Below are 72,089 nucleotides of genomic sequence, written 5' to 3'. Positions count from 1 at the left end.
TTTTCCATGGGTCCAGATGATGAAGATGTCATCAATATAGCGCAAGTAGAGTAGGGGCTTTAGGGGACGAGAGCTGAGGAAGCGTTGTTCTAAATCAGCCATAAAAATGTTGGCATACTGTGGGGCCATGCGGGTACCCATAGCAGTGCCGCTGATCTGAAGGTATACATTGTCCCCAAATGTGAAGTAGTTATGGGTAAGGACAAAGTCACAAAGTTCAGCCACCAGGTTAGCCGTGACATTATCGGGGATAGTGTTCTTGACGGCTTGTAGTCCATCTTTGTGTGGAATGTTGGTGTAGAGGGCTTCTACATCCATAGTGGCCAGGATGGTGTTATCAGGAAGATCACCGATGGATTGTAGTTTCCTCAGGAAGTCAGTGGTGTCTCGAAGGTAGCTGGGAGTGCTGGTAGCGTAGGGCCTGAGGAGGGAGTCTACATAGCCAGACAATCCTGCTGTCAGGGTGCCAATGCCTGAGATGATGGGGCGCCCAGGATTTCCAGGTTTATGGATCTTGGGTAGTAGATAGAATATCCCAGGTCGGGGTTCCAGGGGTGTGTCTGTGCGGATTTGATCTTGTGCTTTTTCAGGAAGTTTCTTGAGCAAATGCTGTAGTTGCTTTTGGTAACTCTCAGTGGGATCAGAGGGTAATGGCTTGTAGAAACTCGTGTTGGAGAGCTGCCGAGCAGCCTCTTGTTCATATTCCGACCTATTCATGACGACAACAGCACCTCCTTTGTCAGCCTTTTTGATTATGATGTCAGAGTTGTTTCTGAGGCTGTGGATGGCATTGCGTTCCGCATGGCTGAGGTTATGGGGCAAGTGATGCTGCTTTTCCACAATTTCAGCCCGTGCACGTCGGCGGAAGCACTCTATGTAGAAGTCCAGTCTGCTGTTTCGACCTTCAGGAGGAGTCCACCTAGAATCCCTCTTTCTGTAGTGTTGGTTGGGAGACCTCTGTGGATTAGTATGCTGTTCAGAGGTATTTTGGAAATATTCCTTGAGTCGGAGACGTCGAAAATAGGATTCTAGGTCACCACAGAACTGTATCATGTTCGTGGGGGTGGAGGGGCAGAAGGAGAGGCCCCGAGATAGAACAGCTCCTTCTGCTGGGCTGAGAGTATAGTTGGATAGGTTAACAATATTGCTAGGTGGGTTGAGGGAACCATTGCTGTGGCCCCTTGTAGCATGTAGTAGTTTAGAAAGTTTAGTGTCCTTTTTCTTTTGTAGAGAAGCAAAGTGTGCGTTGTAAATGGCTTGTCTAGTTTTAGTAAAATCCAGCCACGAGGAAGTTTGTGTGGAAGGTTGGTTTTTTATGAGAGTATCCATTTTTGAGAGCTCATTCTTAATCTTTCCCTGTTTGCTGTAGAGGATGTTGATCAGGTGATTCCGCAGTTTCTTTGAGAGCGTGTGGCATAAGCTGTCAGCATAGTCTGTGTGGTATGTAGATTGTAATGGATTTTTTACCTTCAGTCCTTTTGGTACGATGTCCATCTGTTTGCATTTGGAAAGGAAGATGATGTCTGTCTGTATCTGTACAAGTTTTTTCATGCAGTTGATAGATTTCCACTCCATACGGCTAAATGCAGTGCCTTGCATAATGACAGGTTTCAGAGTAACAGCCGTGTTAGTCTGTATTCGCAAAAAGAAAAGGAGGACTTGTGGCACCTTAGAGACTAACCAATTTATTAGAGCATAAGCTTTCGTGAGCTACATGGCCATCATGTGCCAGCAATGCCCCTCTGCCATGTACATTGGTCAAACTGGACAGTCTCTACGTAAAAGAATAAATGGACACAAATCAGATGTCAAGAATTATAACATTCATAAACCAGTCGGAGAACACTTCAATCTCTCTGGTCACGCGATCACAGACATGAAGGTCGCTATCTTAAAACAAAAAAACTTCAAATCCAGACTCCAGCGAGAAACTGCTGAATTGGAATTCATTTGCAAATTGGATACTATTAATTTAGGCTTAAATAGAGACTTGGAGTGGCTAAGTCATTATGCAAGGTAGCCTGTTTCCTCTTGTTTTTTCCTACCCCCCCCCCCAGATGTTCTGGTTTAACTTGGATTTTAACTTGAAGAGTGGTCAGTTTGGATGAGCTATTACCAGCAGGAGAGTGAGTTTGTGTGTGTATGGGGGTGGGGGGGATGTGAGAACCTGGATTTATGCAGGAAATAGCCCAGCTTAATTGTCATGCACATTGTGTAAAGAGTTATCACTTTGGATGGGCTATCACCAGCAGGAGAGTGAATTTGTGTGGGGGGGTGGAGGGTGAGAAAACCTGGATTTGTGCTGGAAATCACTTTAGATAAGCTATTACCAGCAGGACAGTGGGGTGGGAATAGGTATTGTTTCATATTCTCTGTGTATATATAAAGCCTGCTGCAGTTTCCACGATATGCATCTGAAGAAGTGAGCTGTAGCTCACGAAAGCTTATGCTCTAATAAATTGGTTAGTCTCTAAGGTGCCACAAGTCCTCCTTTTCTTTTAGTGTATATGGAGTTACTTTCCTCCTTCAGGGTACCTGAAGTTGTGGAAAGTTCTTTACAGCTGAAGATTTGGCATCCTTTCCAAGTTAGTCAAGAAGCATGGACAGAAGTGCACTCTCCTCTTTCCTGAGAAAGTAGATACCTGTTTCCATATTTTTATTTTTCAGGTAGAATGTTGAACTGCTTCACTGCTTACTACTGACATGCATAGCATTTTCTTGCACAGCGGAGTAAACCCTGAGATTTTCATGAATGTCCACAACTGGGTTTATGAAAGTGATCACCTTGTGTGTGAATAGTGCTGGGTGAACAGTATGCAAGTATATTTGTCAAAAAATTGATTCCACTAATTCCCCCCCCCGCTCCCCAAATATTCACTCAACACCATTTGCAAATATAGTCAGAACAAAATTTGTTTATGAATTCAACTGAAGTCAGTCATGATTTTTTTACTTATTTCACTTTATGTATTTATTTTTGCCTAGCTCAAGGGCACAATGACATATTTTCACTGAACAATTATGGGAATAATACAATTGCTGTGGGGGAGCATAACGAATAGATCAGCATTAGGCAAAATTCACAATTCTGGTCACACTCCTGTGGGCAGACATGCTTAACATAACGCAATTCACAAACTAATTAAAAGATGAGGGTCAAGTTTCTGAGCAGATTTTTCCCCTCCCTCCAAGAAACATTGATAGTTGCAATACACTTGCCATTTTGAATAAGATAAAAAGTAGCTACTCTTTAAGTGCTCGTTTTCAACATAGATACTGTTCAGCCAACAAATGGTAATTAACTGCTAAAAAGGGAATATGGTGAGCAGATCTCAAGATAAATTGCTTGGCTTTTCATTAATTTATAACAACCATTCCAAACTCCAGAAGTAGCTACAAGAGTCATATAACAAGCAAGCTTAAATATTCTGATCAAAACAACTGCAGTAGGTTAAACAGCTCCACTGGGCTAACTTAGCTGAATTGAAATGTCTGGCCTCAATTGCCTATTGCTGTGTTGTGCTTTCACCAGCTGACATGAGGAAACTTCTTTTCCTGACAAAAGACAAAACATTTCTGCCAGCTGAGGTGACATTGTGTTCATTCAATAATGATACAAGGCCCTGAGGTACTTCAGCAAGAAAGATAACAAAGAAAATCCTCATTAACTAACTGCAAAAGAATGAAGGTCAACCCACAGAGAGAATTTCATGCTTACATGTCAGTTAGAACATTTGTTCTTCATTAATTCTTTAAACCCAAGCTGGGATATCTTCTAGCAGCATTTTAATACCCTGCCCTATGTCAGAAATAACTCTTAGGGTGTTGTTTTCTTTGTACTATACTTAAGAGTCCATTTTTATAAGCACTTCATATTATTGGGCACTAATAATGTTTTAGGTTTGTTATATGATTGGATTTAATAATGGTAATAGTTTTGGAATTTCAAGATGAAATAAATGAAGACTGCAGAAATATATTTTGAAGGAGCTCATTATATGGGCACATAAAAGTACTATCATTCATGGTTATGTTTATGTCACTATAAAGCGCTAGTTTAGTTACAATAGAATATTTTTAAAGTGCTTTGGGGTGAATGAAAATAAGTTATTTTTATCCAGATTCACCATAGATTAATACATAATTAGGCCAGCTATTGCACAGTGTCCATATAATTTTATACAATATATTGCATTTTTTAAATTCCAGAATTATGAATATTTATGACAAAAATAAGGAAGGATTCAGCTTTCTTGTTTATTGTAGTTCACACAATGTTATTTTGCTTAACATTTCAGATATGTTTGATTCTACAGTCAACACATTTTTATGTGGTTTATCCTGCACATGTATTGATTATACATAGGGGTAGTTTATGCAGTTATTCCAAATTAGTCTTTATATTAGTGCGTGCTAAACTTCCCAGTGGAAATGAGGATAGAAATTTCTTTAACAAACTTATTCCTATTTCTTATTGCTGTTATTTCCTGTACTCAGTGTAGATTATATATAGATCTTTGAGTACTTAAGCCATAAATACAGAGTATACAAATATGTGTGCTAAAATGGGCCCTAACTTCAGAAACCACTCAATGCATTATTTGCATTGGTATTGTTTTGTAACATATATAGCTGATAGTATCTTCTTAAGGGCAGAAAAATACTACCTACAGGAACAACGAACATAGTAGGAAGACATATGTGAATATTCAGCCAATAAAACTAAATTAAAAAGTCATTAAGGATTCCTCTTCATCCCACAATTAAAAGGAAGAGACAGAAGATAAGGCTGAACTCTCTAGGCAAAATATTGTAAACTTGGATGATTTTAAGGTAACTTCTGCATTCTGAATAAATATTATGGGTTTGATCCTTCACTGGAGATTCTCTCTCTTCTTTGGGTGAATTCAAAACAAATTCCTAGCATTCTGAAAACACAGGGATTCATATTCCAAACAGTAGCTGTTTGCCTGCAATGAATGTCAGCAAGAGTCATGCAGCAAAACCTTACAAACCCCTTCTACAATTCTTATTTCTAGAAACTTCCCCTCTAGTAAAGATCTAACCCTCCATTGCTCCATGCACTAATGAAATCAATGGGACCTTTGCCTTGGAAAGGATTCCAAGTCCAGTCATAATTATAATTTGTAACCAGTCCATCGTACCTTTCAAATTTACTTCTTGCCTTTCCAATGCAAGGCAGTAAAGGAACTCAAGCATTCTCCCCTTCTGTCGAGGTTCCTCCCCCACTCTGAACTCTAGGGTACAGATGTGGGGACCTGCATGAAAAAACCTCCTAAGCTTATCTTTACCAGCTTAGGTCAAAACTTCCCCAAGGTACAAAATATTCCACCCGTTGTCCTTGGACTGGCCGCTACCACCACCAAACTAATACTGGTTACTGGGGAAGAGCTGTTTGGACACATCTTTCCCCCCAAAATACTTCCCAAAACCCTGCACCCCACTTCCTGGACAAGGTTTGGTAAAAAGCCTCATCAATTTGCCTAGGTGACTACAGACCCAGACCCTTGGATCTTAAGAACAATGAACAATCCTCCCAACACTTGCACCCCCCCTTTCCTGGGAAATGTTGGATAAAAAGCCTCACCAATTTGCATAGGTGACCACAGACCCAAACCCTTGGATCTGAGAACAATGAAAAAGCATTCAGTTTTTTACAAGAAGACTTTTAATAAAAAATAGAAGTAAACAGAAATAAAGAAATCCCCCCTGTAAAATCAGGATGGTAGATATCTTACAGGGTAATTAGATTCAAAAACATAGAGAACCCCTCTAGGCAAAACCTTAAGTTACAAAAAAGATACACAGACAGAAATAGTTATTCTATTCAGCACAATTCTTTTCTCAGCCATTTAAAGAAATCATAATCTAACACATACCTAGCTAGATTACTTACTAAAAGTTCTAAGACTCCATTCCTGTTCTGTCCCTGGCAAGAGCAGCATACAGACAGACACAGACCCTTTGTTTCTCTCCCTCCTCCCAGCTTTTGAAAGTATCTTGTCTCCTCATTGGTCATTTTGGTCAGGTGCCAGCGAGGTTACCTTTAGCTTCTTAACCCTTTACAGGTGAGAGGAGCTTTCCCCTGGCCAGGAGGGATTTCAAAGGGGTTTACCCTTCCCTTTATATTTATGACACCTTCCACTAATATACATAAGGAAGCTACTCTGTTGCAGGTCAGTAGGAAGACTTGATGCAGTGTAGTTTCCCATTAGGTCCCACTTGGATATAGTGCTATTTGTAAGAGAGTGGCAAATGCCTATTCATTCTCGTAATAGAGAACATTGTGAGCACTTCATAACTACCACTCTGTTGGCTCTTAATAATAATTCACAGTATTGGGATTGACGTCAGTCTGTGTAAGTGGAATAAAACTTCATGGCTATTACAGTACACATTCATGTGTAGTCAAATGTTAATTTGGTTATTTAATATGAAAATAAATATTAAAGATAGAACACCAAAAGCACTAGTCTAAAGTGAGGTCTAAACAGATGCCTGGAGTACTCCAAAATAATAGTTTAACATTTTATTTTCCTGGCCAAAGGCAAAGAAGCATCAAATAATCATTTAACATATATTTACTGACATCTTAAGTAAAAGTGGCTCAGCTTTATCTGTATGATCATTTGCTTCACAGCTGAATCTTGCATATGCAGCAGATCTCTGCCCACCAAAACAACACCATAATTCCGCCAAGACAGTTAATGTTTATTTGCCACTGCTAACCAGAACTCAACTGTTTGATGAAGAAGTGGGGGAGGGAAAGAAAATTGTACATTTTTGGTGGCCTTTTCTTACCTTTTTCTGACATCTGTTTTAAGGTTTTTTCCTGTTTCCTATCACCAATATCTGTGGGCATTCTGTGTATAATAGAATGAAAATAGTGAACTCCTTAGAGGACTTTATGCAGTATTTGACTTTTCTCTAGTTTTGGGTTATGCCAAGATCTGCTTGAGACAGGGCTTGTCCAGGAAACGGTTTAGGAAGCGTTGAGAGGGAGATGGTTGATCATGTGATTATTGAGAATTCAGATTTCTCAGTTAACGCTCTATTTGTGGATTGAAATATACTGATGTATAGGCCATCATCCAAGGCCCAAATCCTGAATTTGGATTCACATGAGCAGGCCTGTACGCCCGTGCAGAGCCTCATTACACTCTATATGGTTTCAGGGGTTTGCCAATAGGATATGATTGCAGGATGAGGACCTATGTTAGTGAATGTTTAACTAACTATAGAGCTCTCTGCACCAGCACTGACCTGGTCTACCAAATTACTGTGCAGGAACATTCTCTGGTAAATGTATAAGTGTAGAAACTTATAGAATAAGAAGGGAGGGTAAGAAAGAGTGGGAACAGAACCATAAAAGAAAAAAAGGAAAGCAAGGGACAGAAAATGTAAGTGGAGCAAGTGTTAGGGCCTTTCAGATTTAATTCTGTTATTCTAGTCCAGGGGGGAAGAAAAGAAGGATTTCTACTGTTGTCATGAAGTGACCCTGAGCTGGTTTCTCCCATCTGGGCTTTCAGATTACTTCCCCCGCCCCCAGCTCTGCCCAGACTGGCAGCAAAGCCTGTCAAATGCAAAAAACTTAAAATCTTCACAACAAAATATTGCTGTCTTCTCCCCACCCCCGGCCCCAGGCATTCAGTGTGTCTGCATAGTATTAGAAGCACAGGCAAACAGTTCCAGCTCATTCTCCCTGGCCTGGGAAAGGTTAGTAGGCAGACCTCTTCCTACCAGAGTGTATCTGTTTATGACGGAAGAGGCAGATTATATGCAGCCCTCCTGCCCATAATTTGTTCTGAGGAAGAGGGGAGGCCTGCTCCCCCCTATACTATACTTCAAGGATTCTGGTCCCAGGCCTAAAAGGACCAGTAGCCTTTTTTTTACCCCAAAGATCAGCTGGGTATCCCAGGACCACTTCCTTTCTCTCAGGCTTCGCCTCTGTCATTCCCTAGATCCAGTGCTTAATTTGTAATGAAAGAGATGCCAGGGCTCAAGCAGGTTTCTTTTTTACTTTCATAACTGACATGACAAGCCCAGAGGTGCCAGGGTTATGAACTGCCAAGAATACAGGTGCCGGAGCTCAGCCCTGGCAAGTGCTGGCTTGAATTGAGCGCTGCCTACGTCTTTGTCTACCCCAGAACTCCTGAAACAGGGCAGCCTGGTCCATGAGACTTCCCCCTCTGGCCTTAAAAGTACAAGACCAGGGAGATTCTAGTGTTTTCTAGCACATCAGCTCCCTTTGAGTGACAACCACACTAAGAATCACAGAAATATAAATGAAGCATAAATGAAAAAGAGATGGAACAGCGTCAACTGGCTGTTTTCTAGAATATGAACCATACTGCAATCCCATAGCTCAGTAAATTGGCTTGTTCCCCAATCTTAGCTTGGCATATATTTACTCTTTTATATTTCTACTGTAAGCCCAATATAGCTGAAAACCTCTCTCGTGAACACACTTTAAAAATCCACTTATTTTTATACCAACTAAATGATTGTTGTAAATGGAGGAAGAAAGTTTCATACCTCGCAGGCAGATAGGTATGTGAGAGAGAAGTTACCTACAGTACATGTATGAAGCTTAATTTCTTTCCTCTTGCAAGGTTAGGATCAGAGGACTAGTTTCACCATCATGCTGAGACAATGGTGCTGAACAGTTTGGAGGCAACAGTTGATCCATTTCTTAGCAAACAGTGTAATTTTCTTCATTCACTTTTCTTCGTTTATTTATTTTATAATGAGGAGAGTGCTCTCAGGGAGGATGAGCAATTACCCAGCACTGTCCTCTGGGATCTTCCTGAAAGGAACAGAAACACTCAAGCATGATTCTCATCCACCTCTGCTAGGATCCAATAGTAGAGTCAATGATTTTACAAGCTACTGACATATCTAAAGGGCTCATAAGTACTCGGATGGGTTAAGTATTTTAATACAGTCCTAATTGAAGTTACAGATGCAAAGTTCCTATTGATTATACTCAGAAATTGCCAACAAATTGGGCATGACTAGAATTGACTGAAAGGCTCACAATGAATCCCCAAAACCACATGAAATTCACCTGTGTTTTTTATTTCATTAGAAGCCTGAAATTCAAGGGGAAAAGATTAATCAAAAGGTACACGATCCTTACAAGTGAATTGGGCCAAATTTGAAGCAACTCTGGCCCTGTTTATTGTTTTGGATTGAAATCAGATGAAACTCATGGTTTGAGATGTCTTTGACATGAAACAGTTTTGACTGCATTTCACACTGCATAGTTGAAGATACTCCAACTTGAATTTCCAGGTGAAAGTTAAAATGGGCGTGAATTCACATGGACTGAAATCTTGGGATGCATACAGACAACCTCCTGCCAAACAATATCACTGATTTTCAGAACTCTACTCTTGTGTTGAAATACAAGCCTTTTACAAGTGGAAAATCTTTCTTTTGCTTTGATTTTGTTCAAAGCTTTAGCTGAACTAAGATTATTTTGTTCCTTTCTAATATGGCAGTTGATATCAACAATGCAAATCATTTGATTTATGTCAGAGTGAAAAAGCCCTCTGAAAATGCAGTGGAGTTTTATGTTATAGGGTGGGAATATGTATATCATTAAGGCTATTTTTGGATGAGTCCTTATTTTCCCATAAATATCTAGTTGATGTTAATGATTTATTTTAATTAATAAAAAGAATGCTTCTCAAAAATGCTGCCATGGAACACACTGGGCCAAATTCTCCATTGCCCTGGGCCTCCTGCAGTCATTTACAGCTATGCAAAGTGGGTCTGAACTGCGGTCAGCACATCCCTCGGCCTGCGCCGTTTCCCGCAGCCCCCATTGTCCTGGAGTGGCGAACCGCAGCCAGTCGGAGCCGCAATCAGTCGAACCTGCGGACGCGGTAGGTAAACAAACCAGCCTGGCCCGCCAGGGGCTTTCCCTGAACAACCGGTGGCCCTAGTTTGAGAACCACTGATCTAGTAGATTTTACAACCAGGTGAAAACAGGCAGTAGGGAATCATGACCACTTTACAGACACTTAAATAAAAGTTCAGAGTAATAAGTGTGAGACTTTAGAAAATCCTAATCTATACGAGGCATTTTTAAACAAATATTACTACCCTGTGTTATTGGGAAAACAGATTTTTTTCCACTTCCATCAATCTAAGCCTATTTATTTAGATATTACTGAGTTATTAGTGCTGCTGTCTAGTCTCTTGTGTTTAATTTCCAATCTCCATTACATTCAAATATCCTAGCTGCTGACAAAGAGGTGGATGGTTCCATTTCTGTAGCTTCCACTCCTATAAAATGAATCTCAGTGTGAAAAATGAAGATTAATGGGCTTCATAATCATTCTGTTCTGCTAAAACCAATTTGAATAAAATGGAAAATGGGCTCAGATATGAAAACATCTTTAATATATTTGGATAAAAATAAGCATTGTGCATAACTCTGAGCTCATGCATATATTGTCATTTTATTCTGTACCCATTTGAAGCATCATTGCAGTATGTACACTGAATTTTTGTAGCATTCTCTTTTAAACTGTTAACTATATTATTTGCTAGGCCTGATCGATGTCAGTGTGAAGAGCAGGTTAGTAGAGTGTCTTTCTGAGCATGTGTTGTTTAATTAGAGTTGGTCAGGAATTTTTCAACTAACACATTTTCATTGGAAAATTCCAATTTGTTGAACTGAGGTTTTCTGTGGACATGTATCAGTTTTGAAGAAACTTTCTCAGATCTAGGATGAATTTCTGATCAGAGACCCACCCTAGAATAGTGAATAGGTTAGTGGACTCCCCTGGAATGTGGGAGACCCAGCTGCCCTAATCTGTGGGTTATCAAGTCACTCTTTCTCTCAATCTCTCCTGTTGAAGCTGTTCCACATTATATAAATAAATAAATATTCATTGGACCAGAAAGAGACTGGTCCAAATGAGAGAGCAAAGATTTCCAAATCCAAAAAGTGCCCAAACCACTATGCTCTTGGCCATTGTCGGGTGGGGGGGATCTGCTGGGGTGGGGGTTTCACAAATCTTTTTCAAAAATCTAATTTTAATTCCAGTGTAGAATGAAAAATCCTGAAGCCTCAAAAAAAAAAAAATGTGAAACAAAATTCTTGTTTTCTGGCCAGCCCTATTTTTAAGGACTCCATGTATGCTTTGAGATTTTTTGGGTACACCAGATATTTTACTTCCTTTCTTTAGGACTACTCACAGCATAGGCAAAAACCATGCGCTTCATACACTGTGGATAATTTTGACACCCCTCCCCCTCAAAAAAAAAGAAAAAAGAAACAGAAGTTTTTGCATGGAACTCACTTATGGACTCCAATGACTCAAATTTGACCCAAATTTACATTGTAAAAATGTACTAACTAAAATTACTAACAAAAAATAAACCCAGGAAATATTTCTACTGTAATTTCCATTGACGTTAGCCGAGACAACCCAGAATTACTCTCATGAACAGAATTTGGCCCCTTATTTACTGAAAGATACTGTACTTTCTGTGGTATTTTTGGTTTCAGTCTAAAGTTGTGGAGTTCCTTTGTGTCCAGTTGCATTTTTCATGAGCCAAGGATATATTAATTTTTCCATAACGAATTGCATATCAGTCACAAAAAGGAGTGGGACATTTGGAATACAGTATTTGATACATATTCAGCTTCTAGTCGCTTTTCCACACAATTGTGCTTAAATTAACAGAATGATGGCCCAGGAAAAGCTCTACATTATACTGCCTGTATTTAGCATTGATCCAGTGGCATCCGCCTTCTCAGTGATGCAAAGTCAATGCATTGCCCTTATCCACTACTTTTTCTGCTTTATCTTGAACCTTGCCAGTGTAGCTTCTGTCATGTTATTCTGGGATGTTGAGTCCCACCCCAATAATCTGCTGGGGAATCCCATTACATTACAAGCACACATCGTATTTCAATAAATAAGACTGAAAAGATTACTCTGCACTATTTCCTCTGACATTGTTACTTGCATAGGTTCACTTCACTTTTCCAGCTAACAAACTGGCATAGGAGAATTCTACTATAATGAATATTGCTTTGATTACAAGCTATGCACCAGCCTATGAGAACCATAAATACTTTACTATTTACAGGATATGGCACTTGCAACACATTTCTAGTTAATTTGGTCAGATGATTTGATGTCACCTCAAATGATGCATTGTGATGTGATGTACGGGTCCCCAGTCTACGAGCAGTTTTTAACATTAACAAGTGTCATGAAGTCAATAGAGGAGGTCCCTCTAACAAAGTTATCTCTGGAAATCTGCAACTATTTGGCATCAAAATCTCCCACCTCAAAAGAGTGACAGTGTACAGCAGATGTTTGCATAGGTGTATAAACTCCGGTTGGTATGAGGGGAAGAAGACTGATCTTGTGATTAAAGATACTACTCTGGAGATCTGGGTTCAATTCTATATTCACCTACAGATTTCCTGTGCAGCTTTGAGCAAGTCTTTTATTCTCTATGCAACTCACTTCTCCTCTTGTAAAGTGGCAATAGTAATAATTTATGTTCCCAACCTCTGTCTGTATTGTCCATTTAGATTTAAGCTATTTGTCTCTTATTGTGTTTAGACATAGAGCCAAGCACAAGAGGGCCTCAATCTGAGTGCTCTAGAAGCTACTGTAATACAAATATTAATCAATGTATTCTGGACTGAAACTCGCGGAAATGCTTGTGCAATTCACTTCTTCAAGTTTATGCTACAAATTCCAGCTCATTCCCTTGAGGTAAAAGAATGGCAACTTCACATGTATCTTCTCCTTTTCTCTAGCTACTAAAATGGGTTGGAACATAGGGGTTTTTCCTCCACTGAAAATAATGATGTTTCAGCAAAAATCAAAATAGAAAAAAAAACCAGAGAAATTTTGAGTTGGAAATGTCATCTCTCTGCTGCATAAGAGCTGTAGTTTGGGTGCTTCATGCTTCCATTCCCTTCAATACGCCAAGCTCCCTGGTCAGACAACATTTCCAGTGATGCACCTCTCTTGTTAAGGAAAAAATATGCATCACAGGAATCCCTGGCTGTGTTGAATTCATGGTAATTCAACCATTTTTTAATAGAAAATCAAAATTTTTCAGGAAAGCAGACATTTTTGTTTCTATTTAATTTACTCAAAACCACAATTTTCAGTTGAAAATCAGTTACAAAAGAATTTTTTCAACCAGACATAGTAACTACAGAACAATTGAAACATCTATTTCTATGAAGTATCACAAAGCATAATGGGAACAAGTCCAAGTACAAACTATTGGTTGGAAACTTATCAATAGTTACAGTAGCTCTGATATATTCTTGTAAAATAGCATCAAGTTACTCCACTTTACAAATGGAGGCCTCTAATTCAATGTGTGCTAAATAGGAGTTTGTATATCTTTTTATGTCTGCAATTACAAACTTGTAAAATTTCATAAACAACATTCAAGGCTTGTTGCAACTTTGGTCCTAAAGTTTGAGAGGGGGGAAAAAAAGGATTTTTTAAAAAAAGTTAAATTTAGTATATAAAAAAATAAAGTACCCCACTTTGTGTTTTTACACATAATTTAGGCAGGAATACCTTTTCTCATACGATGCTATTTAGTATCCTAGTATATTATAAAGATATAACAGTAGATTAAAAAACAGCATAAGAAAAAAAACCTCTATTCATTTTCAGTGTCTATGTAATTAGTCATTAGCTATCTTGATGAAAGGCTAAGAAAAAAATCAAGTAGAAAACCAGAACCAATTTCTCCATTGTTAAATACGTTGTACATGTAAAAGACAATTTTCCCAGCAGTACTATCATGGAGTGGCATTTAACTATAAGCTGAAGTTGTTGAAGTTAAAAGTTGCATCAGCTGTTATTACTGTGGTCAAAACTCAGATAGTAATGGTGCCTTTTTTTCCCCTCAACATGAGAAAAGTTTAACAGAAACATGCATTAACTGTAGGCATGTGTTTCCTCTGTTTTAGTATTACAGCGTAGTACTTGCTGTACCTCATTATTAAGGATAAGATTTTATCACGATAGTCACGGTGCTTGGGCTCTCATCCCCCCATGCTGCGGCTCAGGCTTCAGTCATTCTCCCATAAACCCCTGCCCCATTATTTTTAGAAAAATTCAAAGACAGGCTCTGGGATTACATAAATGTTTATTGCCCACAATCTGTTCATTAGTTTCACTAAAAATAACCATGACAAAATCTTAACCTTACTCAGGTTTCAGAGTAGCAGCCGTCTTAGTCTGCATTCAAAAAAGAAAAGGAGTACTTGTGGCACCTTAGAGACTAACCAATTTATTTGAGCATAAGCTTTCGTGAGCTACAGCTCACTTCATCGGATGCATTCAGTGGAAAATACAGTGAGGAGATTTATATACACACAGAACATGAATCAATGGGTGTTATCATTATTCATGCATATTTATCTTTAAAATAAATGCAGACCTGGCATGTATATTAATGAGACATTTTTAAAACATAGGCAATTTAACAAGACAAATTTTTAACTGAATGTTCAAATTAGACCTTATGGGAATGTCTACACAGCAAAAAACAAAAACAAAACAAAACAAAACCCTGGCTGGCCAGTGCCAGCCAGCTCAGTCTGTGGGGTTATTTCATTGCTGTCTTGAATTCTGGGCTCAATCTGGAGCCCGAGCTTTGGGGCCCTCCCACCCCGCAGGGTTCTAGAGCCTGGGCTCCAGCCCTAGCACAGAAGTCTACACAGCAATGAAACAGCTCTGCAGCCCGAGTCCCACAAGCCTGAGTCAGCTAGCATGGGCCAGCCACCGGTGTCTAGCCACAAGTGTCACATGACATGTGGCTTTTATTACAAATGCAGAACAAAAAGGATGATACAGACTGCTGCCATTTTGTGAAAAACAAAATCAGTCCTCCGACCTCACAAATATATCCACCACTGCCAATTGTGATGTCTTTCACAAACTAAGGGCTATGACATCAGATGGACAACAAAGAGTAAGAGCCGATTAACTTGGGGGGAAAAAATACCCAAGAAAGATCCAGTTTTCACCAAAAGGCTGATAGTAATGAAAAATACTGAAAGAAAACTTACAGCGAACCATATAACACAGATATAGAATTATCTCTTAATAGAGAAGGGCTTTGTTGAAGTTTTCTAGAAGGCATCAGTGGATCAATAAAAACTTGAATTAATCCTCAAAACACTGTGAAATGTGGATTTCAGGCTTCCATTCATCTTGAACTCCTTGTGTTGTACCATGTAATACAGGAATATGACAGTACTGTGTGATACTAATACAGCACTATCTGTGCTGAAAATTCAACACCTAAGCTCAAGAGGGATGGTCTGAAATAAAGTGCGATTGTTAGCTTTCTTTTTTCTTTGGTGGGAGAGGGGCTCACATCTACTGACCCCACTATCATAACAGTGCTAAATACTGCACAGTAACAGTTAAAATAACCCCCTTGTGGAAACATTAGTACACTCCGAAGTGCTTGAGAAATTAGTTACCTTCTTGAAAGACTCTACTTTAATCAAAAACATTAAGTTAATTTTTTACTGTAAAAAGGATATTAGGTAATAGAGAGCATAATATAATTAAGGAACTATTCTACTGAAATCAGGCACCTGTAGCAAACTGAATATAACTTGAAGAGAGGACTACAGGTTGCAGAAGAGAAGAATTTGGAGGAGACAGCAGGAAGTCAGTCTGTTTCCACATGGTAGAATGATAGCTAATGTGTCAGCACCTTCACAATTAGTTCTCTTAATAAAAAGAGTTTCATTTTAGAAACATGGGGTTCTCTCATGTTATTGCCTAGCACATGGGTCATGAAATAGCACCGATCATGGGGTGGTCCAAAATAAGAGATAACATGTTGGTCTCTGGATCCTTCAATGAGTATATAACACTGCTTCTCCTTGAGATATATATATATATATATATATATATATATATATATATATATATATATATATATATATAGTTGTGATTCATAATATATATATTATACATACTATATATATATAGTTGTGATTCATAACTTAGCATGATGGATGGAAGAAAGAATGGCTGATAGTGGCCCTAAAGAACAAATTGAACTTTCTAGTCCTAATGCCTATGAGAATGGCTACTTTCACGTGTACAACCCTGAGGAATGAAGCATGAATTAGTTTAACTGACAACCAGTTTGCCTAACTGTTCTGTTTCCCTTTCTGCTAGGTTGATGGTTTTTTTAGTTTATCTTTTCCCCAGAACAAATTGTGGTAAGGGTGACAAATGGTTTAAATACAGGAGGATTATCTTAATGATACTGCTAAAATACTACCAAATCATAGTTTCAGCCTCCCTTACCAAATAAAAGGAATAAGCTATGTTTAGCCTACATTAAAATCCATGACATGAAAATATGGTCAGGAAAGCATCAACAGTAAGCAGTGTGTCCCCAAACAAGCCCCAATCAAAATGCAGCCACTGCCCCAAAAGATGGTAATACTATATGACTATTGTCATGTGTGATACCGAAATATGCTGTGTTTCCCATCAGCACATCTTATGGTGCTATTTCCTATTCCTCTCTCCGAAAGCATACCTTCAAACACTTTCCAGAGCCCTGAGGATTCTGAACCTGTTTTTCCATTTACTACTCAAAGCTTAGGTCAAGTCAATCCACTTCTGAGCTAAGAAAACCTTATTACAGCTCTTGCAGGAACCCATAAACACTGCTCCTAAGTCAGCCAGCAGGGCCATTAAATATCAAAGTATTTTCTTCTATGTAAGTTTGAGAGGGCTGCCTCTCCACAATATGCTCAGCACTTGCTCCTCCAGGGAAAAAAATTAAAATGCTACCTTTTTTGTAAAATGATTTATTAAATGTGGAGGTTAGAACCTTTGCCACTGGTGTATACGCTGTGGGCCAGATCCTCCCCGGTGTAGACTGGCATAGCTCCACTGGCTTCACTGATTTACATGAGCTGAGGATACATACAGTTTCAGAAGACATGGGCCAAAATTTTCATAAGTGACTAGAGATTTTAGGTGCCCAGCTTGAACTACCTTAAAAAGTCCAGATTTTCATAGGGTGCTGCTCAGTCCCTTCTGAAAATTAGGCACCATTAAGGTAGTTCAAGTTGGGCACCCCCAAAATTGAGACCCCCAAAATCACTAGCCACTTTTGAAAAATCTTTAAACTTAGACCCTACATGAAATCAACCTATTTATGTTGATAAACACTGTGATTATGCATATCACTTAACTCTGTGTGATCCACCATGCAGTCTGAATCTATTTCCTGGGTGGAGAATGGGAGTAAAAAACATCAGAATAGTTCACAGATGCACTTTTTTTGCCCTGGAAAGGATATCCCCTGCAAATCATTGTCATTACTGAAGAAATTGTGGCTTTATCCTCCAAGTAAATACTCCTTTAGTCTAAAGTTTCATGCTGGATCTGAGCTGATTCTTGAACTTGGTAGAAAAGAAAATCCATGCCACAGACTAGTTTGTGAGGTATTGATCTCTAAGTGAGAGGAGAGGGGTTCAGCATCTAAAGTTCTGCGAGACCAGGGCTGTCCTTAGGCATACGCAGCTGCATAGGGCACCAGAAACTTTGGGGCACCACCAGGACCAGGGACGGCCTTTTTGGGGTGGGTGGCCGGGGCGGGTACACAGGGCAGCCCGCCAAAGAGGGTGCCGTGTGCTGGCCCGGCCCGATGCTCCATGCACGCTGCAGCCAAACGGCCCCAGCGCTGGTTCCTCTCTGGCCAATCCCCTCCCCCCGGCTGCTCTTGACCAGCGGGTCCAGGGCTGCCTTCTCCCTCCCTCCCTCCTTTCCCCTGCCCACTTGCTCCTCTCGGCCAGCCGGCCGCCAGCTGAGGGCTCCTGCCAGTGATGGGGGCGGAGAGGAGCTCTCAGCCTCTGAGGCTTTGCTCCGCCCCCACCTCGTCTCGCCAGAGGCTGGTACCACTTGCTGGTGTGAGCGGGGGGAGGCTCGGCGGCAGGCCCGGGGGTTTCTGGTTACTGCGCTGCCATGCACTGCGGGCAGCTGGGCTCCCCTGTGGCATGGCCCCTGCCTCCTCCCTGCACTCTCGGGCCACTGCCAGACCTGGGGCAGCACTGGTGGGAGGGAGATGTGCGTGCAGCTCCCGCACCCCATCCCGTGCGCCTGCTCCAGCCCCACCACTATTCGAATGTGGAAGCCGGGGAGCATGGGGTTCCCGGACCATGCAGGAGGCAGCACCAGCATCCAGTGGAAGGACACCTCAACCAGGGGGTGCTCCTTGTTCCAGGTAAGCCCCCTTGGCCCAGGCCCCATGGAGCAACTGGAGACCCAGTTCCCCCTTCCCCATCCCTCCACCAGCACCCCTGGGGGAGACTCAGTTCCCCCTACCCCATCCCCCCACCAGCAGGGCGGCTCAGTATCCATTGCTGCCTCATCCATCCCTCCACCCCCCGCCCTCAAGGCTGTGAGCCCGGGTTGCGGCAGCATCTGCTCCATACGAAGCTCAGTGTGGGTCAGCAATGGTGGGGGGAGGGGCATAGTCCATCAGCATTATAGTGGGCTTAATTTGTTTAGACTGGTTTTAATAAAGTGCATATGGTAAGTTTTCCAATGCTGTAAGCCTACGTTTGGGTTGCTAAGAGCAAGTCGGGCATAGGGGCACCAGTTGAATAATACTGAGTAGGGCCCCATAAATCCTAAGGATGTGTGAGACTACCAATACATGTAAATATAAAAAAGTATTCCGTTTCTTATGTGTGCTTCAGCAGATTCCTTCAAGGTTAGTGTATTGCCTGGCAGTCCACTTGATTATTTTTCTATGTATACATCATCAGTTTGGCATCTAGTGCCTTCAGGTCTAAAGAAGAGATGGAGTGTGAATAAACTAACTTTTGCTTACATGTGAAGCATAAATAAGTGAGTGTGTGAGAAAACAATGCTTCTGTTTCACTGAAAATATACCATAATATATTCCCTCTTCTTCAAGATTGTTTGGACCATAATGGAATGCTGGAAAATATATACAAATATTTTACACCTCCGCACACCCCTATTGGAAAACTGCTAAGCAAGCTTTGAGATTTTCCTGTAGTAATTATTGCCACCTATGTCTGGCCAAATAAATTTGTCATAAAAAGAGGTAAAACAAACAGTTTTGTAAATAAACCTAGCTCATTGATGGGAGCTATAGTGAAAAATGCACATTACTAAAATGGAGCTAACAATTCAAAACCCATCCATTCAGGATACACAGCCTCTCTAGGATGGAGACATTTCTTTCTTTCTTTCTTTCTTTCTTTCTTTCTTTCTTTCTTTCTTTCTTTCTTTCTTTCTTTCTTTCTTCATCCATAAATGTCAATGGTACTGAGTTTTTATCTAGAGCCATTCATTAGCAAAATATCCGAGATCTAAAACATTAACAAATATTAAGCCTCTGCAACACTGCTTTATAAAGTGAAGTATTACACCCATTTTAGTAAATGAGTAAACTGAGACATATGTTAAGAGACCCGTCTAAGCTCAGACAAATTCGAGTGGCAAAACTGGGAAAAGAACATACAAAGTCCTGATTTCCAGGCTCCAAGTTGAGTAGCATGGTTGTAATTAAGGCTATAAGGAGACTCACTCAGTTTTTCACTAAAATGTATTTTAAAATCCCCTTTTCACATTGTTTGGACTCATGAGGAAGTCCATGTAATGTAGTAAGTAGAGAATAAATCAAATAACCCATTTTGAATAAGGTGTACCATATGTTGTGATAGACATATATAGGATCCAGTGCACTAAATGACCTAACAACCACTATGTAGGGAAAGCCAGAAAATTACTATGCTCTCAAATGAACTCAAACCAGAAAATGATAACACAAAAACACCATATCACACATGGGCGAAAGCTTTTCACAAAACAATCACTCCATATCTGACCTCTCAGTCCTCAGTCAAAAGAAACCTGCTCAACACCTTCAGAAGATAAGCATGCGAGCTTAAATGCGAAGACAAGCATGCGAGCTTAAAGCAGGAGTTGGAAGTCGGGCCAAGTCAGGTACCAGAAGGTCAGAGTCCAAGACACGCCAGTGGGCAGACTGAGAATCAGGTGTCAGGAGACAGGAAGTGTCAGGTTACCAAGAGATTGGGATCAAGTGCCAGGTTACAGACAGCAATTGAATAGCAATGTTGAGGAAAAAGCAGGGTTAGAAGCTGGAGTCTAGGGTCTATCGCAAGCAGGATCTGGAGCAGAGATGGACAGGCAGTCTGTGCTGTTGCTCAGACTGCTCCCCTTTGTGGCTTCCTTGTTTAAGTATTGGTACTAGCCAATCAGTGGGCTGTAAGGACCTGCCACTCAGGTCCTGCTGACCAGTACTTCCTGCCAAGCCCAGTCTCAAAGGATCATCCCGTGGGAGCCCAGCCTAAATCTCCCATGATGATGCACTGATATCAGAAGCTCAGAATCCCTATGGTTCCAGCCCTGCAGGTTTTTACAGTGGCTTATTACATCATCTATAATCCCCTAGCAACCCCACTTCCAAGCTGCCTTTTTTTTTCTTCTCCCTTCCTTCCAGCCCCATGACTAGAGGGGTGTTAACAGGCCACTTAACCTGGAATGATCCCCTGAAATGTGTGTTAACTACTTATGTTAAAAAATCTGTTCCAACTTGTACTACTCCACATGTCACAGATAACTACATCTCCCAGACTTGAAGAAGAGCTCTGTGTAAACTCGAAAACTTGTCTCTCTCACCAACAGAAGTGAGAGACAAGACAATCCTACATGCAGTTGACATATTAAATTGTTCCCCTTGTGCTTCACAAATCTTGATTCAGCACCCCTTATTAATCTAAAACTAGTGTACATAGCCGGAGACACAAAAGGTATAGCCATGAAGTATCTTTTCTGCAGTTACAGTTTCATGCAACTTAGACTTTTTCTGAGTCACTCCATAAATCAAGTGGATGTGGACAGTTACTGAAGACCTATCTACCTAATATGTTCAACTCTAAAGATTAGAAGATAAATACTTGTGCTCTCAGCTTCTGCAAACAGTCAAGAAATACATTAATGGTCTTATGAAATTCCCATTGCAATCAATAGGATTCTTTCTATTGACTTTAGAAAGAATCATAGAATCATAGAAGATTAGGGTTGAAAGAGACCTCAAGAGGTCATCTAGTCCAACCCCACTGCTCAAAGCAGGACCAACCCCAACTAAATCATCCCAGCCAGGGCTTTGTCAAGCCTGACCTTAAAAACTTCTAAGGAAGGAGATTCGACCACCTCCCTAGGTAAAGCATTCCAGTGCTTCACCACCCTCCTAATGAAATAGTTTTTCCTAATATCCAAACTAAACCTCCCCAACTGCAACTTGAGACCATTGCTCCTTGTTCTGTCATCTGCCACCACTGAGAACAACCTAGCTCCATCCTCTTTGGAACCCCCCTTCAGATAGTTGAAGGCTGCTATCAAATCCCCCCTCACTCTTCTCTTCTTCAGACTAAATAGGCCCAGTTCCCGTAGCCTCTCCTCATAAATCATGTGCCCCAGCCCCCTAATCATTTTCATTGCCCTCCGCTGGACTCTACAATTTGTCCACATCCTCTGTAGTGGGGGGCCCAAAACTGGATGCAATACTCCAGATGTGACCTCACGAGTGCCGAATAGAGGGAAATAATCACTTCCCTCGATCCGCTGGCAATACTCCTACTAATGCAGCCCAATATGCCGTTAGCCTTCTTGGCAACAAGGGCACACTGTCGACTCATATCTAGCTTCTCATCCACTGTAACCCCCAGATCCTTTTCTGGGGAACTGCCACTTAGCCAGTTGGTCCCTAGCCTGTAGCAGTGCATGGGATTCTTCCATCCTATGTGCAGGCGTCTGCTCTTGTCCTTGTTGAACCTCATCAGATTTCTTTTCCCAATCCTCCAATTTGTCTAGGTCACTCTGGACCCTATCTCTACCCTCCAGCATATCTACCTCTCCCCACAACTTAGTGTCATCCACGAACTTGCTGAGGGTGCAACCCATCCCATCATCCAGATCATTAATGAAGATGTTGAACAAAACTGGCCCCAGGACCAATGCCTGGGGCACTCCGCTTGATACTGGCTGCCAACTAGATATCAAGCTGTTGATCACTACCTGTTGAGCCCAACGATCTAGCCAGCTTTCTATCCACTTTATAGTTCATTCATCCAATCCATACTTTTTTAACTTGCTGGCAAGAATACTGTGGGAGACCATATCAAAAGCTTTGCTAAAATCAAGATATATCATGACCACTGCTTTCCCCAGATTCACAGAGTCAGTTATCTCATCATTGAAGGCAATCAGGTTAGTCAGACATGACTTGCCCTTGGTGAATCCATGTTGACTGTTCCTGATCACCTTCCTCTCCTCCAAGTGCTTCAAAATGGATTTCTTGAGGACTTGCTCCATGATTTTTCCAGGGACTGAGGTGAGGCTGACCAGAGTGTAGTTCCCCAGATTCTCCTTCTTCCCTTTTTTAAAGATGGGCAATGTATTTGCCTTTTTCCAATCACCTGGGACCTTCTAACTACTAACTGTAGTCTGTAACCTATCATTTAAATCAGATTCTGCACCAGATGACTGGAGGATAGCTAATGTGACGCCAATTTTTAAAAAGTGCTCCAGAGGTGATCCTGACAATTACAGGCCTGTAAGCCTGACTTCAGTACCGGGCAAAGTGGTTGAAACTATAATAAAGAACAATATTGTCAGACATAGAGATGAACATAATTTGTTGAGGAAGAGTCAACATGGTTTTAGTAAAGGGAAATCATGGCTCACCAATCTACTAGAATTCTTTGAGGGGATCAACAAGCATGTGGACCAAGGGGATCCAGTGGATAGAGTGTACTTAGATTTTCAGAAAGCCTTTGACAAGGTCCCTCAACAAAGGGTCTTAAGCAAAGTAAGCAGCCACAGGATAAGAGGGAAGGTGCTTTCATGGATTGGTAACTGGTTAAAAGATAGGAAACAAAGGGTAGGTATAAATGGTCAGTTTTCGGAATGGAGAGGAGTAAATAGTGGTGTCCTCCAGGGGTCGATTCTGGGCCCAGTCCTATTCAACATATTCATAAATTATCTGAAAAAATGGGTAAGATGGCAAAATTAGCAGATGATACAAAATTACTAAAGATAGTTAAGACCCAGCCAGACTGCGAAGAGCTACAAAAGAGTCTCTCAAAACTGGGTGACTGGGCAACAAAATGGCAGATGAAATGTAATGTTGATAAATGCAAAGTAATGCACATTGGAAAGCATGATCCCAACTATACATATAAAATGATGGGGTCTAAATTAGCTGTTACCACTCAAGAAAGGGATCTTGGAGTCATTTTGGATAGTTCTCTGAAAATATCCACTAAATGTGCAGTGGCAGTCAAAAAGTGAACAGAATAATGCTGGGAATAAGTAAGAAAGGGATAGATAGTAGGACAGAAAATATCATGTTGCCTCTATATAAACCCATGGTACCCCCACATCTTAAATACTGGGTGCAGATATGATTGCATCATCTCAAAAAAAATATATTGGAATTAGAAAAGGCTCAGAAAAGGGCAACAAAAATGATTGGGGTATGGAACGGCTTCCATATGAGGAGAAATTAATAAGACTGGGACTTTTCAGCTTGGAAAAGAGACAGCTAAGGGAGATATGTTTGAGGTCTATAAAATCATAACTGGTGTAGAGAAGGTAGATAAGGAAGTGTTGTTTACTACTTTTCATAACACAAAAACTAGGTGTCACCAAATGAAATTAATAGGCAGCAGGCTTAAAATAAATAAAAGGAAGTATTTCTTCAAACAACGCACCGTCAACCTGTGGAACTCCTTGCCAGAGGATTTTGTGAAGGCCAAGACCATAACAGGGTTCAAAAAAGAACTAGATAAATTTATGGAGGCTAGATCTGCCGACGGGTATTAGCCAGGATGGGCGGAAATGGTGTCCCTAGCTTCTGTTTGCCAGAAGCTAGGAATGAACGACAGGGGATGGATCGCTTGATGATTACCTGTTTTGTTCATTCCCTATGGGGCACCTGGCATTGGCCACTGTCGGAAGACAGGATACTGGGCTAGATAGACCTTTGGTCTGACCCAGTAGGGCAATTCTTAAATTCTTATGTTCTTCCCCTGATCTCCACGAGTTTTCAAAGAAAATGGCCAATCACATCAGCCAACTTCCTCAGCACCCTCGGATGCATTACACCCAGCCCCATGGACTTGTGCATGTCCAGATTTTCTAAATAGTCCTTAACCTGTTCTTTCACCACTGAGGGCTGCTTACCTCCTCCCCATACTGTGCTGCCTAGTGCAGTAGTCTGGGAGCTGACTTTGTCAAAAAAAGCATTGAGTACTTCATCTTTTTCCACATAATCTGTCACTAGGTTGCCTCCCCCATTCAGTAAGGGTCCCACACATTCCCTGGCCTTCTTGTTAGTAACATACCAGTAGAAACTCTTCTTGTTACCCTTCACATCCCTTGCTAGCTGCAACTTCAGTTGTGCTTTGGCCTTCCTGATTACATGCCTGCATGCTCGAGCAATATTTTTATACTCCTCCCTAGTCATCTGTCCAAGTTTCCACTTCTTGTAAGCTTCCTTTCTGTGTTTAAGCTCACCAAAGATTTCTCTGTGAAGCCAAGCTGGTTGTCTGCCATATTTGCTATTCTTTCTGCACATCGGGATGGTTTGTTCGAGTGCCCGCAATGAGGCTTCTTTAAAATATAGCCAGCTCTCCTGGCCTATTTTCCACCTCATATTAGCCTCCCATGGGATCCTGCCCATTAGTTCTGTGAAGGAGTCAAAGTCTGCTTTTCTGAAGTGAAGGGTCCGTATTCTGATGGTCTCCTTTCTTCCTTTTGTCAGGATCCTGAACTCGACCATCTCATGGTCACTGCTGCACAGGTTGCCACCCACTTCTACTTCCCCTACCAATTCCTCCCTGTTTGTGAGCAGTAGGTCAAGAGGAGCACGGACCCCAGTTGGTTCAGCCCTAAAACTTTTCCCACATTGATCTTGACTTGCTATATTGCTTGTTTATAGCTGTTTCCATAGAATAGCTTTAGCTATCATAGCTAGAGATGAACACATAACTGATCTTTTGGTTGGGTGGCCAAATCAAAAAATATCTGGAAAAAAGAAAATTTGGTTGAACCAAAACTGATTTTTTTTCATTTTTTCTTGCCAAAGTGAAAAACAACCCCACAAAATTGCTTCACTACATTTTCTGTGACTTTTATCACCCTTTTAAAAAAATAAATAAATAAACAAATGGAGCTAAGTTTCTAAACAAAACATTGATTCAAAATGAAAAGTCAAAACATTTTATTTTAACATAAATATTGAAAATATTGAAAACACATTTTGACTTTTTTCCCCCTGTGTTTTTTTATTCAGCAGAAACTATTTACTGATTTTGACCCAAATTTGTTCAATAGTTTTGGTCAAACTGCATTTTTGACAGAAGTTACTTAACTGAATTTTTTTGCCCAGATCTAATCATAACATACCTCTTCCATCTAGTTTCTATTTTGTCAAGAGATAAATTTAGAAAATTAGATCCATCAATAATCAATCAAGCATGAAACTAACAACACTGCAAAGAGCTGTGCATTCTAGCCACTGCAAAGAATGGTGGCTAGAGCTAAGAAACTCTGCAAGTCCTTATAAGGAAGAGTGCTACAAAAGGACACACTGCACAAATTCATAAATCCGTTTTGGGTTGTTGCCCATTTCATGAATGGACTATTCTTCTGTTTTTATTAATACTGTTGACTAGCTACAACAGGTGACATTTTTATCCCCTTAGGCTGTCCATTATCCAAATGAAGGGCCATCTGGAAAGAGATTCTGTTCACTGAAAAATGTGACAGAGTTGATGGCTTTTTAACTGCTAGTCATCTATGATTGCTAGTAAACACTGAAAATTAGCATTGATCCTCCCAAATGAAAAAAAAGCAGTAAAGTACTTAAGACCAGGCTTATGGAAACACCTTCTTGGCAGGTATGCAGGCTAATTAATAATTATAAATGACAACCTTTCCTTACTTTTGGAAATTAATATCAGTTGTATTCTCTAAAACAAATAAACATGACTACAGATGGGACAGCTACTTGTATAAGCCCACCTCAGTAAATGCAAACTAGAAAATAAGGTGGGATTGAAATCTCTGCCCTGCTACACACAGGTACTAGAGCAGTATCATTACCATAAACCTACACATTCAGAAAATCAAGTAGCTTGACCTTTATGCCAACCAAATAGAGCCTGGGAGGAATCAAAAATAGGAAATGGATGTGGTGACATTGCCTCTTGTTTGGAAGGCTCTGTGGGGAGCCACTGCAGCTGCGATGGAGTCAGAAATACGTTCAGAGGGGAAAATAAGAGAACTACTGCTATACTGGCACCTGTTCTCAGTATGAATCTGGGTGTTTTGCACCAATTCTAGGAGAACAACTGGCAAGGACAGTTTATTAAACATTTTAATCCAGTCATATATCTCCTACTAGAACAGCTTTTACTGTAGCCTTGGAGCAATGCAGGGCAGTAAAGAAACGCACAGTGAATCTACTCATCAAAGTCAATGAGAAAACATCCATTGACATCAATGGTGCTAGATCAGGCTCTAAAAAGTCATGCCAGAGCAAAAATTGCAAGCTCTGGTGTGCCCTGACAAAGGTGGTGACCCACTCTGAACAAGATCAAATGACATCATGAGAGATATACCAATTGGGGACGTTTTCCAAGTTAACCTTTGTCATCTTGTGATATCAGAAATCATGATAAACTCATTTGCTGTTAAATGCAGATGTCACATATTTCATACAAAACAGTCCTTCTTGAAGACATGAACAGTGAAAGAAAATCTGAGATGGGTTTTATCCATAATTTAGTTTAGGGCATTTACTACCAATTTAAGGGTGGTCTGTAATAATATCAGCCTTTCACATATGTTGTCTAACATTACTGTATGCATTGCAGAGATACTGTAAAAATGGAAATAACACAACTAGTAAAATACCCAACCTATGTAACAGTTATACAATAAATAGGTATGGGCAAATTGCTGTGAAGGGCAATTGGGAAGGACAAAATAAGGTAAGAAACCTACCCGTAACTCAAACCTTTGTCTGAGTCTGGTTCTAAAAATGGACAAAAGTTTTTCTGAGTTTCTGAAATAATTGCATGTGTGATTTTTCATTTCTGGCTTACAAGACCAGAACCAGAGATGCCAAGATACTGAATAGCTGTATTTATAGTATTTCCAGCTGGAACTAGAAGCATCAGAAATTCCCTTGAGAAAATTTGTTCTCAACCTTCCAGCCAAATTTTGCAAACTCAAAAAGTTTTGATAGTTGGGATAAGCCTTTTATAAACCACTAAATTTCAGTGCTTATCAAAACCAAAACCAACCATTGAACCACTGGAGATTCATCCATCCCTATCTTTGATTTTACTACCCATGAAGCTTCTGTTCTACTGTAAAAAACTAGGCTTTATATTTATTGACCCAATTCTGCAACTCTTCCTTGTGATGTGCACTGCCACCATACTTTGAATTGGCGCTACCCAAGGTAAGAGCCCAGGATCTTGTTCTATGCGTGTGCAAATATAAGAACTAGACAACACCATTATGCCAAGTTGGTTACCAAAAAAATTAACAGCAAATGAACAAGCAAAAAACAAACAAACAAACAAACAAACAAACAAACAAAAACCCATGCTGAGGCTTTCAAAAGTAGCCAACAAATAAAATAATGGACTTTGTCACACCACAAGACATAAACCAGTTTTAGTTTTGAAGCACAGCTCTGAATAATATGGCAAACAGAATAATCAACTTATTTGTCTGCTTGTCTAATATGAAGGCAACATTATCAATGGACATACTGCAGCTATGATATAAGATGCTGAAGAAAGGCACTGCAAAATTGTTTTTCATGCAACTGATAACACTTTGTTAATTTGGACATTTCATATTTAATAAAAAACTATTTAAATCGGAAACTATCAGACTGCCACTGATGGGGCTTCACACACATTTTGTCTCCAAATAGTGATTTAATCCTTTCAGTTTTTAGTATCCCTACCCCTGACTTTTAAAATGAAGGGAGCATTTTAAACACTTGAAAATACTTTTATGTTAAGCCACTCAGCTGGCATGAATAAAAGGAGACCTCCTAAAGTGCTCTCTAATGATGGGGATAGCAACTGGCTAGCAGAACACTGAGCTTGTTTTTCCACAGTAGATTTGAACAGCAGTCTAATGAAAATATTGAAAATGATTTCTTGCCCTCCCTTTTATCAGAAATCATAACTTGCCTAAAGCCATATGAGTAATCAAAGATCCATTTGAGCTGTGATTCCTATGTGCATATGCTCAGAGCAGGTATTTCACAGCACTCTCTAATCAGCACTGCAAACATTTTTCATTAGTTTCACATTTTGTTAAAACTGTGAAAAGAAAGAAGAGATGGGATCAAATGTAAAAGAATGAGGTTAGGAAGTAAAGCAAGCTTGCTCTTTACGTCAAAATTTTACTATACATACACACGCACACACATACAGCATAGAGTAATTCGTAATCATTTGAAAGGGTTATTTTCCCCCATGCCCTCAGGAATGGACTTTCTCAATCTTCAAATCAAAATGTGCAAAGCACAAAGTTCAGCCCCATACTGAATACATCATAATAATTAGGATCTTTTTCTCCAAGACGTCACATTATGCAGGTGAATAGCACCTACCAAAAAGCATTTTCTCCCTTCTAATAAGGCAGAATGGTTATGAATTTCACTCCTGATACATAAATCTAATAATGTAATATCTATATATTATTTTTACATAAAAGGCAAAATTAAGCCACATAGGATAGAGATAGAGATATGATCAGTACTGACAGTCCTATTTCAAAGATGGGGCGTAAGGCATATTCCAATTTTTACCATGATTTTAATAAGCAGAAATGAATCTCCCATCATCTCCAGGTCTCTTCTGAAATGAAAAAGAAATCACTCAGAATCAAGGTTTGAAGATAAACACAGCAGAAAACCGGGGATCTGAATTAGTAGCTCAGAAGGAAAGACTCAGATAATAAAGTTCTCTTCCCATCTTTCATTAACACCTTAAAAAGGCATTGGTTGAAATATTCCAATTTTCTGACTAATTTTTTTGGTTGAAATTTAAAATTTTGACAAAGAGGACAGGACAGGATATGTTTGTTACAACAGTTTTCATGAAAATTAATCCTGTTTTTTAATTTATGGAGCTGGCTGAAAAAAATTCAAATTTTGATGAAAACAATGAAATTGTGTGTGTGCATGTGTGCGTGCGTGTATTTCAGACGTAATATGTTCAGGACAACTGCTTTTCTCAAAAAATCTCTAACATGCTAAATAAAGAAAACAAGTGCTTGGGATACAGGCTAGAAAATGAGGCAGACTAGCTAATAGACTATAATATACAATTACTATGACCACTACTACTGGAAAGACGACTCTCTGGGGCAGATTTTCCAAAATGCATAGTACACACAAGTGAGGACAAGATTTTCAGCAGAGCTCATCTCCCATTTCAGCACCAAAATAATTGGTAGTAGAATGTTGGGTGCAGATTTCTTTCAAATATCCAGCCATCAGAGTCATGATGCAAAGTGCTAGGTGCTGAGCACTTTGGAAAATTTGGCCCTAACTATGAGTGTTGAGTACTTGAAAATCTGACTCCAAATGATCTGTCGAAAATGGTTCACTGAAGCTCTGAAATTATATGAGGTGAACCATCCCATCTATACTGAAACCATTTCTCAGTTTCCTCTTAGGAATCAGAATACTGCCACATAGAAAGTGAGTGCGTCGATTTTAACTCTTTTGTGTGAAAAAGGGAAAGACAGGAAAGAGTAGTTAATACCTCGAAATAGAACTAAGTCCAAGACCTCTTATTACCCACGTATACACACTGAAATCCAGACAAAAAAACCTAATCCTGCACAAGAAATCCTCTATAGGGTTCAGGAGCTTACACTTCTGCCAAGCTTTGCATTGTTTTCGCTTGATCTGGGACCTCGCTTGTCCTGGGACCTGTGGATGCCAATAAACTTCTAAAAAAGAGGATGACTGCTGATGAGACACTGGACGAAATGACTTCTGAAAGGCATGACACTTTTACATATATGAGACTTGTAAGAACACAAAACTAAGGAACTGATCGAGACAAGAACATCTGAGTCAGACACAAATCTGTGTAAGATAGCATCTACCTGTATCTGAGTGACATGAGGAACTTAAACAGAGTTATGAACATATTAAAACTAGTCAATAGCCCAAAGTAAACTGCCAAGATGGTAGTTACTCCATAAGCAGGAGAATATAATGAAACATCAACCTAGTTATTTGAATTAATGGGGTAGAATTTTAACCACAAAGCAATCAAGGATGTATATAGTGTTCTGTTCCATTAGTTATTGAGACTACTTAGTGTACTGATACAGACTATATCTGCCAGCCAACCAGGACTGTATAAACAACTCATATTCCTACTTTTCCATGCAATCCCATGTTTGACAGAATGAAAAACTCAAAATAATGTGTATTATAATGCTTTATTGTGGCATTAAGAATTTAAATTGCTCTAATTAGCACATGTGCTCATATGAGTAGAATATGTAAATGATTTCTTTATTCATTTGCTCTTGCATGTGTGTATATAAAAACATAATTGTTTTTTAAAGTTAAGTTTTATTTTAAAATCATTTTGGCCACAGGTCTTGATATTTACACTGGCATTTCTATACTTTATCCTGCCAACTTTGTCATCTTAGATAGTTTGGACCCAGTTCAGCAAAGTACTTAAAGTCAATAGGACTTGTTAAAACATCCTGAAGTGCTTTTCTGAATCAAAGCTGTATAAGGTTTCTATCACCATACTATTCAACTTGTTTCTCTACTTTTCCCTTATAAGTTGTGTTATACTTTTTGTTGTGAAATTTATAGAAGGATAATGAAAATCTGATAAGAAACATAGTGATAAAGTCAATTGTTTCCTGTGTTAACTGAAATCTGGAGTTCATAATCAAAGTAAGTTAAGGTCCACATTTTCAGACCGGATACCTTAAAGATAACCCCGTAAAATAATTTGAATTATCTTGTTAATAAATATGGTCTCATCTTCAGAAATGCTAAGCATCCACAAATCCCCCTGAAGCTAATGTAAGCTGCACTATACTGAAGTCAGTGAGACCTTTGAAAATCAGATTATTTCTTTAGAAGTCTATATTTAGGGACCCAGGTTTGAGAATTTTGGCCAAAATGTCCAAAAGGAATAATCTATTATGCCTGTACCGGCCTCTAAGGGAATTCCATTGTTGTCATCGTTCTACGACAATGGAGTCACTCAACAGGTCAGCCAAGTAACTCTTCTACACTGCAGCCTAAGTGGCCATGATTAGCGTAAATCTACATTACTGCAACCACAGGATGAAATAAATTGAAGGGTGTTTATAACAAGTCAATATCAACAATAAAAAAGAAAGAACACCATTCAATTATTTCCTGTTGCTGTATCAGACCAAAGGATTGCAATGCCACTTACTTTACATTGATTTGCAGTTATGTTATTGCAAACTAACAGGAAACTGTCAAATGGTTTCCTCTGTAATGAGTACATTTTCTTAATGATGTATGCAAACTACATGCTTTCATCCTATCATTAGCAGCATTCATTATCCTTTCTTCTATGCGAAGTGTATCACTATTTAAAATCAGCTTGTATTTTAGGGAAATAGTTTGTGTATGAAAATCACTATTACAGCATACCATGAAATTTGAGAAAAATGTGGTTATTAGCCAGTCTAATCTGTGGAAAGCATAGATATTATCCCAGTTTCAGTTTTCCAGGTTTGCTCAAAAAACCAAAACAAAAACCAAAACATTGACTAGAGGACAGTGTATGAAAATTGGGATTCAAACAAGATCTAAGGTTTGCTAATGGTAGAACTACAAATGAGCCTCTGTTGTTGTTTTTCAGTTGTAAGATTTATTTCCTAAATTATTTCTGTCAAATGTGCACATGCCACTATTGTGCATGTCAGCTATAGCTGAACAATGCACATTTTCAGTATGAAAAGTTCATGGTTATCAGTTTTTGTATTTCCCATCCCCCACTTTTCAAGTGCCAAAATGGAATGGTGAAAAAAAGTGAGAAAAATTATGAAGGGGAGCAGGGAAAGAATGGGGGAAAAATACATAAATATAAATTTGTGCTTTGGTTTCTATTTAATCAACAAATTGGAACATTTTGAAAAAAATGAAAAAAAAAGTGAAAAAATTATTTTTTTAAAAAAGGGCCATTTTTCATTTGAAAATAAATGAGATATTGAGTAGCTATACCAGTAAACCTGCACATAAGTAACTATTTAATCCTATAATTATTCATTTACAACAGTCAGAGACTAAAATATTACGGGACCCCTACCAGTGTCCCAAGAGCACAGCTGGGCAATTTTTTTCAGACTAGTAGTGTATTCAGCAAAAAATGCATTTTGGATCAACCAAAACTATTCAGAAATTTGAATCGAGTTCACCAAATAGTTTCAACCAAACTGAAAGTGTCAAAAACGCTGGTAATGTCAAAATGAAATGAAACTTAATTTTGATCCTCAGGCATTTTGACAACAGCAAGCAAAGGAGACCTAGAGTCAAAAAATGAGGGGTGGGGGGAGAAGAGGGGTGGAGCCTCCCTTATAATCTTTTAGCCTAGTGATTCTATTCCCCCCTCTACCTCAAGAGAAGGGATTCCAGCTTGTCTCTCCCACACTGCAGGATAATGCTGTAGCCATGGGGCTGTGGTATATTGTCATAGGGGTCTTTTTCAGTGTCTCCTCTTGAAGCTGTTCCACTTTCTAGAAAGAATTACAGACCCATTGAAGCAGAGACTGGAGCTTGAGTTTTCCACCTTCCAGGTGAGTGTCCCTAACCACCATGCTGTCGAGTCATTCTCATTCTCTTTTCCTGGCCAAATGACTATTCTTTGTCATGAATGACTATGAATTTCCACGATGAATGACAATGGTGAGTGCCCTAACCATTGGTCCAAAAGTTATAAGGGGGGCACCAACACCTCTTCCTCCCCCTTCCCATTTTGTGAATCTCATCCTTCTTTCCTTTGCTTTTGCCTAAATTCCTGAAAGTCCAAATGAAATTTTTCAGGTCAAAACAAAATATCACATTTCAACTCACAATTTTTTTCAACCTGCCAGAAAATTTCAAAAATGTCATTTTCAGTTTGACCCAAGAATTAATTTTCCTTCAAATTTGTGTAATTGCCAGAGAGCCAGAAAATACATTATTCACTCAGCTTTGCCTAAGAGCACAAGTCCCACTGATAGCAAATTTAATATGAAAGAAATATTTGAAAATGTTGCCCTAACATTTGTGCAAGTGTATCAGGTACTGGGTGCTCTCATTGTTATTCTTTCAGTCTCAGAGATATTTCTGAACCCTACAACATCTGAAAAAAATCCATTAATATTAAGAAAATATGTGAGTGACACATACTATACTTTTTAAATTAGTTGCAGCATTCCAGAGAAGTGCTGCATTGAAACACTGAAAACTAAAGTAGTCAAAATAGGTACAGCATGGGCCATGGCAGCTTATTAGTGTGATTCTGCAATGACCAAATCTAAAGGTGACTGGATATTTCAGTGTTTGTCTTGTCATCTGAATTGTTGCCAATTGTAAAAGATGTGGGTGGTGTAGAAACTCCTGCACACAGATGGAATCTTAACTAACAAAGGCTCCATATGCCCTAATCATCCCTCAGTGTACCTAGTCTTGGAGCAAGCGTTGGAAAAAAGTGGCAGAGAATAGTTCTAGACAGTCTGTGAAAGAAAACAAAATTGTTAGCTGCACATCAACTCTTCGGTTTATTTTTAATTAAAAACAAGGTGAGGAAAAGGTTGTTTCCACGTATTTAGAAGTATAATAGCATCTAATAAAATTCAAGTTTAGAAAATGGAACAGAAGCTTGCTATTGCTTACACATAGTTCAGCCAGTCCCTAGTAGTTAACTATGAAATCTACAATGTATGTCTTGTCATTCCTCCTTTAGCCTTGAACTTTGCTATTACTAATTTTCCACAAGCACTATGGTGATCTCTGGGCTGATTAATTAGATGCTGGTCTGTCTATTTAATGACACCAGTTGTGAAAGCCCATATTTGCACTGCATGGTGAGATTTATCTTGGTAGTGTCTGGAATCCTAGAACTAAGATCTGAAAAGGGCTTATTAGATCTTCTTTCACATAACTTTGTTAGTGGATATAATCTTCAAGTGCTTTGTCCAGCCCAATTTTAAATGTCCAAGCAATAGGGCAGTCATCTCTCTGTGTGGGAGAATATCCCCACAGCTGTTAGACATTATTATTAGGACATAATTTATGATTCAGCTCAACATTCCCTTTACTCAGCTTCATAGTACTAAATCTACTGTAATTTTACATGCTGAACAAACCTGAAACAACAGTTCTTACTCAATGGTGTTTACACGTCTCACATACTTAGTGACACAGGCAAGCTGACTTGTAAAATAAGTAACTTCATACTCAAATTCCAACTAAATCTTTCTAAAGTTTGAAAAAGTTCAAATATCTTTTACAAACCAGTTATCTTTCTTTGGAAATATAGTTTCTTTGAGGGAAAAAAAAAGACTTAGTTCAGTTCTGACTGGGCTACATCTTCCATGATGCATCATGGTCTTCCTTCTGATTTAACTGCAGCAGTGCATCATGGGAAATGCAATCTGTCTAAGGACCCAGCCCATAGGCTATGTGGTAGTTCACCATTTAACTGAGCTAAAATGAAACATTTTGACATTTCCAAATTGAATTTTTTTGGAAATTTCCATACTGCAATTTTTTTAAAAAATATTTTTACTTTTCATCCTACTTTGAAAACATGTCAAAGTATCAAATGTCAAAGTATCAAAAATTCCCAACAGATGGAAATTACTATTTTCAACCAGCTCTAATTTCAGCTCTCTTCCCAGCTCCCACCCTTTTTTCCACCCTAGCAGAAAAAGAAAATAGTGGAACGAGTAAAAGAGTAAGGGGAAAGTGCAGGTTTTCCCACCATAATGAAATAACGTATTTCAGGTTTTTCTATATCAAAATGTAATTTAAACACAAAAATAAAAATAAAAAAAATTGAATTTTTTGAAAGGAAATTCCAACCTCTTCAAAAAGAATTATTTATTGAAAAACCTTTTTTACAAAAGTACCTTGCTCCATTTCTGAGGGTTCGTACCATAGGGAAAAAAATTAACTATTACTTATCTATTTTGATGTTAACTATTTAATGTTTGTCATGTGGAAATAATGAGCAGCACTTGGTGAAACTAAAGAAGTTCAGAAGTTCAGCTCAAACTTCAAGAATGCAGATATTTATCTGGATTACATGGGAGCCCATCACTTCTGCACAACATTCATCTATACCACCCCGTCCAGGCTTTGCGGCCTATGAGACTCTCTTGTGGAGGTCTTTCAATGGGTCTCCATCCTGAGGGATGGACGTCAGGGAAGACTAAATCTGGGCTGGAAGGAATGTAATCTGAGCCTCCTATTCACATAGGAGCTTCTCCTGCCATTGGCTGCTTAGCTGCTGCTATTGGACCAGGAAGAGAAGATAAGCAGCTGCCAACTACTTACTTCCAGCAGGAGTCATGTATTTGAGACTGGGGTGCATTTGATGTCATGCAGCCCATATTATCCCCACAGCTCCATTTGCTCTTCTCCCCCTTGGTTAACTGCTCTGGCAACAGCCCTTCCCTTCAACTTATTTAAAACAATTGACTATCCTGTGCATTAAATACACAGCTGTATTGTACAGTATGTTTGTTTTAGAATACAAGCTTCTTGGGCTAGGGCAGGGTGTTTGTAGAGTTCTGAGCACTGTCATTGGTGCTCAGTAAACGACTGCACCTAAATTTAACCCAAGGCATTCATTTAAACCTAGGAATGCAATAAAATTTAGATCTGGGGTTATAATTCTTCCTTTACCTCCAACCATGTTCTGATACAATCAGTATATTCCTATATCACAAAGGCTCTGAATAATAGGTGATCTTACAGCATACACACTACAATGAACTGTAACAGTTAGAGGTAGTCACAGTATGGATTGAGTAAGAATAATGTGTGATGATATTTCTGCCAAAACTGTTCATCCAGCAATGCTTTTAACACATCAGATACACCAGAATTATTGTTTTAGTACTCCAAAGTATCTTTTTATGCATAATTACAGGATATCAATTATTCCTACTATGTAGAGTCTCAGTAAAATTAATGGTATGAACATTCTGTTCATATCAATGGGATGTTGTTACTTATTCAGTAATATTAGGCTCAGCAGTGTTCATTTTTTAAACATATCAAATCATTTAGAATATATGAACATGATTTAGGCAATTTCAAAAAGGATAAAGGTCATATAATATTGTTGATATGAACAAAATCCCACAATCTTTTTGAGGATTAGACAGAAATGGACCCTAAACTAAGTCAGAAAGTTGTATTTTTCCAGTGAACAATTCACCCAAGAAGTTGAGGGGGAAAGTCTGTAGCAATAAAGCTTTTATCTGAGTTTGTTTCACTAAATGGCTGCAAACTTAAATAAAATAAGACTGCTTGCACTTTGGCTGACAACCTGCCCAATAAGATGAGAGGGGGAAATAACTGATCCCAGTTCACAGAGAAACAGATTTCTACCCCCACTTCCATCTACAACATACAAGCTTTGAGTAAGTTTTGAGGAAATTCTTTGATTTTTCAAAAATATTTCAAATCAGCTTTGGTGTGGCATCTTTCTGTATCTGTGAAACTTCTGTGGAGTCTGAAGTATCACATAAGAGTTTTTTACTCTGTCTGGCTATTGAGTCCATGACCTATTCACTTCCACAGTGTACTTCATTAGCTAATTGTTTTTAATCTATAACATACTATATTTCTACACCAAACACCAGAAATGCACACTGGCCACACAGCTGAATCCCTTGATGTCCAGACAAAGGCCCAAGGCCTCTTAACTCCATCTTCTGTAATGTCTCCCATTGACTCTCTCCTAGATTTAGCTATTATCTCAGCTTGCTATTGCTGCTTGCAAAGATGGATGAATAGCTTCCAGTGTAGCTGCCAGACACATCCCACTCCATAGATCACCCAGTAGGTTGAGCTGGAGAATCATGAAGTCTGGAGATGTATTATTTCAGATGTCATTCAGTATAGCCCAGGGCCTGAGAAATCAGGCTCACTCCAGCAGCAGAATGCTTTGTCAGAATAATAATCAGGTCAGATTATTAGCCTTTATTGAGGGGGTCAAAAGTATAATAGTTTATAAACAAAGTAACACATTCTATGTTGTTTTATAGAGGAAGGAAGATCAATGGCATCAAACATTCTACTAACGTACTGTAGGTGTAAGTGCTGACTGTTATGCAGAGATATAAGGAATGATTCTCTGTGTAGCTTTTACAAGTGAATTACATCAAACCTGTATTATCATCTCTAACGTGTAAACTGTAAGTGAAATGACAGATGGGTGGAATATCTGAAATGGCACCTGCACTGTGTCCTGTCAGTCTTCTTAGCATCTATGTTGACATGACAACATAGTCACGTGAAAGATGTAGAGTTCAATTCCTTAGAGTTTATAATGAAGACAACCCTGCATATTTACTTGGAAATTCAAATCTGATGAAATCCAGCCTCCAAGGGCAATTGCCACCTTTCCTTCACACACTCACAACAGATCCCCCTTCTACCCCACTTGCCCCCTCTCATTAGCACCTTAAGTATTACACTGTATGTTTCCAGAAGGACCCAATCACCTGCCCTTTCTTCTAGTGCCAGGTGGCCCCAATTCCATATTTTTTGGGTTGCAGTGGGGAGTTTCCAATTTTGTAGCTGTGTAAACATGCCTTGAAACCAGGCTGTACCGTAATGGTTCAATGAAAAATCTCTCAATGTGTGTTCAGTTCTCAGGGGATTGAGGTCAAGGTTCAGGGTAAATGTTTCACAGAGCTCTTCATGATCACTAACACCACATTTAACAGTTGGGCTAATAAGAATGCAGTAGAGTTCTTCAGTATGGGATTAAGACTAGAAGCCTACACAGTCTTTCTGAAAAAGTAACTATGATTGACTACTTATTGGTCTGTAATGAATATCCAGGAGTTGGCATGACATGGCAAGTGTCACATTATATAGCAACAAGAGTTACAGTTGAGTGCCCAATGCAGGCGGATTGCTTCTGTTGAATGACAACTGTAACAACTCTCAAGAGATCCACAGAATAGTAGAAATGGCACAGTCAACCATATTATCAGTGGTTACAACAATTTTCAAAACCAGAGCAATGACAGAACAATGTAAAGTAAATTTTATAAAGTCTTATTAGATTTTTATGTTAAAAACTAGGACTTAGAGAGAGTGTGATACAGAAGCAAATCTCTGGAGAAAATAAAATTGTCACTTGCTTGTATTTCATGGAAATTAGAAAAAGGAAAACTACAGTGAGTATGTGAACAGGGGAGATTAGAAGATAGAAATACAGGGGATGTTTAGAGAAAGGTCACCAAGGGAAGGAGGAGAGCATTTTTAACTATGTTTCAGGAAGAAAAAATGACAGTGTGAATGAAGCTTTCCCTTACAGCCAAGAAATGATCAGAAAGTGAGTGAAGAAAGCAATGAAAAATATCAAATTGACAGGCCTGTTATTTAGTCAAGTGAAAAGCTGATGTGAACATATAAGGTCTGAATAACCCTAACCTCCTGGGACTAAATACTCGTGCTCAATAATGAAAACTTAAGCACCATTTGAATCCCATATGTAAGTCTAATGTGGCTTTAGTCACTTAATGCTTAACAGAGCATGACTGCAGGTTTGTCTACACATGGAGTTATTCCGGAATACCTATTCCCAAGTAATTATTCCTAACTGCAAGTGTGGACACTTATTCCAGAATTAACCCTGAATTATTCCTTCATCTGAATTAACTTTCAAGTGTAGACAAGCCCTTAGACAACCTGTTAGCTTCTTACTTTTTCTAAAAAATACCAGTATGCTTCCTTGATATAACTACAGAAATCCCTTGTGTTACTTCTCATGCTAAACAAGTTAAGGCTGAAGATAAAACTTTTCCTTGCTTCAAATAGCCCTTTTGAATCCTGAATATGATTTTTTTTCCTAATATCATTTATACCCCATTTCACACACACTGATCTCCCCTTCTAACTCCTAACTCAACACTCCCCCTCCCACCCTAGTAATGGGTCTCAAATTAATATGGTGGTGCTGATTTGCTTCCCTGTATATGCACTGTAATCATCAAAACCATATCACATCTTGCAAAGGGTTTGTTAATTGATATTATGGAGAACCATAATAACAAGTCTTATCCAGAGCTTTTCATCTATAGACTTTAGAAGTCATTATCCCTATTTTACAGATGAGGAAATTTAAACAACTTGCAAAAGGTCACGCTGTGATGGGTTCCCCCGGGGTGCCACGTGGAACTGTGGTACCACTGAGCCCCCTGACCCACCAGCCTGGACAAGCACTGTACGGCTATGATACTGTAGGGCTGTGACAAGCTGCAAAGCCCTCCAGCCTACACTTTCACCAGAACTCATACAGGTAGGGATACACCCAGCTGCAGTTACATGCAGGCTCTCTAACCACCAGGTCCAGCCTGGGACCCCAGAGCAGTACCGTCTTACCCTGGTCAAATCTGGCCAGTACATGGGTTTAATATCTGGTCCATCTCTCCCTCAATGTGAACAGAACAATGAACACTTGTGGTAACCAAGCAGAGATTTTTCCCAAACACTCCAGTCAAATCTCAGTCAAATCTGGTTTAGATTAAAACACAAACAAGTTTATTAACTACAAAAGGTAGTTTTTGAGTGATTATAAGTGATAGCAAACAGCTCAAAACAGATTACCTAGCAAATAAAGAAAAACGCAAACTAGCTTAATTTACTAAATAGATTGGATATAAATTAGCAGATTCTCACCCTGAGAAATGATACCAGCAGGATACAGATCCTTTTGGGGCATGCTGCGCTTGCTTTACAGCTTGAAATCCCCAGGTGTTTCATACACAGACTAGAAATCCCTTTAGCCTGGGTCCAGCTCTTCTCCCAGTCCTGTCTTTGTTCCTCAGGTGTTTCCAGGAATCTTCTTGTGTGGGGAGTGAAGAAGCAGAGATGATGTCACTCCCTGCCTTATATAGCTTTTGCATATGGCAGGAAGGAACCCTTTGTTTCAAAGCCTGGTTCCCAGACCAGTCTGTGGAAAATCCCAAGATGGAGTCCAGCATCATGTGGCCTGGTCGCATGTCCTTGTAGAGTCATAGCAGCCGTCACTTACAGGCTATCTGTAGCATTTTCAGGAAGGCTCACCAGATGGGAGAGAAGCTTCTCCTAGAGCCTATTGTTCTTTCTAATGCGCCATTATCCTGAATAGGCCCTTCCCCACTCACCGTCTAGACCACGGGTCGGCAACCTTTGGCACGCGGCCCATCAGGAAAAGCCGCTGGTGGGCCGGGACGGTTTGTTTACCTGCAGCGTCCACAGGTTCGGCCCATCGCAGCTCCTACTGGCCGCGGTTAGGCCAGTGGGAGATGTGATCAGCCGAACCTGCGGACGCTGCAGGTAAACAAACCGTCCTGGCCTGCCAGCAGCTTTCCCTGATGGGCTGCATGCCAAAGGTTGCCGATCCCTGATCTAGACTGAAAGCATCTTGTCTAGTGGGAGTTACCCAGGTGTAAGTACAACTGTAAATACAGATACATAGTCAGTATTTATATCTTAAGATACATAAATGATACATGGATACAAATAATCATATACAAGATACAAGATAGTACAAGATACATACAAGATAATCATATTCAGCAAATCATAACTTTTCTAATGACACCTTGCATGACTTATCTTGCACAAAATGGATCATAATTATGCCATAATCGTATCATAATATCATTGTGAAGAATATGGGATGCACTGTCACGCACACACACAACAGCTCAGTGTGAGGAGATCCCAGCATCCAGACTCACTTCAGCAGCCTATTACCAGCACTGTCCTGTGGGGGTCTCAGAAGTAGGGGCTCTTCACTCTCCTCCCCCCCCCCTCCAACCTCCCTCACACACAAAAGCATGACTATGTTCCAAAACAGAACCTTCATTAACAACGTTAACAGCCCCGTTTGCAGTAGTAACAGTATTGCAAGCTGCTGTGCTTTCTCTGTATAGGTTATTATAACAATTTTGCACTATTACTGTAGAATGCTGCAAGGGCTGTACCAGAATACTGACACATTTCAACATCAGGCCACATTTTGGGCTTAAACTAATTAATTAGCATCAGTTAGAGTTAAAAACTATACAAATATCTTTGTGCATGCCATTTTAAGTTTATTTTGAAAGTGTGGGCTTTTTAATTTTTTTTGTATTTTTGGGGGGGGGGGGGTTGGTCTGGGCAATGGGTGTTTGCAGGCCCTTCAATTACAACATAGTTGTACTTTAATTAAGTCTTTACCCTCCACCCTGTTTTGAATCTATCTGTAGACCCCAGCAAGACTTTGAGTTTATGCTCATTTACACTGATGCATAACAGTTCAACTGTCCATCAGAATCATAAGTAGGATTAGGCCACAGTCAGCTGGATGGTTCTAGAAACCATCTTGAAGAATAACTACAGTCAAATTAGGTGTAAAGAGGATCTGGGTTCCTGTAGGAAGCATGATGAAAGGAGTTCTACTCTAGTTTAAGTATACCAAACTATTTAGGCAACAAGCCTGCACATGCAACACTGACGTCGGTCATGTACTAATGAATTACACTTCGTAAAAGCAAAGGTAGATCTGAAAACTGAAATGAATGATATTGCATGCAGAATAAAACACAGAGGCAGATCTGGGATCTTCGGAACTTTCTGAATAAAAAATGATTGCTAAATTCATGATAAATCATTTGGGCTATAATTAGACAATTTAATGAAAGAGAATTAAGCAGAGTGACTTGTTTATTTACACCTCTATCCATATCAGGAAAAGTCCAACACTTGTACTCTGAATAGTTTTACCTATGTGGACAAATGGGACTTCTACATTACTTTATGTCCTTGAAAGCCTGAAGTCTGACTTCTGCCCTATTTCTCTAACATACAGAATTCTTGGATGAGAGTGAGAGCACACACAAACTGCTTTCTCCTGGAATTATTTCAATTCACATAGTATGTCAAATAGAGGAAGAGTTTTCTGTCGGCAAGTGCCATTTTAGAAGTGTTTTGCAGGAGGGGTGCTTATCTGAGCTGATTACATCAACAGTGGATGTTTTATGTTCAGCTCTGAGAATTGCACAGGAGAATATTCTCTCTGAATTTTGTTGCACACTTGATGTTTCTTTAGTGTTGATGATCATTGCTGACTGGCAGTCAAGCAAGTGTTTTCTCCAAAGCAGCAGAGCAGGACAGAGTTTAGAGCTTCTGATGCCCCACGTGAGATTAGATTACAGTAGTCAAGAAGGAGCCAGAGTTGAGAGAAATTTTACCAATGGTTTCACAAACAAAACAAAAGCTATCAAGTTTTAACTCATTTTGAACACAAGACATACATCCACTCCTTCTGACATTGGACAGCAGAAATATCACTAAATTACCAGCCTAGGAAATCAGAGTCCCAGAACAGGGGTGGTGAGTTATATGTGCCTGTGCTCCTACAATACTCAGGGGACAGGGACCCAGCTCCACCAACTTTCGGGGCCAGGTCCTCCTCCCTGTGGTGTGCTGCCCCAGCGCACCTCCAGCAAGCGTCCCTGCCTGCGCCCTCTGTGGTCTGCCTGCTCCCAGCATCAACTGCTGTTGCAGGGTCCTAGCACCCCCCCCTTCCTTCTAGTGCCAGCACAGGCTGACCCAGGTTGACCCTGCCCTTCCGCCTCGGACAGACGGACCCTTCCCTTTTCTGGCGGGACTCTCCATCAGCACAGGGGGCACCCCTTCCCACAGTCACCATTTCTTCCCCATGCTGGGCAAGGGGCAGTCCCATCCTCCACTCCCAGTGAGGCTACAGTGAGGGGCAGCAGCAGCAGGGGAGCAGGCGCACATGTGATGGCAGCCCCCTCCCTCCGCACCCACCACAGGGGAAGCGAGGGGCCTTCCCGGACCTGAGAGGGGCTCTAGGAGCATGTGCGGTGACAGCGGTGCAAGGTGGGTGTGCTGCCAGGGGGGTGGGGGAGAGGACTTCAGGGAGTCCTCTCTGGCCCCAGGCGGGGACAGCCTGACTGCAGCCCAAACTCCTCCTCCCTGGCCGCGCCCCACCCCAGAGCCCGCAACCCCAGCCAGAGCCCTCACCCCCCACACCCCACCCTCTGCCTGAGCCCCTCCCATACCCCAAACCTCTCATCTCCAGCCCCACCCTAAAGCCCTCACATTTTTACATTATTTTAAAATATATACATAGGCTTACAAGTCAGGTATGTGGGAAGGCAGGATTTGGACCCCATTCTGGGCACCACCAAAAATTATACAAACCTGCCGCCCCTGTCCCAGAGCACTGCTTATATAGGGATAAAAGCAGAGCACAAATATTGCTATGTCACATCAGACCACTGGCTCATGACATCCCACCTCAGTCAGTAGCCTACTCCTTGTTGCTTCATCCAAAGACAATACGCTTCCACCAATGCATTAAGCCAATTACACCATTGTGTAGATAATGGAAAAAATGCTTTCCTGGCTCCTATTATGATCAGTTTATGCCCTGAAGCATACAATTTGATCATCATTATTTTAGTATAAATAACTACAAGTGTTGTTATTGGTCCTGAAATTATTCAGGCTTTTTAAAATACCAGCTGCATTATGTCCCCCGGGACTGTGAATCCAACAAGCCCTGTGTGAAGAAGTTTTTCCCCATGGGATTTATTACAATCATCTAGCTATTAATTCTGTCTAAGGATTCCTTGCCTCTATATTCTGAGAGTATATATAAAGGAGGCCTATTCCTTTTCAATACACTCGTCATAAACTTTGATATCTCAGTGAAATCCCCTCATAGCTAATTTCCTTGCCTTGATAAATAAGCATGGGTTTTTTAATCTTCTAATTTTTTAAATTTTCTGTTGTCCTTCTATGGACCTTTTACAATGTCTGCTATATCGTTTACAACATGAAACAATCTAACATCTAAAAAAGGAAGCATGTTGCTTGGTAATATCATAACATGCCTGGTATTACCTTCTCTGTCTTTTTAATGCATCCAAGAATCCCATTAACTTAAAAAGGTACTGAACAGACATCTTCATTGAGTTCTGCATAAAGTTCCTCTGACAGCATCAGTGGGCAGCAGCTATTTTAGATTAAAGGGGACAGAAGTGAATAGTAGTACTTGGCCACCAGGCCAGCTGTAATGCACTGTTCTGGCACTTTGGGTCTGCAGTAGGTCCAAATATTGGAGCTATGGGAACCATATAAAATGTGTGAGTGGGAGGGAGAGTGAGAGAGAAGAGAGCACTACATATCACTACCATTGCTGTCCCTCCTGGATAATTTTGACAGAAAGAAAATCTCCAAGAGGATTGTGTCCTGACCTGGGCTTGAGCATACTGCTAAGATATGGGTCTCACCTTCCAAGCTTCAGGAAGTCCTCCTGCATAAGTACAATACACGGAATTGGAGAAGAGGACTGTGGCAAGAGAGACAGCTTCTCCCCTACAAAAAGAGTATACTGACTCTTTGGTGGAAGGCAAATCAGCTGTGTGTACCCTGTGCCCAATTCTCATATTATTTTGCAAGTCCCTATGGCCTGCCCTGCCACAAATGTAGCTGGCCTCTCCCCACCCCTGGCCCTCGCTCAACATATTCTCAGCTACTGGAGAGCAACACATTCACTCCTACAAGTGACTGAAAAAGCAGAGAGGCAGAAAGAGCACAAAGTCTCTCACCAGGAAGCATCAGGGTACAGTCCCTCTGTCATAAATATAAAGGGAAGGGTAAACCCCTTTGAAATCCCTCCTGGCCAGGGGAAAGCTCCTCTCACCTGTAAAGGGTTAAGAAGCTAAAGGTAACCTTGCTGGCACCTGACCAAAATGACCAATGAGGAGACAAGATACTTTCAAAAGCTGGGAGGAGGGAGAGAAACAAAGGGTCTGTCTCTGTCTGTATGCTGGTTTCTGCCAGGGATAGACCAGAAATGGTGCCTTAGAACTTTTAGTAAGTAATCTAGCTAGGTATGTGTTAGATTATGATTTCTTTAAATGGCTGAGAAAAGAATTGTGCTGAATAGAATAACTATTTCTGTCTGTGTATCTTTTTTGTAACTTAAGGTTTTGCCTAGAGGGGTTCTCTATGTTTTTGAATCTAATTACCCTGTAAGATATCTACCATCCTGATTTTACAGGGGGGATTTCTTTATTTCTATTTACTTCTATTTTTTATTAAAAGTCTTCTTGTAAAACACTGAATGCTTTTTCATTGTTCTCAGATCCAAGGGTTTGGGTCTGTGGTCACCTATGCAAATTGGTGAGGCTTTTTATCCAACATTTCCCAGGAAAGGGGGGGTGCAAGTGTTGGGAGGATTGTTCATTGTTCTTAAGATCCAAGGGTCTGGGTCTGTAGTCACCTAGGCAAATTGGTGAGGCTTTTTACCAAACCTTGTCCAGGAAGTGGGGTACAAAGTTTTGGGAAGTATTTTGGGGGGAAGGACGCGTCCAAACCGCTCTTCCCCAGTAACCAGTATTAGTTTGGTGGTGGTAGTGGCCAGTCCAAGGATAACGGGTGTAATATTTTGTACCTTGGGGAAGTTTTGACCTAAGCTGGTAAAGATAAGCTTAGGAGGTTTTCATGCAGGTCCCCACATCTGTACCCTAGAGTTCAGAGTGAGGGAGGAACCTTGACACCCATTGAGACAGCAAGTTATTTTTTGTTACCAGGAGGTTCTAAATGTCTGGAGATTCATTTAAGCTGGTGTGAGAAGTAACCAGCAAAAGCTTATACTTAAATTTCTGCACCTCAGAAACTGAGATCTAAGCAGCATTTACATTGCATCAAGTCTCTCATGATGAACAACATTGATACTATTCGCATTTTTCCTTCTCACTGATTTAGGGGCTCTGTTTCTCTATACCTCAAGCCCCATTATGCAGGATTCGGAATTAAACTAAACAGGGGTAGCATCATCATTTTCCTTTTCTTTGCTTTTGAAAAAAAAATAGTGAAAAGCCACACAAGGGGAAGTGATGTGATTTGTCCTTTTACAGAAATATTTTCCCTAGCATCATTTCTATGTGTAACTTTTCACACAATGAATGGCAGTAGGGAAGCCAGATTTTCATAATTTCCTCTAGGTGGGAGGATGTGTTCTTACCAACATTTGACTCAACTCATTTGCAGAGCAGAGTCAATAATGGCTGAACGGAGAGGAGGAATCAAGAGCATTATCTGTGCCATGGCAGGGCTAATGGTGTATATGTGGGAAGGTCACTCAAGCAAAAAATGTAAACTTCAAATATTAAAAAGGGTTTTCAATTTCCCATTCTAAATAGATTAAAATACCTAAAGGACTCACCTCCCATGTAAAATTGATCTGCTGATAATTTATATAGAGGACTCATGCATCATGATTACTATGGTACTTACATGAATGTATTATTCATCGACACAAAGTGCACATACCATCTACCTCTCAAATGACCCTCATTACATGGGACATTCCTCATTTTAGATCCACATTTATCTCCATCCTGTAATAGGGCTACCATCTGGTCTTTTTTTTTTTCTTTACTGGCTGAGGCTGTTATTTTTATACAAAATCTATTTGAAGCTAAGCACTAACCACTTCTTTTAAATGTCTTCCATGAATAAAAATAAAGATACTCTCTGTGATTAAAAGGGAAAGGAGCTTGGTAGGTGTTTTTTAAAGATTTCATAGTAGTGCTATATCAGCGCCAAGGTTAATGTAGTCAGTGTTTTTCTTCCCCAGTAACATTTTTCATGATTTTTTATGCACATAACCAACAATGCACAAATGTAATCCAACAATAAGACTTACACAAATTAAACGTATACATTCAGATTTTAACCTACATACAGGACATGCGTGATACACTACTTGGCTATGAAAGTTATAAAGAACAAATAAAATATACCACAGTATCTGAGACATAATGGCTTGAGACAAATAATCTAGTATTTACAACTAAAATAGATCACATTGTTGAGGAGATTGGAAGGGGTCATGCATAGGAAAGATAAATATTTGAGACATTTTTAGTACTATTAAGAAATTCCATCAATGCAGCAATTTATTTTGGAATATCTATATTAATCTTTCAAAAGGTGTATCTTTAGCTAAGTTAATGCATTCATAGTAGTAGAGCCAGGCCAACAATGTCTCAACATTTTGATTTCACAGAGTTGTTTAGAGGTCTTTGATCTAATAACGGACTTCATCCTACATTCTTCTTTAGAAACAGAAAGAAGCTAGAGTGAAAACCTCTCCCTCTGTGCTGAACTGGAACTGATTCTATGGCTCCTATTCACAGAAGGGAGTGAACTTATTCCTTTAACAGGTACTCATGAGAGGGTTCCCTGAAGGGGAACGGGAAAGGGCAGGGGAGATAAAATGGACAGCATACCCTGTGCTTATAATTTTCAGCACCCCCTTCTCTGTTGAGATTCTCTCCTATATGTCTAGAAAGTGGAAGAGATGGTCTCAAAAAGGCAGGAGGTAGGTAGAATGGTGTAGATGCAATTTAGCTTTGTCGGTTTGTTCCAGGCCCTCAACCAGCCCATCAAAATTTATGTTTAAATGATGATGAGAACAGACAGAGAGGGAGCAAGATGGTCTCTTTCTCTAGAGCCTTGATTTTTTCCTGAGCACTTCATAAGGTCTCTGGAATCTTGAGAATGGGGTGGGATCTCTGTGCCATTTGGGATCTACTAAACTTTTGTTTGTTTGTAGGCAAGTAAACGCCCAAGGGATCTCAGTGTAGCTCTGAGAGCTTTAAGGTATGCAGGGATTCATCAGTGGATTCAACGAACAGTGTGATGCCATCAAAGGGAAGGTCCTTTCTTATCAGCCCATTTACACACTGATGGCATCATCAAAGGGGGCTGCCAGATGGATTTGGCAAGATGCAACAGGGCCTCATTAATGAACAAAACAACTCAAGTAAAGGAAGTCCATTGAAGGATATCCAGAAGCATATGCTGTGACTCGCTGATCACTTCTAAAGGGATCTGAAAGGAATCTGTGATTCACTTCATTAACTCCTGGAAGTGTCTGAAGTCATCAGCCATAGACGTTGTGAGCAGCATAACCACCTCATCTGGGGAAGTTGAAGAGATATTCGAGGAATAGTCTCTTTATCTGCCCTGGCATCCTGCTCCTCAAAGGGCTCTAGTGCCTGAGGGTGTGGAGGAGAGATAGTTGGAGTAGGGGAGCATCTCCCTCCATAGTTCCCTACAAGAAAGACTAGGCTCATTGGAAAATTGCTGTCAATATGCAGCCTAGTATGGCTATTAAGAAGGCGGTATCTACTGTTCTTGAACCAAGTCAGGAGGACATGGGCCCGTCTTTGATGCAACTCCTTTCTCCTCTCAAAAGTATCAGGAAGAAATTTCCTTGTCTGAAGAGTAGGGGAATGTTGGGCTGAGACATTCAAATTCCACCTCAGAGACTGTGCCTATCTCAGTATTGACAATCTTTCAGTACCCACTAACAAGGGAGACTTCAGTTCCTCCAACACAAGTCCCTGCAGAATCTTAACTTCTATGGGCCCTGTTCCATCATTGGCAAGTCCCATCTGGCCAAAATAATTGGTACCAATGAGGATGCCTTGGGAGGTGCTGAGACCATATGAGAAGCAAGGTGTCTTCCCAGAACTGAGGCCGTCTTAGTGATCGACTTTCATATGTACAGTACGTAATGAGCTGTAGGTACCATTCTCTTAGATAGACTGCTTTGGTTCTCATGTTTCAATGTCCTGCTTCAGTAGTACCGAAGGTTTCAGTACTGATGCATGCTTGTCGCCCTTGTTTTCAGCGAAGCCTGGAATCCCAGACACAGGGTCAGTACTGAGAGTGTTCTAGAGCCTCAGCTGTACCCAGAGGGGACGAGAGGTCTCCACAGATGTCTTACTTCATGGGGAGAGAGGTTTTTTTGAGGAAGACTCCTGTGAAGAATGGCTTCTCTTTCTATGGATCTTCTCCGTGGTGAATGTGCCAAAGCTGACAGGACATTGCATCTACTCAGAGACTGATGTCCCAGGGTAAATGGGGGAATGTCCTGGCCTGGATCTGAGGCCAATGGAGGAAACGCTCCATCATTTTGAGCCTCAGTTTTATCTCCTGATTCTTCCTACCCCTGCCTTTAAAAGCGGGAGCATTTTTGTGGAATCTGACACTCTCCCAAGCAGCAGATACAATGGGAATACCGGTCACTGACCAGGATAGTCTCCCGGCAAGAGATGTACTGCTTGAACCCCAGAAAACCTGGCATACTCTGGGGCAATGGTTATTTTGAAGAGGAAAGTCCACCACTTAAAGGGGAGAGGGATCAGTATGAATGCCTCCTAACCCACTTAAAATAAATAAAAGAAAAAAGAAACAAATAATATAATAAAGATAAGTAGCCTAAGCTTTCAGCTTCGAATAGTAAGGTACATTAACAGTCAGTCTCAGGCCGAGATGGTTGAGAAGGAACTGAGAGCAGTTCATCCACACAGCCCTGTGTAGCCTTGGAGCAGGCACACGCAAAGGCCAAATGGGCACTACTACCAAAAATCTCTGATTAAAGGTACAAGGGGTATCAGAAGTGGAGCACTCATAGGGACAGTACTCAAAGAACTCTTTGTTCTTGTCTTTGCCCTTCCTCAAATCACAGTTGCCTTCTCTTCCCTGCTAGAATCTTTAGTCTTATTCAGCAGTTAAAGTTCAAGCTCATGTCATTGTTATAAGGAATATTATTAAGAGATCTGACTGGGACTCCTACTCCTGAGTTCTTTGTTTGATTAATAGAAAATAATCATTCTCTTGCTCCCTCTCTCTTGTGATTTTGTTAATTAACTGATAGAGGCAGCACAAATAATTTCTACAGTAGTGTACTTATTGTTTTAAGAATTATATTAAAATTAGCCCCTTACTAGATGATTAGGTTTTTAGTTCTGCTAATGAACAACAATAGTCTTCCACTGCCATCTTTTAATGTACTTTTAATTACCAACTAAATAACAAAGAAGTGTCTTAAAATAATTAAGACTACATATCAGGTCTCCATAGGATGTCAACAATAAAGGGGTTAATGATGCATCCAGTCATCATGGAAACAATCAAAAAATGTCTTGCTTTAAACAACCCAAAGCAACGTTCACAATCTAAATTAATCTCTGCAGGAATAATTTCCATAACATCATGTCATTTTTTATCCTGTAGGAATTACCCTCCTCAAAAAAAAATTACCTACAATTTGGGACAGTATTGAGTAGTTTCAGCAGTTCAGCAATGGCCAGTTGCTTCCCTGCTGGGGGAGTGAGATGTCAGGAAAAAACATCTCTCAGGATGGCTTCAGAGAACTACTCCCAAATATACTCTATTAATCTAAACCTTTTTATAACTAACTTTTACAAAACACATAGATCATAGTGAGCCCTACTGGGTCATCACTTTTCTCCTAACTTCAATGAACTACTTATCAATAAACATTCCTAACAATCTTAGTCATAATAAACTTCTATACCAAAGGCACTCAAAACTCAAGGTTCCCACCCACTTATTTTCTTTCAGTCTCAAATAGTCGATTCTTTTTCTCCCCTCCTCCCATTCTGATTAGCAGAGACTGCAAGCCTGCAAATATATTTGACCTTGCCTTCAGAAGCTCTGCTTATTCCAGTCAACCCTTAAATAGGTAGTGTTCTGTTTTACTAATTCATGGTGGCTAAATGCACATAATATGGTTGAAATGAGCTTTATCAACATTTGGGGTATGCACACCCCTCAAATCCAGAGTAACTCATACATGATTTAGGAACACAAGTTCTATATTTTTGAAAACTGTAGTTAATAGCATTACTTTTGTAATGAGAATTCTATGGATGTCTTCGTGGAGTTATAATGGTGTGCCCCTTTAAGGCCACCATAAAGCTGTGACCTCACAACCCTAGCACTTCTTTTAACATCAGTCAGAGCTGCTGCAGTGTGTGAAGCTGGCTGCTGGAGCTTTATTAGTAAATTGGGGTGGGCCCTTCTGTGCCTGGATTTGCTAGTCACAAAACTGTACAGAACCTGGAAGGAACACATACAGATAGGGTTGTGCCTTTATGCAGTCAAATGTCAGGTAGAAACATAGATACAAAATGCCACACAAGAAAACATCAAAGTCTTTACAGTTTGGTAAATTAGTGGGTATGCAGAGATTCTGGAAGGTAGAGGTAGGTATTGAGCATGAAATTACCAGATCATCTGTGGAGTTTACAGCAACAATTGCTGCAGAAAGCCCTCTAATTATTGACAATGAAAATAAATTGTCATATAAATTCTCCATTATGAAGTGCCCAGCACATTTCCTGGCACTGCAGAGAGCTACTGCATGCTAATTCATGTTCAGTCTTTTTGAAAATTGTCTTTTCAAGCAGCACACACTTTGGTCCATTGGAGTACAGTATATAGATTACTACTAGGAAACTGGTAAAGGGCCATTTGACCTCTGGTGGAAGAAATTTTCTCCTCCCAACCTTTTCCTGTTTTGTCTTTTTAGATAAGCGCTTCATGACAGGGATGGTCACTTACGATGTTTTTGTACAGTCGTAACCCAAGAACTTCTTGATGCCAACTGGCAGAGGGGTACATAGGAGTATAGGGATCCTCTGGGTTCACCAAAAAGGGCCATGTAAGATCTCTAATGAAAGCCTGTGTCACACTAGTCATCATAACCATAATGAGATGGATGTACAAAAAAATGTGTGAAGAGTTGTGTATATATACTAAAAATCATGTTCTCTGGATCTGTGTGTTAAGGCAAGTCACCGAAAGTGGTGAGCCAGGGCGAAGAGACTTATCTCACTCTCACTGGTCACATGCAAGTTGAGTATTGTCTGGTTCACAATTACAACTGATTTATGCCTGAGCAAAATGCTAAATCAATAGATTATGGGAGCTAGAGATAAAATCAAGAACAGTAGGGCACATAGTGAACTTTTAAAACTATAAAACTGTATCTGGGGTACAGATGAACTCCCAATTATTTCTTCAATTTGTGAGGACAAGCTGCCAGAGAGCTTAGTTTTATGAGAAGAGATCTCAATCAACCTGAAAAGCTGCAAATGTAGGCAAAAGGACTCGGGGTAAGCTATGCTGTGGGAGACAGGGAAATGCCTTGTTAGTAAAGTTTAGGCTCTGGAAAGCATGTTATGATTTTGTTTTATATGTAACCATTTGTTTCCAATAATCTTACTTTCTATCACTTAAATCTCCGTTCTTTGATCATAAATTTATTCTTGTTTCACAATAAATATATCTAAGTTCTTTGTATTAAATGGAGTAGTAATCTTAAATTTCAATTAGCAAGCTAGTGTGTGCTATTGCTTTCAGATTAGTAAATCTGTCAGTTCTCAAAGTGTTCAGTGGACCAGGGGCTGGGCACTCCAGAGGGTCATGCAGAGAGCTCGGGGTTCAGGTGTGTCTATCACTAACCTGTACAGAGAGAGCAAGGCCTGTCTAGGCCTGGAAGGCAGTGGTTGCATCACCAGAGGTTGGTGAAGTCAGGAGCTGATCAAGGGCAGGCACAGACAAGATTCCCTCATGCTAAGGGTAGGTGTAGCGAGGTGCCTCAGAACCCTAGGTACCCCAGAAAGCTTCACAACAGTGCCTAGCACAATGGACACAATCTCACTTGAGGTCACTGTGTACTACAATAATGATCAATTAGGTCTTTGTCTAATCTAATTTTAAAAATCCCAAATGATGTTTCCTTTGGCAGATTATTGCACAGTGTAATACCGTTAGGAAGTTTTAGCTAATAGTGCACATTTATTTTTCTCGCTTTTTGTCCAATTACCTCTAATTAACACCCTTTGTAACACAGTAAAACATCCTCCAACCTTCATGTTTTCTTCCATTATTTAAGGGCTGTTAGATCAGTCAATCCCGATCTAATCAATACTTTTGCTGCTCTTCATCTCCCTCTAATTTATCTTCATCTTTCCAGTCAGAGGTACTAGGGTGACCAGAAAGCAAATGTAAAAAATCAGGACAGGGAGTGGGGCTAGAGGTGGGGCTGGACGTAATAGGCACCTCTATAAGATAAAGCCCCAAATACTGGGACTGTCCGTATAAAATCAAGACATCTGGACACCCTAAGAGGTACTCATAACTAAATGGAGTATCCCAGGTCCAACTTCTCCAGAGCTGAATAGAAAGGAACATTCACCTCCCTGTGATATGATGCCTCTGAGTATGCAACCCAAAACCAGTCGTTTTTCAACCATTGCTCATTACAAACTCACATTTAATTACTGCCCATAGCTGTCAACATATCTTCTTTCAGCTTCCCCTTGAAAATGTTTGACAGTTTTTCTCCAGTTATTACTATTATTACTTATATTGTGATAGGAACCAAGTACCCTACACTGGAGCTGAGCAAAGGTTTTTGTTTGAACCCTTTTTTCCATGAAAAATGCAGATTTGGCTCAGCCAAAACATTTTGAGAATTTGTGTCAAATTTGCTGGGTTGTTTCGGTAAAAAAAAATCTTATAACATTTTGAAAAAATGGAAATGTTTCACTGTGACATTTTACAAATCAAACACTTATTTTTTTAATTTGAAATTACTTTTTGTTTTGAAATTTACTTCATTTTTTTAAATAACATTTTTAAAAGCTTAGCAATGGAACAAAACATTTTGTTTGAATCAAACAAAACATTTCAATCAACCCAAAATATTTATGCATGCATATCATACATATACACAAACTTTTCAGCTTGTTTACAAAAGTTTACACACACACACACACACACACAAAAGTTCCAGGTCAACTGAAAATGAATTCTTTTTCCTGATTATTTCATATGGCCATTGAATCAGATAATGAAGTCTTTGCACAATTCTACCCTATGGAGTGAGTAAAGCCTAACTGTACTGTGCACTTTTCAAATAACCACCAAAAAGCAAGTCTCTAACCACAGAAATTTACAATCTATGATTTAGAAAACACTTCACAGGTGAATAAACAGACCAACAGAAGTGTGGGGAGGAACGGTTAGAAGAGGACAAGGTAACAGTAGAGACAGGTGTGTAGTCAGAATGGTCTCAATAGCCATAACTGGACACCAGTCTTAACCAATGCCAGAACATTTTGCTTTGCTAAAGCAAAGCTAGATTAGCTTGCACACCCCTGGAGAGGTGTGCAAGATAATCTAGATTGTCCTTGTCTTTAAGGAGGCATATAGTTTAATTTAAATATTTGTGATTTCTTTTTAAGACTCATGATATTGATTGCCTTTATTTTGATCAAAAAGTTACGCTATTATTTTTAGTGACAGACATTTTCCAAAGATCAGTCAGCTCCACAATGATTCTCCCCCTGTAGGATAAGAAATATCTAAAATAAAGTCTTCAATGCATAAAAGTTTTACAAATGCAGTTGCAAGTTATTCTACTTGATATTCTATAGCATGGCATTACCATTAGCACCACCTGGTATGTTTACCTGTACAGTAGAAGCTATAAAGTCAAGATGCAACAACAAAGTGCCAAGATGTTTTTGAAAGAAAGAAAGAAAGAAAGAAAGAAAGAAAGAAAGAAAGAAAGAAAGAAAGAAAGAAAGAAAGAAAGAAAGAAAGAAGTTTGCAGAGCAAAAACAGTTCTCTAAGTGAAAAGTGAATTGTTATTGAATAAAGCTGTGTCTCATTAAAAACATCAATGTGCTCAGTTTTTGTGTGTGTATATTTTCAAAACCGCAAATAATGTTAAATTTGAAAGCCACAAAAGTTACATGAAACAGCAAGAAGTCTGACCCCAAACCCTAAAACAAAGGTTGTGACTTTCACTTCGCTCTCTGTAAAGTGTCCATTCTCCCCACCGCCCTCAACAAGTAGAACATCAACTTTGCATCTAAACATTTTTTGTTAAACTGCAAGAGACAACATAGAATTACCTTACTCTTTATCTTATTCTGGGATATCTGAGGGATTTGTTTTTTTTAAAAAAAATATTAACAAGCATTATTATAGGTATGACCAAAACCAGTGTCCATTGGGACAGTCCAAAAGCAGCTCATGTAATTGATGAAAGACAATGTAAATTCAGAAGCACATTGTCCGCCATAGGTACCCTGGTCCTCCACTTTTCATTCTCCTGTAACAATATGGCTTATGTGTATTCAGGAGACTTCAAAAGTGTAGCCAAAAAGACTGAGGCTCAGAGTGGTCCTTTTATGCCTTTGATGTACAGAGCAAATCATCCTGAACTCATCAGAGACTAGCGATGACAGGGGTTGGGCAAATCTTAGAATGATCAAAGCATTCAAAGTCTGTGACATTTGCAAGGAAATTAATGATTCCTCTATAAAAGTTTTAACCATCCTATAAACAGGATAAGTGTAGGAATCCGTAGATGGATGATACCATTAAGTACAGCAAATGTTTCCCAAAATAATCACAATGATGGCTCATTTATTAAGGAAATGTTCATCACATTCATTTACACCCCATGGAACAGATTGTGCAAAAGCTTTTTTTTTTTTTCCCTCTGGATAATATATTGTGTAAAATGAGAAATTACTAACTGAAAATATTACTTTGTGTTTTTGTCTTGTCATAGAAATACAAGGGATTATCATTATCCAATCTTAGGGACACAAAATTATTGCAAAATTATTAATTTTTTCTACTGATGCAAAATGTCTGATACTAGATTAATGTGCCTGACTAACAAGAGGTGCTATAATGAAACTAAATTCCTTAACTTGTTTTAATGATTCTACTGACAATTATTACTTATCTAAGACAAAAGTGTAAGTGCTAAAATATGTCATGTCTGATGATCGAAGGTTAAAGGAACAGACTATAAATTCAAGGTTGGCATTTCCTTTGCAAAGCAGATTTCTGTATGTTGTTTAAATATGTCAAAATCATATTCATGCTCGAGTGAGAGATAAGCCAACCAAACAAGTGTTGCCAGTACATTATTTCATTGCCTTTCTATTTTATTTCTTTATTTAGTAATAGCTACAGGGTATGTGGGTTTACTAGTTGCACTTAAGTGGTTTGGGTTTGTTTTGTGAATATTCTGCCTTTGCTATTCCCTTTATATCTCCAAGAAAATCTGATGTCAACGAAAAATAAAGGAAATCTATTGTTCTCATTCAAATTAAGCATGATTTTACCAACACATGGTGAAAGGAGGAGGAGAAGTAAGTGATAAATTCTTTTGCCACCTCAAATAAATACTGACCCTCCTTAGAATAGTAGAATGTTTTCCTTTTTGATCTGCACAATATTACTGTGATTGATCCATAATAAGATATTATTTATTTTATGGTAGTCCTTCAGACCCCAAGAAGGAGTGTGAATTCCATTGCACTCAGCAGTTTGGTGTAAGAAAGATATGATCCCAAGATGGAAAAAGCCAAATGAAGAAGAGGGGGAAAAAGCCAGAAAAGGCCGAACCTCTTTAAGGTAAAACATTATTAATTGTGATTTCATTATTTTACTGCCTTCCAGACTGTGTTGATTTATAGATGCCCCTCAATGATACGATTTATAGTGTTGGGTTTTTAAGCAGTCTACTCTCAATGTTCCTTCAAACTCTCATAATGTATATTGATGTAAAGGTTTGATCAAGCTATTCCATTTAAACATTTCTAGGAGATGCTTTTTCAAAGCAATGCCTGCAAATTTAGCCACATGACCACATTAATATTGAAGCAGACACCTAAAAACATCTGCTAATCCTTTATCTACATTTTTGAACCTAAATCAGCTTCTGATGCATTGCCTTTTTTTTTAAATGCCACTGAAGTGTTTTGTTTGAATTTTTTATGTTCTCTCTTGTTCAGAAAACAAATATTATTAGGGACATAATTTCTGGCTATTTTATATATATAAATTTCAGAAATGATTTTCCAAAAGTATAGCATAATATCCTGTGAGAGGGTATACAGAGCATGGGCTGTCCATAAATTACATAACGCATTAGAGGGTAGATGGGTCCTTAATTTTGCATATTTGTTACAAAGTGTTGCAAGGTAGTGGGTCTTCAAAAATCATCAAAAATGTGTTACAAAATTTATAAACACATGCATATCCATTGCAGAAGGCTGTCTAATTAGCAGACAGGTCACTCAGGGCTGGTCTACACTGAAAATTTACATTGGCATACCTATGTCTCTCAGTGGTGTAAATCTACATCCCCTGAGAGACATAGGTATGCCAACCTAACCCTTGCTGTAGACAGTGCTAAGTCGATGGAGGAATTCTTCTGTCAACCTAGCTGCTGCCCCTCAGAGAGGTGGATAACCTATGCCAATGGGAAAAACCCTCCCGTCAATGTAGGTGGTGTCTACAGTGAAGTGCTACAGTGGTAAGTGTAGACACACCCTCAGAGTGCCTATATTCATATTCTGCACAGAACCTTATTATTAGGAACTCAGCTGCCTCTGGGCTTGCTTGCCTAGCAACCCAATGAGCTCAACTGGGCCCAATGAACTCTTTCTAAGTGACTGTGCCCCCTGACAGGTCAGAAAAGCCAACAAAACCACATTTAAGTCTTGTAGCAACAGCAGAACAGTGGCTTCTCCATGAATTGCATGCTTGCAGCTTCTCTAAACCTGCTTCCTGTTCAGCCTTTGTTCTACACCTTACCTGCTCTACTCCAGTCCTAGTCCCTGACTACTCCTGACTCCAACCCCCAGACCATACTTCTACTCCAACCACTAGGTCTCACCATCTACACCTCAGTGTGCAACAGTTATTTACTGTCAATCCCATATCTTCCTGCATGTAGAATATGAAAACTGCTGTGTTGGTATCAGAAGTGTGTAGTGTATGTTCCAAGATCACGATACATATAGACCTCATTTTGTATGCATGGAAGTCTTTCTGTTCAAGACCAAGAATAGCTGTCCTTACAGCTCCTTCTGGGGTTTTCCATACTCGGGGACAGAATGTACTTATCTCTATAAAGTGGTTAGATTCCACACAGAAAACTATGGCCCTTAAAAAAAAGTAACTCACCAGCCAGCACAGTCGCTCATGGGGCATGGCAGGCTTTCCTCTTCTAGCACTCTCTGCTGACAGCTGCTCCAGCCCTGGGATGGTTTGCTTCTTCTCATGACTCAGACCTCCAGCATAGTTACACTGAGTCCCAACCCTTTCCAGGGTAACAAAGTGTCCCACAAAACAATAGCCCAATGGCCATATGTGAGATCTTCATCCCATCTCTGGGCTCAATGGTCCTTACACTTGTCATTTTGGAAGACTTTCCTGCTGCCTCCTTTGGCGGCCAGTAGGGGAACCCAGGCCCCACTGCTCTGAGTTCCAGTCTAGCAAGCAGCTAAGATCTACTTCCTCAGACTAGACTCCTTGCTGCCTTGCTCAACCACTTCCTACCTCAGCCTGTCTCTGGAACCTTGCCACAGTCCCCTCCTGTGCTCCTCTTCTGCAGACTCTTCACGCCTTCCCAGGCTCTGCGGAGTTCTTTCTGGCTCTTTGACTGGGAGGCTGAAGCCTGGCTCATGTCTGTCTCCCTAGGGCTTTCTGTGTGTCCATGTTTCTTCTGAAAACCCAACCCCTGGGTTGCCTCATTGGCTCACTGCAGAAGTTCACTTCACCCCTGTAACTTCCCAGTATCTCTCATGTATCTTTGACAGAGCTCCTTCTGGAGAGAGAATTACAAGGCCTAGTCTATCTGAGGCCTCCTGCATCTCCCTTTAGCTCAGTCCCCACTGCATTACTAGTTGGAACTTCAGCAGCACTCGAGCTCAAACACTCTGCATCTACCCCTCTCCACAACAGGCCAGTCAGCTTGAACCTAAAACCTCAGTTACTCTGAGCTAGAGATATTGATGTGTGGACAGAAATGGGGTTAAGGGCAAAATTTGAGTTATACCTTGAGCATTTGAACTTCATATGCTATGAAGACATACTTTTTTACTGCTCAAAAGTCCTTCCTTTATTAGTCACCCTGCTCCTCACTCATCCTTAATTCAGCCAGAAAGCTGCTGCTCAGGTGTTTAATCCTATACTGGGCCAGGTGCACCCGTCAGGTGCAACTGGTGCACGAATTGGATTCTGGCTCCAGTTAACTTTTTCTTCCGATTTAGGATATAAACCTCATCTCAGGGCCAGTGCTCAAAACCCCAAATTTCCTCACCTAGGAACCTAAAAAACTGACTAGATATTCAAGATAGCTGACGTAGTAGCTAAGTGTTGAAAAGTGCTCAGTACCCAGAGACTCTTATTGTTCACAATGGGAGCTGTTATCTATGTTACTTATATGCCCACCCCTCCTCTTACCGTAGTATCCAAGTACTTCACAATCATTAATGTATTGAATGGATGCTGAGCACTTTTTGATATTGGGCCATATGCTAATAAAATATCATCATTGCATGGTAAGCACTCAGTCAGGAAATGCTGATGTTCAAGTTGCACTCACAAGTTTTACTCTATTCCATTATGCATCTGCATGTGCATTACACATTACTGTATTATGTGCACGTGCATTACATTACACTTCTTACATGACCACCATTCATTACTCATAATACAATATACTTGCCCACAACTTTAGAAGCACACATTGTAGTTGTTCAAACTCATACTCCAGCAGAACCATGACTCTTTTCACAGCACAGTCCTGCTTTTCTCTTAATTTTGCTAAAAGAAAAATTAAAACATTGTACCAATGGCAATTGTGCATGCATATAGCGAAGTCCTCCTCGGTTCATAAATCTGGGAAAGCAAAACCAAATTTGGGAAATCAAAACCACATTTTGCCAGAATGCTGCAAGATTTTTCTTAGTTTGGACTGCTTCTCTGGTAAGCTTCAGCTTCTTACACACAGTTGTTTTGGCTGTGCAACTGGTCAAACACTACTCAGCTTTGGTTTTTGCTTTATTTTAAATGACTGAATTCCCCACATTCCTTGCACTTGAAACAGCAGAATTTTTTTTTCTGTCTCAAACTTATTGAAAAAAGTCCCCTAGGTGTAAAATTTCTGCACAAAGGGCAAAAGTTTCAACAAGTTATTATCAAATGAAAAGAAGGGATTAGAATGGAAATGTTTAGGCCACATTCTATGTCACCATTTCCAGAGCCCCAGCTAAAACAGCCACAGTAAAGAACTTTGGAAAACATGGGTATAATTTCAGGCTCAGCACAAACTTACAGTCTCTACTACTTTCAGTATCAAAACTGTTCAGTTTTTGATCTCCCAGCAATATTCCCAAGACCAAATGTGGATAACTGAAACTTGTGTGTCACAACCCTGTTCTGACTACAGCTAAAGATTTTGCCATCATTTATCATAATGTATGGGTGAAATGCTTAGAAGCCCATGTTTTTCTTGGCTGGGTGGTTGTTTTTGGTATCCCAGTCACAAAGAGCAGGGATGTGAAGCTGTTTCATCCCCGACATTCTCACTTTTGGTTGGTTTTCTCCTGTTATTTGTGTCTATTTTTCAAAGATACTGATTTTCTTTTTTATTTTGGTGGTATTTTTTGAACTCTGAAGCAGTGTTATTTGTACATGCATAAGATTGCAATTAATTGATCTGGGAAATATTTCCGACACATTCATTCTGTTCTGTATTGTTCTGGCTAGTTGCATAAATCAGCCAATAGAAACAATACCATATGACTCACATAACTAACCAATGTAGTTGGAATTACCAGTACCAATATCACAATATATTTCTTGTGAATGATCAGCTGACCAAGAAATTATTTGCTGAAGAAATCTGCAAAAAAAAAATTAACAAATAAATTTTAAGATTTTGCAGTCCATTTGCAAACAAGGTGCAAACAGGAAATAAAAAGTAAAAATATTGGAATAAATTATTTGTTCAAATTATTTACTCGGGTCTAGTTATGTTTTTCTTTTAAATCTTGATTGTGAGTGGCTTAGATCGAGACATGGAATTAACATTATAGCCATTCAAAAAAATTCTCATTGACAACTGAAATAAAAAATACACATTCACATTTCACTAGCTTTATGCAAGAGTAAAATCTTCCTTTGTTCATGCCAGATTTTTCATGCAGGCAGAAATCAATCATTTGTGCTTGCGTCCATGTGTGAGCATGCATGAGAGAAGCAACAATGCATATTTTGTGCCTTCCATTACCTAATATGAAGTTTTAGTCATCCTCATTTTATAGCTAGGAAATCATATCTTACACTTTATTACCTATTCTAAAATTCTAACCTATTCTAACGAGGACTGTGGCCTAGATCCTGCCAAAAGAGTTTTGTGGACAGAGCTTCACTGTGTTTAGTAGGGCTCTGCACTTGTACTGGTATCCTACCTGGGCAGTTAGAATAACAGAGTGGAAGGCCAGAAAGGACAACCAGATTATCACATCAGAGGCAATAAATCCCACCTAGTTACCTTTGTATTGAGCCCCGAAACCTGGATAGCCCTTAAGAGACTAAACTATTGTATGCCACATTCAGAGAAGAGGAGGGACTGAATGCACCAGTTCACAAGGCCCCTACAACAGCAGGAAATTGATTTGGTGAGAGATACCCTGATGATCGTAGCAAGCAAACTGCATGACATGCTGCAAAGAAAGGCAAACCACACACCCCCATTGGTCCCTGCTAATCTGACCTGCAGGAAAATTCCTTCTTGACTCCAAATCTAGCAATCAGTGTGACGCTGAGCATATGAGAAAACCCACCAGCCAAGCATCTGAGAAAGAGAATCCGAAGTATCATCTCAGAGCACCAACTCACCCCAGCCAGTGTCCCAACTCCAGCCACAAGCATCACTCATGCTTCAGAGGAAGGAGAAAAAAAGCACAACAAACTAAAGGGGAAAAGCAATTTCCTTCCTTATGCCTACAGACCAGCTGAAGCCCTGAAGCATGAGATTTAGGAACACAAGACATAGGACCAGAAGGGACCCCTGGGCCAGGGAGTCCAGCTCCCCCATCACCACAGATCTGACTTCAGAATTGAGGGTTATGGGGGTAAGTAATGACCTGATCCTTCTCCCAGTGAAGCCCTGGCCAAATCACCATTAATTTCAATGGGATCAAGATTGGGCCATAGATGTTTTTCTTTGTTCCTTATTCATACTCTGATGTCTTATGCATTCTTGTAAAACAAAGTAGATATTTTAATTACCAAACTGATACCCATATCATCTTTCTTTTAGAAATTAGATGCCTCAAATAATTTCACTAGTTTTCTTTTATGCTCCTTTATGAAACATCACTGTTCATTGAAAAGTCGATTCTACTGCTTATGTGTTAAAGGAAACAGAGACTTGCAGTCTGGCTGCTTCTGTCATAAGAGACAGTGTCATATGTTAGCTTCTAATTAAAAGGACCTTGATGTGTATGCTTGAGGGGAAGTTCTTTAGGGAGCATTTCACATCCCCCATCCCCAGTGTAAAAATCTATCACTGGCCATCCAGGGTTTTGTTTTTTTCCCCCCATGTGTTACTGTTACTTTGTTAAAACACACTGCAAGAGTCTGTGTTTATTACTTTTATTTTGTCAGTGCATTAGAAAGTTTTCTTTTATATTAGAAGTGAATGTAGACTGTTCTCAGTGGTGGATCTAGACTGTTTTCAGGGATAGCAAATGACAGAATGAGGAGTAATGGTCTCAAGTTGCAGTGGAGAGGTTTAGGTTGGATATTAGGAAAAACTTTTTCACTAGGAGAGTGGTGAAACACTGGAATGCGTTACCTAGGGAGGTGGTGGAATCTCCTTCCTTAGAAGTTTTTAAGGTCAGGCTTGATAAAACCCTGGCTAGGATGATTTAGTTGGGGATTGGTCCTGCTTTGAGCAGGGGGTTGGACTAGATGACCTCCTGAGGTCCCTTCCAACCCTGATATTCTATTATTCTATGATTCTATGAATTACATTATGGCCTACTATAGAATCCATCTGGTTGTAACTATATTTTGAGGTTATAATAAAGGGACTGCGGTTATCTGTGGCCTTCTATGATGCTTTCATAAGTAAAACATTTACAAACTAAGATTTACATTATTATTTTAAAAGAAATATATTTAGCTTTATTTACAAATATGTTTTCCTATCTTAAGCACACAAAGGGCCAATGGTTAAATTTTCATAATCACTGAAAATCCCACTAGGTGTCTACCTGTGTCTTTAGACACCTAAATATCAGAAAATCTACCCCTTTCATTACTAGAAGCCTAAATCCCATTTTCAAGAGTGATTTGGGCACTTAAGAGTCTAAGTCACATTGACCTTCAGAACAATGTAGGCTATTACATCATCTGGGTTTAATCTGTGTAAAATTTTCAAAAGAAGCCCAGGGACAGAATTTAGTATTCAGCAACCAAAAATCAGAGCCAGATTTTCGAAGGCACTCAGCTCCAATTTTAGGATTTAAATAAGTAATTGGATTTTCAAAAAGGCTCAGCACATTGGGTACTGAGCTGTTCTGAAGAATCAGTCATAAAATTCCCAACTGGAGTTTCTGGATGCTGAGCTCTTTCAAAAATATGATCCTTATTTCCTGCCTAAATGGGACCTGATGTGTTTCGAAAATGTGGCTTCAATTGTGGGTGATGAGCCTTTCTGAAAATTATGGCTTAGGCATATAATGACATTTTTAATAAAACAGCATACACAGTGTAAAAAATGCATTAAAAAATCCTACCTACCACCATATCCACACCAAAAAAGAGCCAGGAGCAAAGATGGACCTTATACTGTTCCCAGAAATTCAACAAGGCTGGGCTCTGGAAGATCATAGAAGGCAACATGTTCAAATCTCAGGAGCCCTCACACACAAAACTGTGCCTAGAACCACCCTGAAGAGAACAAAAACTCTTCAGTAGACATGAGAAAGAAAAGCAGAAAAATGTTTTGTTCTATTTTCATGAAATTTGTTTCTAAACTGAATGAATTTGCCTCTGATTAATATGTAAGCATTTTTCTTTCTTTCACAGCTCTGGCTTGTGGAAAATGTTGTAGCTAAATCATTAGGGTGTACATCATCAGTTCCTCTAGATTTCAGAGTAGCAGCCGTGTTAGTCTGTATCTGATCTTTGCTATTTTAATACAAATTTCACAGTAGATGAAAAAAATAGAAGTATGTTTTTGTGAGTGACTTGCTGACGCCTAATTATCTAGAAACAGAAACTCCACTTCTTTGAATAAGCTGCATAGCCAGGCCATTTGAACACTCTCTATAGTAATAAGGAAAGTCAACAGCAGCATGTTATCAGCTCAGTTTACTAAGGAGGTTCTACAGACTTTGTAGATTTTGTGAGGAGTGGGGGGGGTAATTGTTTTTCAAATATATGTTTTTTCAGTTAGTAGTGACTAGTAACTACATTTTTAAGCAGTACAGAAGGTTGAATGTCTAGGGGAAGTGCTGGTCCAATCGTTAAAAACAACCTGATAAACAAATTTTTTGTTTGAACAAATATTTGTTCAAGTAGAAGTTCAAAGCTCATTTCACTATAATGGTGTCAAGTTATCTGCTGTAAGTATTGTGTAACAATGGGGAGCTTGTGAAAATATTCTCGAACCCCAAAGGTTTCATGTGTCTTACCACAAATGATGATTTGCTATCAGATTTCGTTAGTTTCCTCAACGTATAAAAAAATGTAATCAGGGAGCAAAAATAATATCATGCAACTTAAATGACGAATCACACAACACTGAATATTCAAAGCAGTTTGCAAACAGGCAGTCTGAAAATTATTTGGTAAACTATTTGCAATCCATTCCAAATCAGAATCACTGTGAACAGTTTGCTTACCCCAAAAGGGTCTGGATCTGTAGCAATGATTACCCATAATGAATTGTTCAACACTGTACTCATGGAAATGGGATCTAGAACTGTTGTGATAACTGGGCCTACAAATTTATCATAACTGTAAGCTCAACTGTAAAAAGTGACTGGAAGTTCATAAACTGTTACAATGACTTGCTAAATAAAATTGTTGAAGAAAAGATGTAAGAAGGAAATAGACTGAATTAATTTAAAGAGACAGTTTACCTTAACACTCAATGTCTGTGTTAAGATTATCACAGGTGAACAAGACGAGTAGATGACCAGATATCAATGAATCAAAATTGCTGGAAACTAGGCCTAATTGGTGGACAAAACAATGAGGGGACGGGCTATTCCACAAATCAGTCTCTTTTGGGGTAATCAGAAAGAGACATTGGTGGCGGGGGGAGCTGGCTACCACAGTGCGGGCTGACTGAAAAAAAAGGAGATGTTGGCTATCATGATGCTGGCTCACTGAAATATAAGAAGAGGAAGGAGTAAACATCAATTCATTGCTGCCATCCTCAACAGCTCCTGGGACCCTGGACTTACCTCATACTAATCCTGAAAGGTGCAGAGAGAGGAGCCTCCATCAGCTCTGTCTAAACTCAGAGTACCACCTGGAATGTGAGACTTCTGTTACACACACACATCCTTGTGTGTTCTTTCCTTCCCCAACTTCTTTCTTCTTTTTCCTATCCGTATCTTTTTTTCTTTTGTCTAATAAGAGTCTGGTTTAGTTGCCAAAGATTATATATGTTACAACACAGCTGTAAGCCTGTCACCAGAAAGAAACAGCTAAATGTAGTGCCCTAAACATTTTGATGCTGGTACAAGTTTGCCAGGTCTCATAGTAGTTGATAAGACCAGGTGCTGCACCTGGAGTGTTTCTCCAGCCCTGAGTTTGCAAGTGAGTCAACATCATAGTCAGAAACTTCATTTTCTATCTTTGCTGTTCTTTTTTCTCCCCTTTTGTGTGTTTGTCTTCTTTTGTCTTCTAGGAAATGGGGTTGGACATAAACAGTGGGAACAACAAAAGCTCCACCCATCTTAACTAACTTCTCTTCTCCCAAAAAAAGTCGTTATCACCATCTAAGAGACAGACCAACATGGCAGTTTTAACTCCAAAAGACTTTCTTCAGCTAAAGAGAAAGTGAAGAAGGGATGTTCTAAAATGAAAGCCTTACTTAAATATTTCACATTTCAAATGATTTAACTGATTTTCCCCTGTATATTTAATAAAGGGTTTAAAAGATTTTTAATGATGTGTTTTACCATGACACTAAGCAGGCTTAGATCTCTGTATACTGAACCTTGTTTAAGTGTTTAATGTTGGACAGCGACTGGGTTATGTTAACACCTTTAACTCTTTGTGTCCATATATTCCATCTAAATTAATACAATGAAATCCTTTACCTCTCTGTATCAGTTTTGATTTAAAGCTATCTCAATAGTGACCAAAAAGTTGTTCCTATATGATGATATCCAGTGGCCTATGTGAAAAAAATTAGTAGCATGAAAGTGCACACACCACTACTTGCACCATTAGGAACCTGGTCATTTTCAATTGAGAGGCCAAATATTGCAAAAGCATTGATTGAAGTTAGCCAGGGCTGAGACAACTGCGGGGGTTAGCCTAGGAATTCTTTCACCACTGCTTTCATTGTTGTACTTGATCTGTAGATAAATAGAGAATTTCAGTCTCCAGGGATGTCAATCACGCTTTCTTTTGAAAGTAATCTTTGTGATTCCAAGCAGCAAATGCTAATCTAGTATAACACAGTCATGGAGAAATGAGCCTCACTCCTTTGTTGGACCATTGGCACATGGATTTCTTTTACTCGGCTGACCTCTTCTGAAATGTGGCTGCATTTGTTTGGTGTGATATCTGCACCCTTTACTGTACTAATTGAAAGACTAGATGTGATTCATTTCCCCAAAGACTTACTGTAACCAGCGAGTAGGAATGAACTTTAGTAGTTTCTGACTGGCCACATTTTAAAATCATGTTTCAGATGTACAGGTTTTGTGCTTTCCATGTGCCACTAGTCCTTTTTAAGTTGACATTTTCATTTAGTTATCAGTGAGAAGTTACAACAGGACAAGAAATCTCTCTAGTTTTGAATCAGCTGCACTTGCACACTGACACAGCCCTCCCTGGATGATCAAGTCTGAGGCTGAAGTATCTGTTTACCTTACAGGGCAGGTCTCTACATCAAAGGAATTCACAGAGTTTATACCATATGTAAAAAAATAGCAAAAAACCCTCATGTCGGGAGCATATTAACTGGTTTGGATTAGATGGCCTATATTCCCTAAAGACTTTTAAAAGGAACTCAGATAAAACTGGCTCTTTAAAACAAATTGCGTGCACCTCTGTACTTTTGAGTGTGCTGCTGGCCATCAGTCACCCATAATTTGAGAACCTGAGGTAAAAAATAAAAATAATAATACCTAGCTCTAATAGCAGCACTTTTCATCAATAGATCAAAAATTGCTTTACAAAGGAGATGAGTATTATCCTCATTTTACTGATGGAGAAATCAAGGCACAGAGCAGTCAAATGACATGCTTCTGGTCACCCACCAAGCCAGTGTCAGAGCTGGGAATAGAACCCCGGATTCCTGAGTCCCAGTCCTATCATCTAGGTCACAGCAAGTGAGATGTTTTTTGTGGTTAAATAAATAAATCTTGTGGAAGCATTTTCCAGGTTAAGATTCAAACGTATGTGTGTTTGTATGGTGAGGATAGTGGAAAAAATATGTATAACACTAAGAATTCAGCTAAGTCTCACTGAGGACAGCGTGCTTTTGATTTCACTCATTGCAAAGGACAACTGGGATTACAAAAAAAACCAGTAGAAACCTCAGGCTCCTCTACACCACTCTGAAAAAATTGCAAGTGTTGTAAAGTTTGCCTGGGATTGGAGAGGATGAACATGATTTGAGGATTGCTTCTAGTGAACAAGGACAAGGTTGACATCCTTCACCTGTTACATAAGATTTTCTTCTGAACAATGAAGGCTGACATTGGCAACCATGGACAACATTTATATACAGATAACTGTGGATGAAACTAACCAAAATACAAAAGGAACAGAGAACATATTCTGATATTTTTAGAAACAGTACTGCACTCAGAATTTAGGTTGACAGAAAATGATTGTTTATGACAGATGGCATTCAGAGTTGGCAGGAGCAATTAAACATTTGAGAAATTAAGATAAATGTATATATTTTTTTAATTAGGATGCTTCTATGTAACTGAACAGCAGAGCTATCAGATTTTTGACACCATTTTAGCTCAAATATATGCTTTACAGTCTTAAAGAAACTCAGTCAGATCTTTGAGAACCTACCAGTTTTGCCTCATGAATCTCATGTTGGGAAGTCACAAATCAAGTACTTGGTCATGATGAAATTGTACTTAGATTACGACTAATTCCTGGTATATTTGTGAAATTCATAGCAACTTATGTGTGCGCACGTGCAGATATTTTATACTATATATATTGCAAGTGATTTTACATATTGCATTTTCCTTCTACATCAGAGGTGGGCAAACTATGGCCCGCAGACCACATCTGGCCCACGGGACTGTTCTGCCCGGCCCCTGAGCTCCTGGCCCAGGAGGCTAGTCCCCAGCCCCTCCCCCGCTGTTCCCTCTCCCACACAGCCACACGGGCAGCAGGGCTGCGAGCTCCTGCCGCTCTGAGCAGCCTTGTAAGGGGGCGGTGGCAGCACGCACTCGGTGGGGGTGGTGGGATTGGGTAGGAGGTCCCGGGGGACAATCAGGGGACAGGGAGCAGGGGGCGGTTTGTAGGATTCATACAGGGTTCATGCGCTTGGCAACATTCAGGGCACACCCTGAGTGTTGTGTAGGAGCAGTGCACACACAGCTCCTCTCAAGGGCATGAACCTTGGAATCTCGCCCAGATGACATGAACCGTGGGAAGCCTCCCAGGACTGGGCTCAAGGCCCGAGAGCAAGGAATGCGGTAGATAGAAATTGGTAAATAAGGACGTTAAACAAAGCCAGTGTATTCCTTTTATCTGTTGGAGAATGTAATGTGCGGGGGAAGAGAAAGAATAAAGGAGAGGGTGGAAAGCTGACAGGAGCAGTCCGTTGGCAGACCAGCCTGTTTGCTTGCTAAAAGCTTTGTGCTGTCTGTATTTGAACCGCAACAACTGGCGCCCAACGTGAGGCCCTCAGCACTCACCTCGCCCTGCAAGGGTTTCAGACGTGTCACTCATCTGCTTCGCGGATCCCGGTGAGTATTTTTCATTGTGGTAAGTATGGGAAGCTCCCTCTCTGCTTTGCAAGTGCAACACCGCAATGAGCTACAGTATTTGCTGCGTAAGGCTCAGCATGACTGCCCCACTTGAGAACTCACTCACTCACACAGGAGGTGAGTGCCCAATGCCCGTGGGTACCCTGAAGCCGGAACCCTTAAGCTAGCGGACTGGGAGCGGTTGGGCCAGACATTGCACAAAGATCCTTGGGCGCCCGTGCAGGCTTTACATGCCTGGCACCTCTGCCGCGACGCGATACAGTATGTTGCCTCGGACAGGCCCTCCCTCACGGGGCTGATGCTCTCGCCACTCCCGTCCGCTCCTGCAGCCATCCCCCCTCCTGGTGATGTGACACAGCGTGTCGCCTCGGAAAGGCCCTCTCCTGCGCCAACAGAGGGGCTGCCGATCCCGCCACCCCCTTCCGCTCCTGCAACCATCCCTCCCCCTGCTTCCCCCCCAGTGCCTCTATTACCACCACCTCCCTTGCCTTCCCCACCGGAGCCGGTGTGTGATTACCATCCCCCTATGGGGCCCCATGCTCCGGGGCCCCCCGGGGGGTCGTCCGTGTCTGCTCAGGGGCTTTCGCTGGTGCAACAAATGGTTCACGCAGCGAAGACTCGCTCAGATATTACAGCAGAGGAGCTGGCTGATCTGGTCTCAGTTTGTCCGGTGACCTGGCAGGATGATGGCCAGGGCAACCAGGTTGCAAACTGGATCAGTTTGCCTTACTCGGTGAACAGAGAGGTAAAGAAAGCGATTCGCGAGTTTGGCCTCACTAGCACGTATGTACATGGTCTCATTGAAGGGCTAGGTACTGGGTACACCCTGATCCCTGAAGATTGGAAGGCGCTGTTGCGCATGATGCTGACGCCCAGTCAGTATGTTATTTGGCTTAGTGAGTATCGGCAGATGGCAGAATGCCAAGCCCAGGTATATAGAGAGCAAGGTATTATTTATGAGCATTTGGCAGGGGAGGGCCAGTTTGCTACCGTTCAGATGCAGTCTCAACTCCCTCAGGCCGTCTTCCCCATTATTTCCACCTGCGCCCAGCATGCTTTCCAGAAGGTCCTGGATTCAGGCAAGCCTACCAAAAGCTTTGCCAGTATCCGTCAGGGTGCATCAGAGTCCTTTATGGATTTTACCAACAGATTGCAGGAGGTTATTCTCCGACAGGTGGACAGCCCTGCAGCAGCTCAGGAGATCCTGTTAAAAATGGCGGTTGAAAATGCGAACGAGGATTGCCGCCGTGCTCTCCAGGTGGCACAAGCCACTGGCATTCTAGAGCTGTCGGACATGCTGCGGGCGTGCCAAAACATCGGCACACAAGCACATAAAGCTGGGGTTATGGCCGCCGCCCTGCGGAAAAGCAGGAAGGAGGGGAAGCGTTGTTACCGCTGTGGTAAGGAGGGTCACTTTCAGCGGGAGTGCCGCTCATCGACGGCGCCCGCCCGCCCCTCAAAGAAGTGCCCCAAGTGTCAGAAGAGCTATCACTGGGCTAATCAGTGTCATAGCAGGTCGGGAAACCGCACAACAGGTCTCCCCTGAACCCAGGGCCAAACGGGGGTGTTTCCCACTCAGACAACTGTTCCTCTGCCTTAAAATCCATAGATTCCATGAGGGCGGCGACTGCCGGAAGTGCAGGGCTTGATTTGATTATGCAGGAGGATGCTGATTTTCAGTTGCCGGGGGAGGTTTGCGCCATACCTACACAGGTGACAGGACCTCTCCCTGCCGGATTTGTGGGTCTGGTTCTCCCTCGCTTACATGCTGGGAAACAGGGTTTTTTTGTCATCCCAGGGGTCATTGACGCCGATTACACCGGCGTTATTAAGGTTCAGGTGTGGACCCATCTTCCGCAGTCACTCCCGCGTGGACGGTCAATTGCGCAATTGATTTTAGTCCCCTATCAGGTGCCAGCTGCAGAGGATCGAGCCCGGGGCGGGAACGGCTTTGGATCAACGCTGTCTCAGTTGCCGTCTCACAACACGTCCTCTCCACTTGTTGCTCTAACAATGTTGGTCCGCCCCTCGAAACCTCAGTTAACACTTCTCTTAAATAATGTTCCTTTTACAGGGCTGGTGGACACTGGAGCTGACGTTACGGTGATTCGTGATCAGGAGTGGCCGGTCAGTTGGCCAACAGTTCCTTCTAAAGAGTTGTGGGGGATCGGGGGTAGCAAACCCGGGCACCAAAGTTTGTCTTGGGTCACGGTCTCTAAACCAGGAGGCCGTGCCCTTGCTACAATCCGCCCTTTTGTACTCCCTGTCCACCTCAATATTTGGGGCTGTGACTTACTTGTAAAGCTGGACACCAACCTCAATATTAATATATAATGGCCCAAAATCCTCCCTCACCCACCTTGCCATCCGCATTACCATTGGTATAGCAATCCTTAGAGCCCGTATGGATTGAGCAGTGGCCCCTCCCCCTAGAAAAGCTGAAAGCGCTTCATTCACTTGTACAACAACATTTGCATGCACAGCACTTCGAGAGCTTCACTAGTCCTTGGAACTAGCTGCTGTTATTTTGGCCTTTTAACTTTTTGCTGATTGTCCCTTTAATTTGATCGTGGACACACATTATGTTTATCAGGTAATTGATCATTTACCCCTTGCCCTCATCACCCCTCAGGTCAATGCGGACCTTCTTCGCCTGTTTTTGTCCTTACAGTATCTCCTCACCACTCGTAATTTCCCTTATTTTGTTGCTCATATTCGCAGTCA

General features: G+C 40.4%; 1 long non-coding RNA gene across 2 annotated transcripts; it reads left to right on the top strand.

The window, feature by feature from the left end:
• The first annotated feature begins 17,994 nt into the window (after positions 1–17,994).
• On the top strand, positions 17,995–68,800 carry LOC140916513 (uncharacterized). Of its 2 annotated transcripts, XR_012160535.2 has the most exons (4): positions 17,995–18,300; positions 56,406–56,498; positions 56,630–56,763; positions 66,077–68,800. It is a non-coding gene; the product is annotated as an uncharacterized LOC140916513 (long non-coding RNA). The 2 variants fall into 2 exon arrangements; XR_012160536.2 differs by lacking the exon at positions 56,406–56,498.
• The last annotated feature ends 3,289 nt before the right edge of the window (positions 68,801–72,089 follow it).

Source organism: Lepidochelys kempii, chromosome 8, assembly GCF_965140285.1.
Source record: "Lepidochelys kempii isolate rLepKem1 chromosome 8, rLepKem1.hap1, whole genome shotgun sequence".
Taxonomy (NCBI): domain Eukaryota; kingdom Metazoa; phylum Chordata; order Testudines; family Cheloniidae; genus Lepidochelys; species Lepidochelys kempii.
Note: the sequence above shows the minus strand (reverse complement) of the source record. Positions and strands in the feature narration are given on the sequence as shown.